Source organism: Apodemus sylvaticus, chromosome 5 (assembly GCF_947179515.1).
Source record: "Apodemus sylvaticus chromosome 5, mApoSyl1.1, whole genome shotgun sequence".
NCBI classification, from domain to species: domain Eukaryota; kingdom Metazoa; phylum Chordata; class Mammalia; order Rodentia; family Muridae; genus Apodemus; species Apodemus sylvaticus.
This window is the reverse complement of record NC_067476.1, coordinates 67,746,909-67,818,997: the sequence shown is the minus strand read 5'-3', so window position 1 is coordinate 67,818,997 and position 72,089 is coordinate 67,746,909. Positions and strand designations below refer to the sequence as shown.

The window sequence follows — 72,089 nt, the reverse complement described above, 5'->3', positions numbered from 1 at the left end:
ATATGTTTTTCTGGTAGTCTACCCTTAATGGCTGAGCCAATAGCTATCTTCTGAGAGACTGTGGCAGAGCCTGACCAATACAGAAGCGGATGCTTGCAGTCAACCAATGAGCTGAGCCTAGGTACCACAATGGAGGAGTTAGGGGAAGGATAGAAAGAGCTGAAGAGGTCTGCAACCCATAGAAAGAACACCAATAACAACAAATTCTACCCTGCAGCATTTCCAGGGACTAAATCACAAACCAAAGAGTATACATGGAGGGACTCACACGGCCAATTGCTTAGTAGTGTTAAAAGCAGCCTTATGTGTAACATCTAGAAACTAGAAACAACTTAGATGTCCCTCAACTGAATAATGGCTAAAGAAAATTTGGTACATTTACACAGTAGAATGCTACTCAGCTATTTTTAAAAAGGGTCATCATATATTTTGTACGCAAATGGATAGAACTAGAAAATATCATCCTGATTGAGATATCCCATACTTAAAAGGATATACATGTTGTACATTTACTTATAAATGGACATTTATTAGTCATAAAGCAGGAGAATCATACTACAATCCAGAAATCTGAAGACACTAACTAACATGGAGGGCTCAAAGGAGGCTGATTGAATCTGTCTTAGAAAGTAAAATAAAATAGATATTGGCAAGGCAATGGAGAGGGGAAAAGGGTTGGGGGGGGATCATTTGTAAGGGAGAATAGGAGAGAGGGAAAATATCTATACAATGTGTCAGATACCTGGGATATAGGTAGGTCCCATGGTGTCTGTGGGTGTAACTGTAGCTGAAACTTCTAGCAGTGAGGTATATTCAGCCTGAAGTGGCACGTTCCTTAGCCAGGCATTTGTCTCAGTGGAGGGATAAACACAGTAACCCACCCATAAAACTTCTGACCTAAAATAATCTCCTTCCTACAAGATGTTCAGGTAGAGAGGAGAGATAGAAAATATTTTAACCATTTTGATACTTACACAATTACATGGCATGAATCTCCCAGATATCCCTCAATGGAGGAATGGATACAGAAAATGTGGTATATATACACAATGGAGTACTATTCAGCAATTAAAAACAATGAATTCATGAATTATTTAGGCAAATGGATGGAACTAGAAAAATATCATCCTAAGCAAGGTAACACAATCACAAAAGAATACACATGGAATACAGTCATTGATAAGTGGATATTAATTCGCCGTGAAGCTCTGAACACTGAAGATACAATTAGCATATCAAATGATTCCCATGAAGAAGGAAGAAGAGGGCCCTAATCCTGGAAAGGCTTGATCCAGCATTGTAGGGAGTACTAGGACAGAGAAAAGGGAGGGGGAAAGATAGGAGAATGGATGGAGAGAAGAGGATTTTTGGGACATATGGGGGAGGGGACTGGGAAAGGGGAAAGTTTTTGGATTGTAAACAAAGAATATAGTATATATATACACACACAAAAGAAAAAAAGAAAGATGTAAGTTTTCTCAGGTGAAGATTCAGTTTAATTGGGAGAGTTAAATAACCTACTAAGCTAAAAGACTAACTAACTAAATAAAATATATGTCCACAGAGAAGCAGTAAGGTAATAACATTTTAAAATGAAGTGTAATGAGAAATTTTCCAGTTTTTATTCATGTATTTATTACTATGAAGCTTTCTTATGACATAATTTTGAATCTTTTTTGAGGCATTCTGTTATTCATTTTAAATGGAAATTTGTGTAGTCTGAGGCACACAATGTCATCTGGTTTTGTTTCCGATTGCAGTGCACAAATGATGTAAAAGACAATTTACTTTGCTATGACAAACACAATGACTATAGGCAACATGAGGCTAGAAGCAGTTATTTTATTGAAAGTGAAGTCAGGGCAAGAACTCAAAGGAGGAACTTACAGAATAAATCATTGACCCAGGAAGTTATTGGCTTGCTCACATGCCTGTGCTCCACTAACTTTCTTACACAACAATGTCATACCTGGCTAAAGATGAGGAAACTCCATGTGAGACGGACAATCTTACATTCATTAGTAAAAAACAAACTGTCCCACAATTATGACTACATGGCAATCAGACAGGGGCAGTACTTAAGTTGGTTCCCTTTTTCTATGTTTTACAATCTGAAATTCAAGTTTACTCATAACAAGACTACACCTTGTCAATTTGACATTAAAAAAAAAAACACTGTTAAGATATAATCTTTCTTTACCCCATGATTTCATGATACTAGTACAATATAAAACAAAGTTAAAGTTAAGTTACATAGTCTCACAGTCTTCAAACTTTAATTCTATACAAGTTCAACAGCTTTTAAGTCTGGGGAAAAAGGTGTTGAGGGGTTAGAGTGATTAGTAATGTTCAGAGTACTGCCTGCTCTTTCAGAGTTCTTATTTTCATTATTTTCTTTATTTTTTTTTATTTCTACATCCTTTGTTTACATTCCAAATGATTTTACCTTTAATAGTTCCCCCCTCCCTGTAAATCCCATAAGCCCTCTTCCTTCTGCCCATTCCCCAATCAACCCCCTTCCACTTCTCTGTCCTGGTAATTCCCTGTTGCTGCATCAAGCCTTTCCAGGACCAGAGACCTCTCCTTACTTCTTGGGAATCATTTGTTACATTAATTGTGTACTGAGTATTCAGAGCTTCTGGGCTAATATCCACTTATCAGCAACTGCATTTCGTGCATGTTCTTTTGTGATTGGGTTACCTCACTTAAGATAATATTTTCCAGTTCTAACCATTTGCCTAAGAATTTCATGAATTCATTGTTTTTAATTGCTGAGTAGTATGCCATTGTGTAAATATACCATGTTTTCTGTATCCATTCCTCCACTGAGGGACATCTGGGTTCTTTCCAGCTTCTGGCTATGATAAATAAGGCTGCTATGAACATAGTGGAGCATGTGTCCTTATTGCTAGGAGTGACATAACAGGGTCCTCCAGAAGTGTCATGCCCAGTTTTCTGAGGGATCACCAGACTGATTTCCAGAGTGGTAGTACTAGCTTGCAAACCAACGAGCAGTGGAGGAGTGTTCCTCTTTTTTCCACATCCTTGCCAATACCTGCTGTCTCCTGAGTTTTTTAATCTTAGCCATTCTGACTGGTGTGAGGTGAAATCTTAGTGTTGTTTGGATTTGCATTTCCTTAATGACTAATGATATTGAACATTTCTTAAGGTGCTTCTCAGCTATTTGAAATTCTTAGGTGAAAATTCTTTGTTAAGCTCTGAACCCCATTTTTGAATAGGGTTATTTGGCTCTCTGGAGTCTAACTTCTTGAGTTCTTTGTATATATTGGATATTAGCCCTCTGTTGGATGTAGGGTTGGTGAAGATCTTTTCCCAATTTATTGGTTGTCATTTTGTCCAATTGACAGTGTCCTTTGCCTTACAGAAACTTTGTAATTTTATGAGGTTCCTTTTGCCAATTGTTTATCTTAGAGCATAAGTATTGGTTTTCTGTTTCGGAACTTTCCCCTGTGCCCATGTCCTCAAGTGTCTTCTCCATTTTCTTTTCTTAGTTTCAGTGTGTCTGCTTTTATGTGGAGGTCCTTGATCCACTTGGAATTGAGCTTAGTACAAGGAGATAAGAATGGATCAATTTGCATTCTTCTGCATGCTGACATCCAGTTAATCCAGCACTGTTTGTTGAAAAGGCTATATTTTCCACTGGATGGTTTTAGCTCCTTTGTCGAAGATTAAGCGACCATAGGTGTGTGGGTTCATTTTTGGATCTTTAATTCTATTCCATTGATCTACCAACCTGTCACTGTACCAATAACAGGCAATTTTTTTTTAACATTATTGCTCTGGTATACTGATTCCCCCAGAAGTTCTTTTACTGTTGAGAATAGTTTTAGCTATCCTGGTTTTTTGTTTGTTTGTTTGTTTGTTTTGATATTTCAGATGAATTTGAGAATTGTTCTTTCTAACTCTATAGAGAACTGAGTTGGGATTTTGATGGTGACTGCATTGAATCTGTATATTGCTTTTGGCAAGATGGCCACTTTTACTATATTAATCCTGCCAATCCATGAACATGTAGAGAAACTTGAAGCAATCCGCTAAAATCGGGGACTATGCAAGGCTGCACCCGTCTCTCCATATCTTTTCAATATAGTACTTTAAGTTCTAGCTAGAGCAATTAGACAACATAAGGAGGTCAAATAGATACAAATTGGAAAGGAAGAAGTCAAACTATCACTATTCGCAGATGATATAATAGTATACTATTTTTACTCGATATATTTTTTATTTACATTTCAAATAACTTCCCCTTTTCTGGCTCCCTACTCCCGAAAGTCCCATAATCCCTCTTCTATCCCCCTATTCCCCCATCCAACCCTTCCCACTTCCCTGTTCTGGTATTCCCCTATACTGCTGCACTGAGTCTTTCCAGAACCAGGGACCACTCCTCCATTCCTCGTGGACATCAATTAATATGTGGATTATGTCTTGGGTATCCCACATTTCTAGGCTAATATCCACTTATCAGTGAGTGCATACCATGATTGATCTTTTGAGACTGGGTTGCCTCACTTAGTATGATGTTCTCCAGATCCATCCATTTGTCTAAGAATTTCATGAATTCATTGTTTCAGATGGCTGAATAGTACTCCGTTGTGTAAATATACCACATCTTTTGTATCCATTCCTCCGTTGAGGGACATAATTCTTTCCAGCTTCTGGCTATTATAATCAGGGCTGCTATGAACATAGTGGAGCATGTGTCTTTATTGCATGCTGGGGAATCCTCTGGGTATATGCCCAGGAGTGGTATAGCAGGGTCCTCTGGAAGGGTCATGCCCAGATTTCTGAGGAACCGCCAGACTGATTTTCAAAGTGGTTGTACCATCTTACAATCTCACCAGCCATAGAGGAGTGTTCCTCTTTCTCCACATCCTTGCCTACACCTGCTGTCTCCTGAGTTTTTAACCTTAGCCATTCTTACTGGTGTAAGGTGAAATCTCAGGGTTATTTTGATTTACATTTTCCTAATGACTAATGATGTTGAACATTTCTTAAGGTGCTTCTCAGACATTCAACATTCTTCATGGAAAAAATCTTTGTTTAGCTCTGTACTCCACTTTATTTATTTATTTATTTATTTATTTATTTATTTATTTATTATTCGATATAATTTTTATTTACATTTCAAATGATTTCCGCTTTTCTAGCCCCCCACTCCCCGAAAGTCCGGTATGCCCCCTTTTCTTCCCCCGTCCTCCCACCCACCCCTCCACTTTTTAATAGGGTTATTTGGTTCTCTGGTGTCTACCTTCTTGTATATATTAGATATTAGCCCTCTGTTGGATGTAGGGTTTGTAAAGATCTTTTCCCAATCTGTTGTTTGCTATTTTGTCCTATTGACAGTATCCTTTGCCTTACAGAAACTTTGTAATTTTATGAGGTCCCAATTGTCAATTCTTGATCTTAGAGTGTAAGCTATTGGTGTTCTATTCAGGAACTTTTCCCCTGTTCCCATGTCCTCAAGGGTCTTTCCCAGTTTCTTTTCTATTAGTTTCAGTGTGTCAGAATACTTAAGTGATCCAAAAAACTCCACCAGAGTACTCCTACAACTTCAGCAAAGTGGCTGGTAATAAAATCAACTCAATCAAATCAGTAGCCTTCCTATACTCAAAGAATAAGCAGGGTGAGAAAGAAATTAGGGAAATGACAGCCTTCACAATAGCCACAAACAATATAAAATATCTTGTTGTGACTCTAACCAAAAAAATGAAAGATCTGTAAGGCAAGAACTTCAAGTCTCTGAAGCAGGAAACTGAGGAAGATCTGTCAGAGTTCTTGAGTTCGATTTGCAGCAACCACATGGTGGCTTAAAACCATCTAAAATGAGATCTGGTGCCCTCTTCTGAACTCAGGCATACATTCAAGCAGAATGCTGTATATAGTATAAGTAAATCTAAAAAAAAATAGTTTTAAGTTGTTTATTTCTCATATCAAGAGCAAAGAGTATGTTGCAGGCAGATACATATCTTTTCTGCTGTACTTAATGTGGAATCCCCACATTCATAGTTTTGCAGCAGAAAATCTTCTATGGTCTGCCTTTTCTCTCTGACTCCATCACCAACAGATCATTAAGATACCTCCCCCAACAGTCTTTACCAACTCATTGTATTGTAATACCCTCAAACAGGAGCAGGTATTCGCTGGAAACTCACCAGTTGAACAGAACAGGGGAACATGTAAGCTAATGTTGAAAATGATCTCCATTACTTTTTATCTCCAAATATAGTCCCCATGTGTGCTTCTTACTTGTGAAGCAGAACTTTAATTGTTGCTTTCCTTTCTGCTTCCCTCCAACTGCCAATCTCCTGTGCATTCCACAAACAATTCACTCTTAATCTCTAGTTCCTTACTCCTTGCTTTATTCCAAGACCCAACTCAAGCAGAAACCCTTGTTTCCTGCTTCCCTCACCTTCTAGTTTTATAACAGGCCAGACCACCAGCAGGTACCCCATGTTAATTCAAGGTCCTCTCCTTCCAAGGCAACAAATAAGATAATGGTGAAACTATGCCTCTCCTATTACATCCATATAGTTTTATCTCTAGCTCTGCAGCAGAAAACCTTATGTGCTTTCCCTTTCCTTTCCTGTCTGACCCAATTCCCAGTGGATCACAAGACCTTTACCTTCAACATTCCTTCCTCCAATTCATCTCTGCCTCCCAGACTCTTTAACACCAGAAAACATTTGCTGTAAGTATGCCAGAAAACAGGCAACACTTAGACATCACATTTTAAGAAAATCTAGAGAAGTAATGAAGACTAAGGAACAAATCATCTAACCAACAAAGACAAATCTAGAAATCAACACCTAGATCTATAATCATCTCAAAGCCAAATGTCTCAAGGCCAGTAAAAATCACAATCAATAAAATTCAGTGCAATATATCTTCATTAGAGACAAACTATTCTATCCATAACAGTGGATAATGGCCCTGAACATTCCCACATAGCTGTACCACAAGAAATAGAATTTAAAACTAACTATATGAAGAATATAGAGATCATTAAAGATAAAATGAATAAGCTCCCAAAAGAAATCTGTGAAGAAACAAACATTTGAAGGCAAGGAATAAGGCAAAAAAAAAAATGCTAGGGGCCACATATCAGCTGGTGTACTCTGCCTGTTTGGTACTCCCATGTTTGAGAGATCCCAGGGATCCTGATTAATTGAGACTGCTCATCCTCCTACAAGGTAGCCAGCAGTTTCATTCAGCCTTCCCTAATTCAACAGCAGGAGTCAGCTGCTTCTGTCTATTGGTTGGGTTTCAATACCTGCATCTTACTCTTTCAGCTTCTTGTTGTGTCTTCCAGAATGATGTCATGTTAGGTCCCTTTTTGTGAGCACTCTATAGCCTCAGTAATAGTGTCAGGCCTTGGGACCTCCTGTTGAGCTGGATCCCACTTTGGTCCTATCACTGGAACTTATTTTCCTCCGGCTCCTCCCCATTTTCATCCCTGTAATTCTTTTAGACAGTAACTATTATGGGTCATTGTTATGACTATGGGATGGCCCCCTCTCCCTCATTTGAAGCACTGTATTCCTGCTGGAGGTAGGTTCCATAAGTTCCCTCTCCTGACTATCAGGTACTTCATCTAAGGTCCCTTCCATTTATTCTTGTGAATCTCTCACCTCAAAGGTCTCCAGTGCATTCTGGAGGATTCCCTAAACCTCCTATCTTCTGAGGTTGCCTGTTTCCATTTTTTCTGCTGGCTCTCAGGGCTTTAGTCCTTCTCCCTCCCCCAATGTCAGATCAGGTTCCCCTCTTTCCTGTCTTCCCTGCCAGTCTACTTTCCCTCCCTGGTCCCTCCCTCCCCACTTGGGAATGCTTTCTTTTCCTTTCCAAGTGGGACTGAGGTGTCTTCACTTGGGCACTTCAGCTTGTTGAACATTTTGAATACTATGGACTGTATCTTGGGTATTCTGCACTTTTTTGGAGGGGTGCAAATATCCACTTATTAGTGAGTATATACCATGGATGTCCTTTTGGGTCTGAGTTAGGATAATATTTTCTAGTTCCATTCATTTTGCCTGCAAATTCAGAATGTCCTTGTTCTCAAAAGCTGAGTAATATCCCATAGTGTAAATAAACAATATTTTCTGTATACATTCTTCTGTCGTGGGACATCTAGGTTGTTTCCAGTTTCTGGCTACCACTGAACAGGCATCATCCATGAGCTGAAATTAGGCCCCTTGCACACATAGAGGACTGCTGGGTCTTGATTCATTCAGAATGCACCTAACCCTCAAGAAACTGGAAGCCCCAGGGAATTTAGAGGCTAGGTAGGGTGGAGGGTTGTGACATCCATGTGGTGACAGGGGTGTGGAGGAGGTATGGGATTTATAACAGTCAGGGAGTGGACAGGGGTTGTTGGGGTGGGGAATAAAAATATGGAGTGAATAAAAATAATTAATAAACCCCAGAGAGCTGTGGAAGGAGAGAAGCCCCACGGCCATACTCGCTGCCTGCCAGGAGAGAAAAGGGTCACTAGGTACTGTATCACCCTGAGCTTTAGATCTCTGGTGGTGCAAGCCACCAGGGGTCTGCCTGTGCCAAGGAATTGATCACATAGGAGGTTTGTCTGCAAGCCGGCCTGGCATGGGGCCTGTGTCCTGCCCAGAGAGCTGTGGAAGGAGAGAAGCCCCATGGTCATATTTGCTCCCTGCCAGGACAGAAAAGAGTCACTAGGTACTGGATCACCCTGAGCTTTAGATATCTGGGGGTGCAAATCTCCAGGGGTCTGCCTGTACTCAGGAACTGAGCACATAGGCTGTTCATCTGCAAGCCAGTCCATCGAGGGACCTGTGTCCTATGTGAGAATCAACTGAGGGAGTGACTCCAACCACACCATCTTCGCTCCACAATAGAACAGACAGAGAGCCGGGCGGTGGTGGCGCACGCCTGTAATCCCAGCACTTGGGAGGCAGAGGCAGGCGGATTTCTGAGTTCGAGGCCAGCCTGGTCTACAGAGTGAGTTCCAGGACAGCCAGGGCTACACAGAGAAACCCTGTCTCGAAAAAAACAAATCCAAAAAAAAAAAAAAAAAAAAGAACAGACAGAGAATACTTGATTGACCTTGACAACCTAAGTATAACATTGCTTGAGGCAAGACTGAGAAGGGCTCCAAAGGCACAAGACGAAGGCAGCATATCAGTAATCTGTGCCAGAGGAAACCCAGTCATCCAGTGTTGCAGAAATAACCTTAAAGATCCACAGTAGGTGGAAGCACCAGCCAGTGACAATAAGACCGTCTAACACCTGGGAGAACTAGATGGCTAAAGGCAAACGTAGGAACATTAGTAACAGAAACCAAGGCATTATGGCAGCATCTGAACCCAATTCTCCAACAATAGCAAGTCCTGGATACCCTAACACACCAGAAAAACAAGATTTGGATTTAAAATCACTGGTCATGATGCTGGTACAGGAACACATGAAGGACATACTTAAAGAAATTCAGGAGAGAATGGATAAAAAATTAGAAGCCCTTACAAGGGAAACACAATAATCACTGAAAGATATTCAGGAGAATACAAAAGCCAATAAGGAGGAAATGCAAAAATCACTTAAAGAAATACAGGAGAACTTTGATCGACAGGCAGCAGTCATGAAAGAGGAAACACAAAAATCTCTTAAAGAATTAGAGGAAAACACAAACAAGCCAATGACGGAACTGAGCAAAAACTTCCAGGATCTAAAAACAGAAGTAGAAACAACTAAGAAAGCACAAAGGGAGACAACTTTGGAGATAGAAAACATTGGGAAGAAATCAGGGACCATAGATGCAAATATCAACAACACAATACAAGAGATAGAAGAAAGAATCTCAGATGCTGAAGATACCATAGAAACAATGAACTCAACAGTTAAAGAAAATGCAAAATGCAAAATGCTTGTAACCCAAAATATCCAGGAAATCCAGGACACAATGAGAAAGCCAAATCTAAGGATTATAGGCATTGATGAGAGTGAAGATTTACAACTTAAAGGGCCAGCAAATATCTTCAACAAAATTATGGAAGAAAACTACCCTAACCTAAAGAGAGAGATGCCCATGAATATACAAGAAGCCTACAGAACTCCAAACAGACTGGACAGGAACAGAAACACCTCCCATCACATAATAATCAAAATCTCAAATGTACTAAACAAAGAAAGAATACTTAGGGCAGTAAGAGAAAAAGGGCAAGTAACTTATAAAGGAAGACCTATGAGAATTACACCAGATTTCATACCAGAGACCATGAAAGCTAGAAGATCCTGGGTAGAGCTGATGCAGACTCTAAGAGAACACAAATGCCAGCCAAGACTACTATACCCAGGGAAACTCTCAATTACTATAGATGGAGAAACCAAGATATTCTCAGACAAAACCAAATTTACACAATATCTTTCCATAAACCCTGCCCTACAAAGGATAATAGGGGGAAAACACCATTACAACGAGGGAAACTATACCCTGGAAAAAGCAGGATATTAAGCTTCTTTCATCAAACCCAAAGAGGATAACCACACACGTATAAAATTAAAATAAAAAATGATAGGAAGCAATAACCACCACTCCTTAATATCTCTTAACATCAATGGACTCAATTCCCCAATAAAAAGACATAGACTAACAGAGTGGTTACTTAAACAGGACGCTACATTTTGCTGTATACAGGAAACACACCACAGTGTCAAAGACAAAAACTACCTTAGAGTAAAAGGCTGGAAGACAATTCTACGAGCAAATGGTCCCAGGAAACAAGCTGGAGTTGCCATTCTAATATCAGATAAAATTGACTTTCAACCTAATGTCGTCAAAAGAGACATGGAAGGTCACTTCTTGCTGGTCAAAGAAAAAATCCAACAAGAAGAACTCTCAATCCTGAACATCTATGCACCAAATACAGGGGCCCCCTCTTTCATAAAAGAAACATTACTAAAGCTCAAAGCACACAAAAGCACACATTGCACCTAACACAATAACTGTGGGTAACTTCAACACTCCACTCTCACCAATGGACTGATCAGGAAAACAGAAACTAAACAGGGACACAATGAAATTAATTGAAGCTTTGGACCTATTGGATTTAACATATATATATATATATATATATATATATATATATATATATATATATATATATATATAACATTTCATCCCAAAGCAAAAGAATATACCTTTTTCTCAGCACCTCATGGTACCTTCTCCAAAATAGATCATATAGTTGGTCACAAGAAAGACCTCAACAAATATAAGAAGATTGAAATAATCCCATGCCTCCCATCAGATCTCTATGGAGTTAAAGTGGTCTTTAATAACAATAAAAACAACAGAAAGCCCACATACACATGGAAACTGAACAATACTCTACTCAATGATACCTTTGTCAAGGAAGAAATAAAGAAAGAAATCAAAGATTTCTTAGCATTTAATGAAAATGAAGGCACAACATACACAAATCTATAGGACACAATAAAAGCAGTGCTAAGAGGAAAACTCCTAGCTTTGAGTGCCTCCAAAAAGAAATTTGAGAGAGCACACACTAGAAGATTAATGGAACAACTGAAAGCCCTGGAACAAAAAGAAACTAATTCACCCAGGAGGAGAAGAAGACAGGAAATCATCAAACTCAGGGCCGAAATCAATCAAGTAGAAACCAAGAGAACCATAAAAAGTATCAACAAAACCAAAAGCTGGTTCTTTGAAAAAATCAACAAGATAGATAAATCCTTAGCCAAACTAACCAAAGGACCCAGAGAAAGTATCCAAATTAACAAAATTAGAAATGAAAATGGAGATATTACAACAGAAACCGAGGAAATTCAAAAACTCATCAGATCCTACTACAAAAACCTGTACTCAACACAACAGGAGAATCTGGAGGAAATGGACATTTTCTTATACAGATACCAATTACCAAAACTAAACCAGGATCAAATAGACCATCTAAAAAGACCCATAACCCCTAAAGAAATAGAAGGGGTCATAGATAGGCTTCCGACCAAAAAAAGCACAGGACCAGATTGTTTAGGTGCAGAATTCTATCAGACCTTCAAAGAAGACTTAACACCAATACTCTTCAAACTTTTCCACTAAATAGAAACAGAAGGAACACTACCCAACTCCTTCTTCGAAGCCACTATTACACTGATACCAAAACCACACAAAAATCCAACTAAGAAAGAGAATTTCAGGCCAATTTCCCTTATGAATATCGATGCAAAAATACTAAATAAAATTCTTGCCCACCGAATCCAAGTACACATTAAAACGATCATCCACCATGATCAAGTAGGCTTCATCCCAGGAATGCAGGGATGGTTCAATATAAGGAAATCCATAAATGCTATCCACTACATAAACAAACTCAAAGAAAAAAAACCACATGATCATCTCATTAGATGCTGAAAAGGCATTTGATAAAATTCAGCATCCTTTCATGCTAAAAGTCTTGGAAAGGACAGGAATTCAAGGCCCATATCTAAACATAGTAAAAGCAATATACAGCAAACCGGTAGCCAACATCAAACTAAATGGAGAGAACTTTGAAGCAATCCCACTAAAATCAGGGACTAGACAAGGCTGTCCTCTCTCTTCATATCTTTTCAATATAAGTACTTGAAGTTCTAGCTAGAGCAATTAGACAACATAAGGAAGTCAAAGGGATACAAATTTGAAAGGAATAAATCAAACTATCACTATTTGCAGATGATATGATAGTATACTTAAGTGACCCTAAAACCTCTGCTAGAGAACTCCTACAGCTGATAAACAACTTCAGCAATGTGGCTGGCTACAAAATCAATGCAAGCAAATGCTTCTTTTACAATAGCCACAAACAGCATAAAGTACATTTGGGTGACTCTAGCCAAACAAGTGAAAGACCTATATGACAAGAACTTCAGATCTCTGAAGAAGGAAATTGAAGAAGATCTCAGATAATGGAAAAATCTTCCATGCTCATGGATTGGCAGGATTAATATAGTTAAAATGGCCATCTTGCCAAAGGCAATCTACAGATTCAATGCTATCCCCATAAAAATCCCAATCCAGTTCTTCATAGAGCTAGAAAGAGCAATTCTCAAATTCATCTGGAATAAGAAAAAACCCAGGATAGCTAAAACCATTCTCAACAGTAAAAGAACTTCTGGGGGATTCAATATTCCAGACCTCAAACTTTACTATAGAGCCATTGTGTATATACCACGTTTTTTGCATCCATTCTTCTGTTGAGGGATACATGGGTCCTTTCCAGTTTCAGCTATTATAAATAGGGCTGCTCTCAACATATTGGAGCATGTATCTTTATTACATGCTGGAGAATCTTCTGGGTATATGCCCAGGAGTGGTATAGCAGGATCCTTCTGAAGTGACATGCCCAGTTTCCTGAGGAACCGCCAGACTGATTTCCAGAGTGGTTGTACCAATTTGCAACTCCACCAGCAGTGGAGGAGTGTTCCTCTTTCTCCCCATCCTCGCCAACACCTGCTGTCTCCTGAGTTTTTAATCTTAGACATTCTGACTGGTGTAAGATGAAATCTCAGGGTTGTTTTGATTTGCATTTCCCTGATGACTAATGAAGTTGAGCATTTTTAAAGATGTTTCTCTGCCATCTGAAGTTCTTCAGGTGAGAATTATTTTTTTTAACTCTGTACCCTATTTTTAATAGGGTCATTTGGTTTTCTGGGGTCTAACTTCTTGAGTTCTTTGTATATATTGGATATTACCTCTTTATCTGATGTAGGGTTGGTGAAGATTTTTTCCCAATTTGTTGGTTGCCAATTTGTCCTTTTGATGGTGTCCTTTGCTTTACGGAAACTTTGTAATTTTATGAGGTCCCATTTGTCAATTCTTGATCTTAGAACATAACCTATTGGTATTCTGTTGAGGAAATTTCCCCCTGTACTGATGTCCTCAAGGGTCTTCCCCAGTTTCTTTTCTATTAGCTTCAGATTGTGTGGCTTTATGTGGAGGTCCTTGATCCATTTGGAGTTGAGCTTAGTACAAGGAGACAAGAATGGATCAATTTTCATTGTTCTGCATGCTGACCTCCAGTTGAACCAGCACCATTTGTTGAAAAGGCTATCTTTTTTCCTTTCCTTGTAAGAGAACCATACAAAGAATCAATGAATCCAGGAGCTGGTTCTTTGAGAAAATCAACAAGATAGATAAACCCTTAGCCAGAATGACCAAAGGGCACAGAGAAAGTATCCAAATTAACAAACTTAGAAATGAAAAGGGGGATATAACAACAGAAACTGATGTTTTCAGACCCTTTGTCCAGGATCTAGTGACCATAGGCATGTGGGTTCATTTCTGGATCTTCAATCCTGTTCCATTGATCTGCCTGCCTGTCACTGTACCAATACCATGCAGTTTTTAACGCTATTGTTCTGTAGTATTGCTTGAGGTCAGGGATACTGATTTCTCTCAGAATTTCTTTTGTTTTTGAGAATATTTTTAGCTATCTTGGGTTTTTTGTTATTCCAGATGAATTTGAGAATTGCTCTTTCTAACTCTATGAAGGATTGAGTTGGGATTTTGATGGGTATTGTGTTGAATCTGTATATTGCTTTTGGCAAAATGGCCATTTTAACCATATTAATCCTGCCGATCCCTGAGCATGGGAGGTTTTTCCATTTTTTGAGGTCTTCTTCTATTTCCTTCTTCAGAGTCTTGAAGTTCTTATCATACAGATCTTTCACATGTTTGGTAAGAGTCACCCTAAGGTACTTTATACAGTTTGTGGCTATTGTGAAGGGTGTCATTTCCCTAATTTCTTTCTCAGCCTGCTTATCCTTTGAGTATAGGAAGACTACTGATTTGCTTGAGTTGATTTTATAACCAGCCACTTTGCTGAAGTTGTTTATCAGCTGTAGGAGTTCTCTAGTGGAGTTTTTTGGGTCACTTAGACTATCATATCATCTGCAAATAATGATAGTTTGACTTCTTCCTTTCCAATTTGTATCCCTTTGACCTCCTTATGTTGTCTAATTGCCCGAGCTAGTACCTCAAGTACAATATTGAAAAGATAAGGAGAAAGGGGGCATCCCTGTCTAGTCCCTGATTTTAATGGGATTGCTTCAAGTTTCTCTCCATTTAGTTTGATGCTTGTTAGTAGTTTGCTGTATATTGCTTTTACTATGTTTAGGTATGGGCCTTGAATTCCTGTTCTTTACAAGACTTTAAGCATGAAAGGATGCTGAATTTTGTCAAATACTTTTTCAGCATCCAATGAAATGACTATGCTTTTTTTTCTTTCAGTCTGTTTATGTAGTGGATTGCATTGATGGATTTCCGTATATTGAACCAACCCCGCATCCCTGGAATAAAACCTACTTGATCATGGTGGATGATCATTTTTATGTGTTCTTTCATTCAGTTGGCAAGAATTTTATTGAGTATTTTTGCCTCAATGTTCATAAGGGAAATTGTTCTGAAGTTCTCTTTCTTTGTTGGATCTTTGTGTGGTTTTGGTATCAGCGTAATTGTGGCTTCGTAGAAGGAATTGGGTAGTGTTCCTTCTGTTTCTATTTTGTGGAATAGTTTGAAGAGTATTGGTGTTAGGTCTTCTTTGAAGGTCTGATAGAATTCTGTACTGAAGCCATCTGGTCCTGTGCCTTTTTTGGTTGGAAGGCTTTCTATGAACCCTTCCATTTCTTTAGGGGTTATGGGACTCTTTAGGTGATCTATTTGTTCCTGATTTAATTTTGGTATTTGGTATCTGTCTAGGAAATTGTCTATTTCCTCCTGATTCTCCAGTTGTGTTGACTATAGGCTTTTGTAATAGGATATGTTGATTTTTTGAATTTCTTCAGTTTTTGTTGTTATATCCCCCTTTTCATTTCTACGTTTGTTAATTTGGATACTTTCTCTGTGCCCTTTGGTCATTCTGGCTAAGGGTTTATCTATCTTGTTGATTTTCTCAAAGAACTAGCTCCTGGATTCATTGATTCTTTGTATGGTTCTCTTTGTTTCCACTTGACTGATTTCAGGCCTGAGTTTGATGATTTCCTGTCTTCTACTTCTCCTGGGTGAATTGGCTTCTATTTTGTTCCAGGGCTTTTAGGTGTGTCATTAAGCTGCTAGTGTATGCTCTCTCCGTTTTCTTTTTGGAGGCACTCAGGGCTATGAGTTTTCCTCTTAGCACTGCTTTCATTGTGTCCCAAGGATTTGGGTATGTTGTGCCTTCATTTTCATTAAATTCTAAAAAGTCTATGATTTCTTTCTTTATTTCTTCTTTGGCCAAGATGTCTTTTGAGTAGACTATTGCTCAGCCTCTATGTGTATGTGGGCTTTTTGTTGTTTTTGTTGCTGTTGATGACCACTCTTACTCTATAGTGTTTGCATAGGAGGCATGGAATTAGTTTGATCTTTTTATATTTGTTGAGGTCTGTCTTGTGACCAATTATATGGTTGATTTTGGAGAAGGTACCATGAGGTCCTGAGAAAAAGGTATATTCTTTTGTTTTAGGGTGAAATGTTCTATAAATATCAGTCAAGTCCAATTGGTCCAAAGCTTCAATTAGTTTTATTGTGTCCCTGTTTAGTTTCTGTTTTCCTGATCGGTCCATTGAGGAGAGTCATTTCTCTAGCTTTGATGGTCATTTTTGCTGAGACTTCCGGCAGTGTGATAGCCAAAGTATCTCTAGGCTGGAAAAGAGAGCTGGAGCCAGACAGATCCACCTGTTGCGATCGCGGGTCTGGCCTCTCCATACAAAGGTAATCCTTTTGGACTTCAGTGTCCTTTTATAAAAAGAGGATCTATCTTTTTTTCCATTGTGCCAAAGCTAGCAGCTCACTTGTAGTGCTTTAAAGTTAACAAAAAGAAAAGATGCATTATTACCACAGCTGTGAAGAAGTTCAGAGGGGAATACTTTCCCAAAATTCTGTTAGCTCAGACTAACCTATTTAGCTTGATTTAGAACAAGGAATTAGTGACCTTTTTCATTAGAGTATCCAGACTATAATTCTAGAGATGTTTCCAGCCTGTCCAATATTTGCCAATTGGAAACTCTGTGGGCTGCTGGCCCAACAGGAGGCCAGAACGCTTTGCCTAAGCCTCATGGTCCACAATGGAGTGAAGTTTTGCTATAGGAAGTGAAGTGAGGTAGCTCTTGTGCTCTGGTGTCATGTCTCAGTCCCTCCAGGCTGCTGTTGCCACTTTTCTGCTCTGGGAGAAATGTCCTTTATATGAAGCACACAGTTGTCCTGAGTGGAATTGTCCCTTTGCCCCAGGCTACTGTAGGCTTTTGGTTAATATCTGTTTCCAGAACTGCAAACCCATGAGTTCTAAGAGCTTCTGAGAATGTCAGGAAGTTAATATAGGAGATGACCTTCCCAGTGGCCCCTGATACTCCCTCGGTTGGAGTTAAACTTTGCTCTGAGCAGCATCTTTATTTAGACTATTCTCATGGCATGGGCTTCCTCCTCAATGGCTGTGGCATCTGAAGAGCTGTTTGGAAATATGTGCTGTGTTGTCTTGCAGAGGTAGTGTTAGGAAGGCCCAGAGAGGGTACAGGTTGGGTCATATTATGGTTCCTCCTATGGGGTTTCAAACACCCTCAGCTCCTTCAGTCCTTTCTCTAGCTACTCCATGGGAGACCCTGTGCTCAGTCCAATATTTGACTTCAATCATTCACCTCTGTATTTGTTAGAAACTTGCAGAATGTCTCATGAGACAGCCATATCAGGCTCCTGTCAACAAGCACTTGTTGATATCCACAATATTGTATGGGCTTGGTAACTGTCACAGGTGGGACACTCTCTAAATGGCTTTTCCGTCAGTCTCTGCTCCATACTTTGTCTCTGTATCTCCTCCCATGGGTATTTTGATTCCCCCCCTTTTTTTTATTATTGTGTCAATCTAATTTATTACAGATACAAACCACTATGATAATCAATTTATTATACAACATAATGGGTAAACAAATCTATAATAAACCAAAGATATAGTATCAATCACATTGTTGAGACATTCATATAATACTGACATGAATTTCACAAAAATAAAAGAAAACAAACAAGAGCAACAACCAAAAAAAAAATGGAAAAATGAAAAAAGGAGACTTAATAAATATTTCAGAGAACATTACCCTTCCACAACTCCTATTCTATTAGTTCCAAGGAAGTTAAAGACTTGAAAGACAATTTTTATTTGGAAATTTTGAGTATTAAAAAAGAATGATTAGCAAACTCAGAAAAGATGCTCCTTCAAAACCTTAGCAATTCTTCCAATCGGACAAGTAGGCTTTACTAGTAGCAGTTACAGTCAGATTTCTGCTGACTTGATCTTAATTAAACAAATAATATAGCTGACTAGAAACTGAAAACACAAACACTTTTCTCTGATTCACATTTTGCATTGACTGCAGCTTAGGAGCTCTTGCCAAACTGCAACTTGCAACTGCAAATGATTAAGTATTTCCAAAGCATTTCAATGACTTGGTGACTCTGATGTAGGGCAAAAGTGATTTTCAGCATGCAAAATAAGGCACTTAAAAGCAATTACAATGCCCTCTCTCACACAATCCCATTTCCTTTGTCTTTTACACATGAATAATTATGCTCACATTTTTCTAGGGATTATGAAAAAGAAAGAGGAAATCTCATGGAGAAATCACAAGAAGCAGTGTTCCAAATTCATTTCAGCAACATTCAAGGAACCCATTTCATTATGGGATGTCCATCTTGTTGCTGATGACATAAATTAAAATAACCATACTAGTAAGGCTGATGATAAAAGTCACTGGCCACTGCTATCTTCTTAACAGAATGACAAAACCATTTACTCTCAAATCCATGGATTGTACTGTGCAGGACTAATTCTAATTTTATTACCCTGTATGCATTGTACTTGAAAGCTCAAATCAATTATGACTTTAAGAAACACAATCTTTTACAGTGGCACCAGATTTTTTATAAAATGTAAACTTATTTTGTAGAACAAAGCTGATCATATTCCCTGTCCTAAAACTGTATATTTAGGGTCTCTGCTTAAAATCCTTTGTATAATTTACAACAAATCAGAACTCTTCCATTCTAGTACTGGAGCTTATGGGATCATTCTTTATTTTTTATTAGATATTTGCTTTATTTACATTTCAAATGTTATCCCCTTTCCTCTTACCCCTCCAAAAGCACTTGTCCCATTCCCCTTCCCACTTTCCTGACCTGCCATTCCCTTACATTGGGGCACTGAGCCTTCACCAATACCAGGACCAATAGTCTTTCCTCTCATTGTTGTCCAAAAAGGCCATCCTCTGCTAAATATATAGCTGGAGCCATGGGTACCTCCATGTGTACTCTGGTTGGTAGTTTAGTCCCTGGGAGCTACATACTGGTTGGTACATATTATTTTTCCTCCACTGGGTTTGTAACCTCATCAGCTCTTTGGGCCCTTTCTCTAGCTCCTCCATTAGGGGACCCTATGCTGAGTCCATTGGTTGTCTATAAGCCATGAGTATTTTGATACCCTTTCTAAGAAGGACCAAAGTATCCACACTTTTGTTTTTCTTCTTCTTGAGCTTCATGTGGTCTGTGAATAATATCTTGGATATTCCAAGCTTTTGGACTAATATCCACTTATAAGAGAATGCATACCATGTGTATTTTTTTGTGATTGGGTTATGTCAGTCTGGATGATATTTTCTAGTTCCATCCATTTGCTTAAGAATTTCATGAATTCATTGTTTTTAATAGCTGAGAAGTACTCCATTGTGTAAATGTACCATTTTCTGTATCCCTTCCTTTGTTGAGGGACATCTGGGTTCTTTCCAGCTTCTGGATATTATAAATAAGACTGCAATGAACATAGTGAAGCATGTGTCCTTATTACATGTTGAAGCATCTTCTAGGTATATGCCCAGGAGTGCTATATCTGCATCATCAGGTAGTACTATATTTAGTTTTCTGAGGAACCGCCAAATTGATTTCCAGAGTGGTTTTACCAGCTTGCAATCCCACCAGCACTGGAGGAGTGTTGCTCTTTTTCCACATCCTCTCCAGCATCTGCTGTCTCCTGAGTTTTTGAACTTAGCCATTCCGATTGCTGTGAGGTAGAATCTTAAGGTTGTTTTATTTGCATTTCCCTGATGATTAAGGATGTTGAACATTTAGGTGCTTCTCGGCCATTCGGTATTCCTCAGTTGAGAATTCTTTGTTTAACTCTGTACCCCATTTTAACAGGGTTTTTAGTTCTCTGGAGTCTAACTTCTTGAGTTCTTTGCATATATTGGATATTAGCCCTCTGTCAGATGTAGGGTTGGTAAAGATCTTTTCCCAATCTGCTGGTTGCCATTTTGTCCTACTGACAGTGTCCTTTACCTTACAGAAGCTTTGCAATTTTATGAGGTCCCATTTGTCAATTCTTGACTTTAGAGCACAAGCTATTGGTGTTCTGTTCAGGAAATTTTCTCCAGTGCCCATGTGCTCAAGGCTTTCCTCCACTTTCTTTTCTACTACTTTTAGTGTATCTGGTTTTATGTGGAAGTCCTAGATCAACTTGGACTTGAACTTTGTACAAGGAGATAAGAATGGATCGATTTGCATTTTTCTTCACGCTGAGAGTTGAACCAGCACTATTTGTTGAAAATGCTGTCTTTTCCACCGGATCATTTTTAGCTCCTTTGTCAAAGATCAAGTGACCATAACGATATGAACCGAGCAGTAGCTCCAGAGCTTTCTGGGACTAAACCACCAACCAAATAGTACACATGGATGGTTCCATGGCTCCTTCTGCATATGTAGCAGAAGGAGGCCTTGTCAGCCACTGATGGGAGGTGGGGCCCATGGTCTTGTGAAGTATAGATGCCCCAGTCTAGAGAAATGCCAGGATTGGAAAGCAGGAATGGGTGGGTTGGTGAACAGGTTGAGGGGGAAGGGATATGTGGTTTTCAGAGGGAAATCAGGAAAGAGGATAACATTTGAAATGTAAATAAAGAAAATATCTATTGTTTTAAAAAGAAGGCCCAGAGAGGAACTGGCTTTACTCCTAAGCCCTTCAGGCCACACAGCTCTATACCACATTTGTACCTAGGCCTTTTACTGTTTAAAGTTTTAAAACTCCTTTGAGAAAAAAAGATCTCTGCTACAGGAGGCAGAATGCAAACTGAACTTCAAATAAATCTTCATCAGTAAGAAATTATAATAGGAAAAAATTTCCATGCCATTGTAAATGTGGGCTGTGCTGCTTTTCTTTTAAAGACATCTTAAATAATGTTTATTGAAATACTGGTGACTAAGTCCAGATGGGATTTTTTAATCACTGATAAATTTCTCAGAAATGTTGAAATTGTACACCTCGCATTGGCTAGGAGACTCTTGACTTTTGTAATTATGCTTAATGTGCCTGGCCTGGTGCTAGGCTGCAGTAAATATGTGGTGACTAGTTAGTCAATAAAGAACATCCTTGGGAAATAGAAGACATGGTCAGGTAAAAAAAGAAATCTGGAAATGTTAGGATATTTTACATGATATGTGATGGTTTCAAACATTTTAAAAACTAAAATATTTCTATTTTTAGACATTCTTTCAAGAAGTGAAGACTAATATACGGTATTGAATATTGTGTTACTTATTTTTCATTTACTGAAATTCTCCAATATGTATAATTCTAATTTTTAGAATGAATTAAAATTTATGAGCCATTCCAAATTCATCTTGCAATTTAAACCATTACCATGTTTTAAAGTGTTATTTATTAATTATACAGGTGAAGGAGAACCACAGTGGAAAATATATATTATATGGTGTTGATGGAAATAAAATCTAAAATATGTTTATTATCTTCCACATTGTTAGCTTATGAAAATTAAACAACAATATATTTGCCAACTACTGAAATTTTTATGCTTTTATATAGTGTAATGTGTTCCAAAAGAGTAACCTTTGAAGATTTTAGAGTATGCTGATGAAATACCTTACTTGGTGTCAAATAAGAATGAACATTATATAGGAAGAAGAAATCTGGATATGGTAGGATATTTTACATAATATGTGATGGTTTTAAACATTTTAAAAACTAAAATATTTCTACATAAAATAGCTACAGCAATTTTGGAAAAAATTTAATCAATTTAAGTTGTTTTATTATCAGAGCATTTTAATAATCTTCTAACTGACTTATATAGGAGTTCAACATCTTTGTTCTCAAATTCTTCTGCTTCATTCCATGTCTTTATTGAACATTAAAGCAAGATGCTTGAATTTATAGGAAATTCCAGATGCTTTTAAGATGTTTGTGAAGGATAACATTTTACATTTTCATTTTTGCAGGAAGAGTTATCCATTGAACAGACCAGGAAGTTTAGCAGTTCTCTGATTAATTTTATACACAAGAGACTAGAGGAATGCTAATGACAATCCTGTGGACAGCTGAGACTTACACACACAAGGGATTGCAAAGTCTTTTCCCAGTAGAGTAGAAACTACCATCAGTTACCTTCTTCTAAATAAAGTCTTTTGAAGATTTTTGTAGGCAAGGTCTCTACAGCAGATGTGTTTATGCTTTGGTAAGATATAAGTAAGGAAGTGCTGAGTTCCTACTTAAAGATTTGACATTTTTTGTTATTTCCTGAACACTAATGGAAACTAATTACCAACAGTCCAAATACAGCAACATAGTCGAGAATATAGAACATTATGTTCTAACTTCTAAGTTTTATATATGTATTTCAAACCTTCATTATCTCATAGATAAGAACACTATTTATATTTTATTTATTAACCTTAATATATTATATATCAACATATTTATATTAATATTTATATATTAACTTTTATTGAATATGATAATTACATATTGAATAGATATTAATTTTAATGTCACACATTTTGTTGAATATGGTAAGCATAACAACATATTTGCTATTTATTATTCTATTTGTACATTTCTTTAAAGATATTTGAATATTGCCAATTTAAGAACTTGACTATATAAGAATTGTAATTTATATATAATTCATATAATATAATTCATAAAATAATAGTACTTGTAAACAATTTAAAATTACATTTTGTTAAGGATTTCAATGAAATCTTTTAAGAATAATTTTCTATATTTCTTCCACTTGTTTTTATCTCCTAGTGAATGTTCATAGTTCTGATTTTAAGAACATTCAGACTCTTTGTTACAGCTGCTCAGTTCTTGCCCATGATGTGCGTATTTAATTCACAGCTTTGTCTCATTTACTTTGTGTTACTGATACCAACCGTGGTGTTAAATGTTTAGTCTCAATGTTAAATTTTATAATGCCATAAATTTTGTGTAATATTTTTCTTCATTTGTCTTTTTAACATGTTTTATTGAATATTTTATTTATTTGAATTCAAATATTATCCCCATTCCCATTTTGCCTCTGCAAATCCCCTATCCTATCCTCACACCTCCTGCTTCTATGCAGATGCTCTCCCAGTGTGTTTTGTTTTTAACTATATCTATAAACATAAATTAAGATAATTTTTAATGTTTATGAGCCATTTCATGTACAACATAATATCTTATTTATTCATGTCCAGGACATGAATAATACATTAATAACACACACACATATATTAATATGTAATACTGTATAAAAGTGTTTTGATAAATGCTTCTCCACTTGATCATGTATATTGAGGTTATATGTCTAATTGCATGAACAGCTCTGTCCTTGTTTATAATGTTTACAACATGTTGATAATCATTAGCTCATTTAATGAATTTGCTGGGTTTCTCATTGAAGTGTAGAAAAAAACATTGAAAGGTTCTAACTACTCTTACTGTATTTCTCTTTGTCAAAGAACACACATTCTGATTATTGTCCTGGTATCATAAAATGATTGTAAACAAATTTTATATTTTGATACAGGTTTATTTGTGATGACATGTCTGCCTGGTTACAAAGATTATAATAAGGTTAAAAATACAGAGGTTATAAATCAAAATTGTATGTGTTTTTAGAAGTAAATATTTTTGAGGCTAGTTTTTGAATATTTTTGAATATTCACAGTTACTAGTGTTGTAAATCAGCCTTTTATTTTTGTCAAGAAGGCAAGGTTAAATACAGAAAAGACACAAATTTAATCTTGAGGAGTCCTTAAGTTATGACACTGACATTACAGATATTTTCCATATATTGAGAGATGGTGATATATCTTTGTATTTTTCATTTTCTAATTCAAGATTACGGGGTAATGCCATACAAGAAACTGAAGTTTACTGCCATTACACATGCTTTCCTCTCTTTGTATCAATGAGATCACTAATCAAGTCTTCTTTTTATGTACAATTTGAAAACTCGGACACAACCAAACTGTCCACTACATGAGTATGTATAGGTGTGTGTGTATGTGTGTATGTGTGTGTGCGTGTGTGTGTGTGTATGTCTGTATGTACAGGTCCTTCATATTAACTACAAATATTATACACATTCTAATTTCTTTGGGTTTTATTTGGGGGATATAACATTAAGCAAGAGACAGATGTTCAAAAGAGGGACTGTAAAGTTATATAGACTGACAAAGTTGGATTTCTATATTTAGGAATATATACATATGTGTCTACGTATGTAACAACAATAAGTGGAAAAGAGGCCATGAATGAAAGAGCAAGATGGGTGTGTAGGAGGTTTTAGAGGGAGGAAAGGGAAAGGAGAAATGAGTTTAGTACAATATAATCTCAGACAAATAAATACTTTTAAAAAATAATTGATATTTGATATGCATCTTTTCTTGTCCATAGGATAGAGAGAAATTGGTTTCACTATTCTTTCTATGGCCTCTGATGTAGAACAGAAGTTGAGATTAAGGTACATTCCTACATTTAAGTGTGTGGGCTTGTGGTGATCATTTCAATGTTACTGCATCAACATATATCAATATAGATGTGTATGGGAAACTTACTTATATCCTGATTAGTAAAGTGAGGTACCAAATTATTTTACCAAAGTATCAAGTTCCTTGCATGAGGCCATAAATAAAGGGTATGTTAAAGAAATTGTGAAATACTGTGTTTAATAATATAAACACACTTCCCATGTAAAACATGAATTTACATTACCATAAAATTCAATACAGGAGTTGATTTGAGTAAAATCATACATTGTATGAAAATAATTTTTTATAAGTAGTAAAAATACAAAATGTTAAAATAGAGGGTTGAGAAAAAATATTTTGATAAGTTTGAAATATGGAATTTCTGATCTGTGATATCTTATGAAATGTTTTCCCAATATCACTATGCTCATATTTCAAGGACCGAAAAATAATACCTTTATTTCTCAACACTTATGCCTGCTTTTCTGTGTATTTTTGAATAGTTCGAACCCCTTCTATCACAGAAAACTCTACTGTAGGTTTTGAACATGCTGTGTTATTTTCTTGTATCACATTTTTTAAAACACGCACACATGTATCTCATTAAATTACTTGATCATAAAGTTTTTGATCAGTCCTTTTTTGGATATCTTACATAATATAGACTGAATGATAATTCCTAGCATTGGTTAAATCTCAATCTCTAGGATCCATAAATACTGGAGGAAAAACAGATCTATGACATGTGAATCAGAGAAAGACTATAATAGGTAAAGATTACCTTGGATTATGAAAGGAGGATTTATGCATAATTCTGTTGCCCTTTCAGACTGAGAAAAGAAGAAAGCAAAGTGGTCAAAGACAAGAGCATTGTATTGATGTTTTAGAAGAAAGGGTCATGTTTCTTCTGAGGCTCAAAACAGGATAACGGATGACAAAAATGCTTCTTTTCTTATGGTGTCTAGTAGAGGTATAGCCTTGTAACTATGTTGATTCCACATAGAAAATCAAAATTACACCCTAGAAAAAGCAAGAAAGTAATCTTCCTACAACAAACTCAAAGGAAAGTAACCACACAAACATAAAAATAGCATAAAAAATAACAGGAAGCAACAATCATTATCCCTTAACATAAATGGATTCAATTCTCCAATAAAAAGACATAAACGAACAGAAATATTTTTCATGTAAATCTTCAATTTTATCAGAAACTGTTTGTAATTCCTTTTTTAATTAGTTTAATAATGTTTTTTATGTATACTATTTTATCTGTATTATTTTCCATGATAATCTACAATTTTAATGGGCTTTTCTATATATTTTTTCAATTTTATCAGAGATATTTTCCATGTAAATATTCAATTTTATTCAGGAAATGCTTATAATTTTACTTCAATCAACTTAGAAATATTTTTTATGTATGCAATTTTAACTGTATAATTTTTCTTGATAATCTTCAATTCTTACATATTTTTCTATATATTTCTACAATTTTATCAGAAATTTTTCCTTGTAAATCTTCAATTTTATCAGAAAATATTTATAATTTTATTTCAATCTACTTAGAAATATTTTTGCATACCATTTTATCTGTATAATTTACCATGAAATAGTCAATTTTAATGTGTTTTTCTATATATTTCTTGAATTTTATCAGCAGTATTTTCCTTGTAGATCTTCAATTTTATCAAAAAATGTTTATAATTCCTCTTTCAATCAATTTAGAAACTTTTTTTATGTCTGCCATTTCATCTGTGTAATTTTCCATGCTAATCCTCAATTTTAACATATTCTATATTTTCTACAATTTTATCAGAAATATATTCCATGTGAATCTTCAATTCTATCATAAAATATTTCTATTTTGTTTTTCAATTAATTTAGCAATGTTTTTATGTCTACCGTTTTACTCTTTAATTTTCCGTGAAAATTATTTTTCTTTTAATTTTTTTTATTTATTTAAAAGGGAAGTAAAGGGAAGTAAAAACACTTTAAGATAAAATTAAAGATTTTTCAGACAAACATGTTAAAATTGTCAATTTTCATGGAAAATTAAGGCGTGAAGTGGTAGACATGTAAAACATTGCTAAATTAATTGAAATATGGGATAGAAACATTTTATGATAGAATTGAAGATTTATGTGGAAAATATTTCTGATAAAATTGTTGAAAATGTAGAAAAACATGTTAGAATTGGAGATTATCATGGAGAATTTTATATAGATATAATAATGGTAGGCATAAAAGTATTCCTAAGTTGATTAAAAGTGGAATTATAAACATTTTCTGATAAACTTGAAGATTTACATGGAAAATATTTCTGATAAAATTATAGAAATATATAGAAAAACATGTAAAGATTATCATGGAAATTATATAGATCAAATGATAGACATAAAGATAATTCTAAGTTGACTGAAGGTGGAATTACATAACATTTTCACATAACATTGTAGATTACATGGAAAATATTTCTGGTAAAACTCAAGAAATAAATAGACCAACACATTAAAATTGACTATTTCATGGAAAATTTTACATAAAGAATGGCTGATGTAAAAACTCTTTCTAAATTAATTGAAGTTGGAATTAGAAACATTTGTGATAAAATCAAAGATTTACATTCAAAACATTTCTGGTAAAATAGAGGAAGTAGAAAGAAAGACATATTAAAATTGAAGATTATCATGAAAAAATAATGCAGATAAAATGGTAGACATAAAAGAAATTACTAAATTAATTAAAAGGGGAATTGCAAACATTTTCTGATAAAATTGAAGATTTACATGAGAAATATTTCATTAGTCTATGTCTTTTTATTGGGGAGTTGAGTACTTTGTTGTTACGAGATATTAGGGAATAGTGATTGTTGCTTCCTGTTATTTTGGATGTTATTTTTATGTTTGTGTGGTTATCTTATTTTGGGTTTGTTGGAAGATTACTTTCTTGCTTTTTCTAAGGGTGTAGTTTCCATCCTTGTGTTGGCATTTCCATCAGTTATCCTTTGTAGTACTAGAATTGTTGACAGATATTGTGTAAATTTGGTTTTATCATGGAATATCTTGGTTTCTCCATCTATGATGATTGAGAGTTTTGCTGGGTATAGTAGCCTGGGGTGGCATTTGTCTTCTCTTAGGGTCTGTATGAAATCTGCCCAGGATCTTCAAGCTTTCATCAGCTCTGTTGAGAAGTCTGGTGTGATTCTGATAGGTCTGCCTTTATAAGTTACTTTCCCTTTTTTCCTTACTGCTTTTAATATTCTTTCTTTGTTTAGTAAACTTGGTGTTTTGATTATTATGTGCCAGGAGGATTGTATCTTCTGGTCCATTCTGTTTGGAGTTTCGAAGGCTTCTTGTATATTCATGGGCATCTCTTTCTCTAGGTTAGGGAAGTTTTCTTCTACAATTTTGTTGAAGATATTTACTGGGCCTTTAAGATGTAAATCCTTGCTCTCATCTATACCTATAATCCTTAGGTTTGGTCTTCTCACTGTGTCCTGGAGTTCCTGGATGTTTAGAGTTTCCAACTTTATGCATTTTGCATTTTCTTTGACTGTTGAGTCAATTTTTTCTATGGTATCTTCAGCCCCTGAGGTTCTTTCTTCTATGTCTTGTATTCTGTTGCTGATACTTGCATCTATGACTCCTGAATTCTTTCCAAGGTTTTTTATCTCCAGAGATGTCTCACTTTGTGATTTCTTTCTTGTTTCTACTTCCACCTTTAGATCCTGGATGGTTTTGTTCAGTTCCTTCACTTGATTGTGTTTTCCTGTAATTCTTTAAGGGATTTTTGTGTTTCTTCTTTAAGAGCTTCTGCCTGTTGACCCGTGATCTCCTGTATTCCTTTAAGTGATTTTTGTGTTTTCTCTTTAAGGGCTTTTACCTGTTGAACAATGTTCTCCCGTATTTCTTTAAGGGAGTTATTTAAGTCTTTCTTGAATCCCTCTGTCAACATCATGATATACGATTTTAAATCCAACTCTTGCTTTTCCGGTGTGTTGGGGTATCTGGGACTTGCTGTGGTGGGAAAACTGGGTTCTGATGTTGCCATGTGGTATGTTTCTGTTGATAATCTTCTTGTGCTTGCTATTTCACATCTGGTGCTAGTTGGTATTGTTGTCTCTGGCTGAAGTTTGTTCCTCCTGTGGGCCTGTGCCCTTACTCCTCTGAGCTCAAAAGTGAAAGTACTGCTGGGAAATCTCTCCTGGCAGGCTATGCACAGAAGACTGTGGAGTTTCCTGGCTCCCTGGTGCAAATGGAGGTGGGCAGGAAGATTTCTGTCCCAGCTGTTCCATTGATCTTAGGCCCTGTGGGCTCCTAGCTGGGTCCCCTCCAGAGAGCTTAAAATGTTTTTCTATAAATTTCTTCAATTTTTGTCAGAAATGTTTCCCATGTAAATCTTCAATTTTATCATAAAATATTTTTACTTCCTTTTCCAATAAAAAAGAATGATAAAAAAGAAAAGAAAATCAAATAGTGCCATGCTTCTGACTTCCACACAGTAAGTGAAGGAACATTTGTTACTTTATGCCACTGATTTTTTCAGTAAATTGTTGTAAGAAACTAAAATAAAAACAGGACTTTAATGTAATGTTATTTAGACATAATACTTAACTTTTATTTCTATTCTCTGACATACTTTTTATATGCTTGTTATATAAAAACATGTATTTTTCTAGAAGGATATCATCTCTTTGAAGACAATATATTGATAATTTAAGTCCTCTATGCTGTTGACATATTGCTACAGTTGTGGTCAACTGTGTGCTTAAGGTGGCAATTAAGCATCTGAGTTTTCCAGTGGTTCTAGGTCTAGATAGCAGTCTATTTGTCTTTGGTTGATAGGTGATTTGCTCCTTAATTTTTTTTTTTAATTTGGTCTTATGGTTTGGGTAGTCTGTGGTTGAGCAGAAGTTCTCTACCTGAGTTGTGTGCAGGAACTGATTCTGGTTGTCAGTGTGGCCTCTCATAAGCATGAGTGTCCTCTAATTTCTCTAAGTTGGAGGTTAGAGTTTAGGTGGCCAGTGTGACCTTTGGCCCAGTAATGAATGTCTACTCTTCATGAATGCTGGGATAGGGAGATGAGAAAGGAAATGGGACTTGTGATAACATATGGAGCCTACTTTTTCTTTTGTCAGGTATAGGTGGGCAGGAATTGTCTGCCCAAGGAAACCAAGATAGTCAGAGAGTTCCACATGTTAGTGCCTTACCTAGGCTTCTGACAGGCAAAGCCTATTTTGAGCAAGGGATGTCTGGTGTTCTATCAGCCATGGCCTGAGGTTGTTTCTTTTGAGGAGGTGCTAGTATTTTGCCTGAAGGAACCCAGAATGTGGTAAGGTTCCTGGACTGCTAGAAAATTATCTACTAGCTCTGCTGGGGCTCCCTGCTGCACCAGAGGCATGGGTTTCAACTGTGCCTTCTTTTTTTTTTTTTTTTTTTAAGCTTGGGGTTTTTGTGGGAGTATCAGCATGACTCTGACTCTTTTGCTTGCTCATGGGATGTTTCTCTTCCTACTGATTTATCATGTTTCAGCCTTAATGTGAGTATTTATGCCCAATGTCAGTGCCTCTTGTTGTGTCCTGTTCAGTTGATATCATTGGGAGGTCTGCTCTTATCTGAAGGAAAATGGAGGAGCTGAGTATCTCAACTAGAGAGGAGGTTTGGTGGGTACATGGTAGGATGTGAGGTCAAGAAGTCTGTGGTGGAATGTATTTGTGACTGAATAATAAATGAAATGCATCAAATCTAATAATTATTATCCTTAGGAAACTAATCAAAGGATGGATAGAAGGAAGGATGGAAAGAAGAAAGGAAGGAAAGAAAGGAAGGAGGAAGGAAGGAAGGAAGGAAGGAAGGAAGGAAGGAAGGAAGGAAGGAAGGAAAATACTTGCTCATGGTTTTAAGGAATGCATACTTATCAGCATTTTGATGAAGGAGGGGATAATTAATTTCAATAATAGTTATAGTATTGTTGAATTGAAAATGAGTCACTTAAAATTTTATGTGAAGTTCTAAAAGACATTGTCTTTTTTAAAAATAAAATATATAGACAATTGAAGGTTTTTAATGATTCATACAATTTATTTCCTCCTTACAATGCATGTTCTGGATTGTTTTAGTATTTTTAATACTGATAAAAAACAATAGTTAGAAAATGGAAAAAGAAAATTGAACAAAAATGTGAATGCAAAAATTGTCATATGTGACACTTATGATAACTAATCATTTTTAAAACAAGAACACATAAAAACATCCATCTTTATTTTTTTCAGGCCCTCTACAGGTCCTCTCAATATGATAGAATTAATCACAGGAGTCAAGAGATATGGGCAAAAGCTGAGGATATATTTCAGGTGAGGTATTTGGAATGGGAGATGAGACATGATATTGTAGCCAGTGTGTTTAGATTGATCAAATGAGAAATATTTTTGGAATATTTATCCATAGAACACTGGAAATTCCTTGTCACAAGACTGTAGCAAGTTTATATTTCACTTAGGCAAAGGCTGACATACAGGAAAATGAGCCTGTTGAGTATGACACTAAATTTAATCTCAATTCTAACATTTGAGTGTTTTGTGACAAAACAAAGATTATCTTATTATTTTCTATTCTGAGGTAATTGATGACAGGAAATAAAGTTTGTAAGTTACAATCTTTAGAGTCTCCATGTATAGATTTAGTAGCATACAGATGGGCTACTTATTGTTGAGATTTCTTTCTTTGTTTCATCTCCCACAGGGAAACCACGATAATGTCAGATTCTGGAGGAAATCCTTTTATTTCACTATTGTTTCTTTAAGTCTCATGATCTTATTTTGTAACAAGGAACTGTAGACTACTGAAAGCATGGGAATTTGGAATCATACAGGTGTGAACGAATTTATACTGATTGGCTTAACAGAAAATCCTAATTGGCAGGTTCCACTCTTTTTGCTTTTTTGCATGGTTTACTTCATTATTCTTGTGGGTAATTGGGGGATGATCATCTTGATCTGGTTAAATGTTCAACTTCATACTCCAATGTACTTCTTCCTTAGTAACCTCTCTTTCTGTGACATCTGCTATTCCACAATCATTGCTCCTAAAATGCTTATCAATTTCCTATCAGAACACAGGTCTACTACGCTGTTTGCCTGTATTCTGCAGAGTTTCTTTTTCGCAGTTTATGTAACCACAGAAGTTATCCTCCTGTCTATGATGGCCTATGATCGCTATGTGGCAATTGTTAACCCTTTAATGTATACAGTTATCATGACCAACAGCATCTGCACTCAGATGGTACTTGCATGTTATTTGGGTGGTCTCATAAATTCCATGGTTCACACAATGGGTTTACTCAGACTAGACTTCTGTGGTCCAAACATTGTGAATCACTTCTTCTGTGATGTCCCTCCTCTTTTAAAGCTTGCATGTTCAGATGTACACATCAATGAGATGCTACTTTTGGTCTTCTCTGGAGTGATTGCTATTTCCACTTTCATCATTGTCATGGTGTCTTATATTCACATTATTGTTGCCATCTTGAGAATCCGCTCAGCTGAGGGGAGGCGCAAAGCCTTCTCCACCTGTGCCTCACACCTGACAGCCGTTGCATTATTTTATGGTTCTGTGACATTTAGTTATATCCAGCCAAGTTCTCAGTACTCTATGGAACAGGAAAAAGTCTCCTCTGTATTTTACACCTTGGTCATCCCCATGCTGAACCCTCTGATTTACAGCTTGAGGAACAAAGATGTGAAGGAAGCAATCAAGAAGTTGGTTTGTGTGCAGAGAAATGCTTCTTGAATATGTCATTTCTCTAACTTTGAAAAATTGATGTGAGTCCTCAAACTGGTATTGTTAAAATGTATTAGTCTCTTATAAGAGTAAAATGGAATTTAAACCAAGTATATTATACTAAATTTTATTTACCTAATATTATATTATCTCAGAAATTTTAAAATTTTCTAAAGGCTTGACTTTCCTGTATCCTTTATTTTTCCTCTATATAAAGTCTCTGCAAAAGTTGACATGATTATATTCCAGTTTGTACACAAGTTTAATAATATGGTAACAAGCAACATAAAAATTAAGCTTATTACTTAAAGTTTTAAATAAACTAAATTTTAGGAAATATTTTCTCTGTGTAGAATGTTCTTACATATAATTTGACTATCAGGTGGAACTAAAATTGTTAGATAAAGAAAGAAGGAAGAGAAGTTTTCAGTTTAACAAAATATAGTAGTTTGGCAGTTGTTTGTTATTACTATTAAGTAATGATATCGTCCATTTCTGACAATGGCTTGCCAAACAGGATCTTGAGACATAGCTCAGGTATCAAGAGTAAAATCAAATACAGCAGTTCTGCTAAAATAAGGTAACAATAAAAAGCATTCCTCACGACACACTGTTTAGTCTTAAGTAAGTGTCTTGATCAACCATCTCAAAGAAGCTTCCCACGAAATCAGTTAGGAAAAACTACAGAGAACCAAAGCCAGGTAATATTAAGATAATGGGAGATCCTGGAACAGTTAGCACTATGTGGGGTATTCTTGATCAAATTTGACTTCTCAGGGCTTGGAGAACATGGTAAAAGAAAAGGCAGAAAGATTACAAGAACCAGAGATAATAGAAGACATTAAAAATTACAAGGCTCTCTAAACAAACATGATCAAAGATCACAGGAACACACAGAGATTGAAAAAGCATGCACAGGAGCTGCACCTTTCTGTCCCAATCTAAAGATTAAACATATATACATACATACTTACATACATACATACATACATACATACATGCATACATACACATACATACATACATACATACATACATACATACAATTCATAGTATGAAGTTTAGTGGTTTTGGTATTTTCTAAGTATGTGAATGAGTGGGTCTCTAGTTGTTCTGTATTCTGTTGGATTCATTTCCTTCTTTTTGCTTGTTTTTGTTCAATTACAGCATGTTAGAGTTTTTTTATATTGTATTATATTATTTTGTTATATTGTATTAATCACTATTTTTTAGAACTTGGTTAATTTCTTAATGAGAGACAAAAATGGAGTGGATCTGAATGTGAGTAGAGATTTAAACATACAAATCCAAGAAGACAATGCAGTTCATTACATGGTGGTCAACTATTCCTGAACATGAGGCCAGACGACTGATATTTCCACTCTCAGCAGGCATTCCCTCTCTCAGACAGTTCACTTCTTAAATTTTACCATATCATCTAAGTTTTCATACATTCATTCCTCTATTCATTCACATTTTAAAACTACAGTAAATAAAATATAATATAAAACCAAAAGTATCACATTGGGCCTGGACAAAATAAACCAACAGAAAGAAATGAAGCCAAGAGGAGGTACAAGAATAATAGATTAACTCATTTGATCACTCAGGAATCCCATAAAAACACTAATCTGAAAGCCATAATATATAGAAGAGGTTCTGTTTCAGACCCATGAAGACCCTACACATTCTCTTTCAGTCTTTATCAGTTCTTATGATTTTTGCTCATGTGGACTTAAAGGAGCAGTTTTCTTGGTTTTTTCACTCTCCTCTGGCTCTCACAATTTTTTCTCTCTCTTTTTATATTTTTTTATTGAATACAATATTCATTAACGTCTTAAATGCTAAAATCTTTCCAGGTTTTCCCCCTCCCCTAAAACCCCCAACCCTTCCTCCTACCCCCTGCCTCCAAGTATATGCTTCTCCACCCAACCCACTCCCACCTCCCCCACCTCGATTTCCCAGACCAAGGACCACTCCTCCCACTGCTGCCCAACAAGGCATTCCTCTGCCACATTTTTGGCTGGAACCTTGTGTACCACTTGGTTGATGGTTTAGTCCCTGGGAGTCCTGGGGCATCTGGGTGGCCGATATCGCTGTTCTTCCCATGAGGTTGTAAACCCTTTCATATCCTCCAGACAGCCCTCCAAATCCTCTATTGGGGACCCCATGCCCAGTCTAGTGGTTGGCTGTTAGCATCTGCCTCTGTATGTTTAAGGCTCTGACAGCGCCCCTCCAGAGACAACCATGACATGCTCCTTTTCATATGCACTTCCTGTCAACCATAATACTGTCTGGGCTTGGTGACTGTTTATAGGATGGATCCCCAGGTAGGACAGTATCTCCATGGCCTTTCCTTCAGTGTCTGCTCCTCACTTTGTCTACTTTATTGCTCCTGTGAGTATTTTGTTCCCTTTCTCAGAGGAACCAAACCACCCCCACATCAGTTCTCCTTTAGATCTTATATAAAGTCATTTATTGCAAAGATTAGATGTGACGGATTGAATGAAAACTCCTAATGTTGTTTAAATCTTTTTAATACATACCTCTTTTTATTAGATATATTATTTATTTAATTTAAAATGTTGTACCCTTTCCTGGATTCCCACATCCTCAAAAAAATCCCCTAACCCACGCTCTCTTCTCCTGCTCACCAATCCACCCACTCGTGCTTTCATGCTAACCATCTCAGGACCAACGGCCTCTCCTCCCTTTGATGGCCAACAAGGCCATCCTCTGATGCATATGCATCTGGAGCCATGGGTCCCTTTATGTGTATTATTTGGTTCACGAGATTCATACACACTAATTCACATTAAAATACTGTGTTGACATGTGAGTCAGAGGAAGAACATGCAAGGCAAAATATTCACAATCAAGTGTTCTTTCAAGATGAGAAGAAAAAAGAAAGAGTGCTGAAAGTCAAATAAATTATATTGTTCTTTTAGGAGAATAGGCTTATTCTTAAAGTCAATACAGTTTGGAGGCTCAAAGGGGATATTTGGCTACAAAATCTTTCACACTTAGGGCTGCTATTAGGAGTATGGCCTCCTCATGGCCATGTGGATTCCACCTAGGTAATCAGATAGTGTCATGCTACTGACTTACAAACTAAAAGTAAATGAATCTGCATTACTTAAAGTCACAATTTTTCAGTAAACTTTGGTAGTCATTGCGATAAAAACAGGAAATTAATCCCATTTGTATTATAGCACTCATCTTTTCCTTCTATTATCTGTCCTACTTTAATGTATATATGATACTCTGTTGCTTATCAATACATGATTAGGTTGCTAACAGTACATCAGTTGCTTCAAGTCATGACACTGCTGATTTAAGTGATCCATCCTTTCAAAGGAATCAGTTCATAAAAGTAAGTCCTAGACATTTATTGGATGTTTTAGAATGCATACACACTCTCTCTCTCTCTCTCTCTCTCTCTCTCTCTCTCTCTCTCTCTCTCTCTCTCTCTCTCTCTCCCTCTCTCTCTCTCATATTTACCTTCCAAACAGTGAATTGAAAATGGATCATTTCAGAAGGACTTAGGGGAAGTTCTACCTTACCTTTTTGAAAAGTCAATATACACACAGTTGCAGGTTTTGCTGTTTCACACAATGTATTATCTTTTCACAATGTACGTTCAAGAGTGCTTTATTATTTTTAGTTCTGACAACATTGCTAGAATGCAAAAAGAAAATTGAACAAAAAATGTGAAGGCAAGAAGTGTGACACAAGATGACACTCATGATAACCATTCTTCGAAGAACAGATGAAAATATTGACCTACACATTTGACTTGGCTCAGGTTCCCTGTATTAGATGTGTCAAATGTGTCAGACATCTAGGCAAATGGTAAGAAAATATTTGAGGTGATGTGTTTGGATAGGGAAGTCAGTCTCAGCATATAGATTTTGTAGCCTATATATGGAATATTGCTGACATTTTTTTTTCTTCAACTACCACAGGGTAATCTCTTTGTGTGTCACACAATGATGGCTCTCAGATCCTGGAAGAAATATGTTTAGGTACTTAATTTTTATATAAGTCTCATGGAAATATTTTGTAACAAAGAACTGTTCAACCAAAAGTATGGCTGCTAGGAATAATACAGATGTGAAGGAATTCATATTCCTTGGCTTAACAGAAAATTCCAATTGGCAGATTCCTCTCTTTTTGCTTTTCAGCATAATTTATTTAATCATGGGTAACTGGGGAATGATCTTCTTGATCTGGTTGAATGCCCACCTTTGTACCCCAATGTACTTCTTTCTTGGTAATCTCTCTTTCTGTGACATCTGCTACTCCACTGTTATTGCTCCTAAGATGCTCATCAATATCCTTTCAGAACACAAGTCTTGTAGACTCCATTCCTGTGTTCTTCAGAGTTTCTTTTTTATGGTGTATGTAACCACAGAAGTCACTCTCCTGTCTGTGATGGCTTATGATTGCTGTGTGGCAATTGTAAACCCTTTAATGTACACAGTTATTACGGCGTTCAGCATCTGCACTCAGATGGTTCTTGCATGTTACCTGGGTGGCCTCATAAATTCCATGGTTCACACAATAGGTTTACTCAGACTAGACTTCTGTGGCCCCAACATTGTGAATCACTTCTTCTGTGACATTCCTCCTCTTTTGAAGCTTGCATGTTCTGATGCACATATCAATGAGACACTGATTTTTGTCTTCTCTGGAGTGATTTCTATTTTCACTTTCAGCATTGTCATGGTGTCCTATATCCACATTATCATTTCCATCCTGATAATCTGCTCAATTGAGGGGAGGTGTAGGGCCTTCTCCACCTGTGCCTCACACCTGGCAGCTGTGACATTATTTTATGGTTCTGGGACATTAAGTTATATCCAGCCAAGCTCTCAGTACTCTATGGAACAGGAAAAAGTATCTGCTGTATTTTACATCTTGGTCATCCCTATGTTGAATCCTCTGATTTACAGCCTGAGGAACAAGGATGTAAATAAAAGAGGTTGAATTTTAGGGGGAGTAACACCTCTTGAATCTGTCATTTCCTCTAGCTTTGAAAACTTGATGCTTATTGAATCATCTCTGCATCCCTGGGATGAAGCCTACTTGATTGTCGTAAATGATCTTTTGGATGTATTCTTTGATTTCGTAGATGAGAATCATATTGAGTATATTTGCATCTATATTCATAAGTGAAACTGTTCTGAAATTCTTTCTTTGTTGGCTCTTTGTGTGGTTTAGGTATCAGAGTAACCATGGCTTCATAGAATGCATTAGGTACTGTTCCTTCTGTTTTGAAGATTTGACTTGTGCTTACATGGGAATTTGCAAACAGAATCCAAGAATATATCAAAAAGATCATTTACCACAATCAAGTAGGTTTCTTTCCATTGATGCAGAGATGGTTCAATATACAGAATTCCATAAATATAATCTACTATGTAAACAAACTCAAAGAAAATAACCACATGATTATTTTCTTATATGCTGGCAAAATAGAATTTGACAAAATAGCCTTTGACAAAAAAGAATTCCCCTTCATGTTAGAAGTCTTGGAGATATGAGTAATTCAAGACACATATGTAAACTTAAAAAAAGCACCAGCAGACTAACAACCCCACAACATTTTAAGTTGAGAGAAACTTGAAACCATCCCACTTCAATCAGGGACAAGACAAGGCTCCCTACTCTTTCCCTATTTATTCAATATAGTATTCAGTTTTAGCTAGAGCAATTAGAATAATCAAACTTACATTGTTAAGATTTATCAGTCACTTATAAGAATTAGATCGATTTTAAAGTAAATATATTTAAGTAAATTTATTTATTAAATACTATCTTCTGATTCTCTTTTTTCTTTTTAGTGTTTGAGAAAGGAGTTCTCTGTATAGCCCTGGCTGTAGTGGAACTCACTGTGTAGACCAACGTGGCCTCGAACTCAGAACTCTGCCTCCCACATGCTGGGATTAAAGGCATGGGCCACCACTGTCTGGCTATTAAATACTATATTATCTCAGAAAAAAATCTTAAAATTTTCTAGAGGGATGACTTTTATGGATCCTTTTATTTGTGTCTACATAAAGTTGCTATAAAAGTTGTTATTGTCTCTCAGTTTGTTTATAATTTTAATAGTGTGCTGACTGTCTATATAAATATAAAGTTCATTCCTTACAGTTTAATATAAATAACTTTTTTGAAATCATTATATTGTTTCAAATGCTTGGACATACAAATTTTACCAGCATGTGGAAATAAAATTCCTTTCTAGCAGAAGCAAGGAAAAGAACATTTTGAGTTTAACAAAATATAGCAGTTTGGTATTATATGTTGCTTTAAAATAAAGATGTCTTCAATATCTGATTATGACTAGCTAAACAAGATCCTGAGATATAGACCAAGTATAAGGGTAAAACCAAATACTGTTATTCTACTTAAATGATGTAGCAATAAAAAAATACTCCTGAAAACATCCATTATACTCATTGCCTTGTTCAGCCATCCTCAGAGATGCATATCCCTGAATCAGATGGGAGTTCTTGGCCACCCCATCTCCACTTCCCTTTGTTTTAGGGAGGGTGCTTCTCCACTCACTCATGCACCCCACTAGCATCTCCCTTTCCTGTGGCATCAAGTTATTCCAGGATTAAGTGCATCCTTTCCCTCTGAGGTCAGATAAGGCTGTCCTCTGCGACATCTATATTGGGGTCCAGGGACCATGCATCTCTTTGGTTGGTTTAGACTCTGAGAGCTCAGAGGGGTCCGGGTTAGTTGATACTGTGGTTCTTCCTATGTGGTTTTAATCCATTTCAGCTCCTTCAGTCCTTCCCCTAACTTTTCCATAAGAGTCCCTGACCTCAGTCTAATGGTTGGTTGCAAATATCTATATGGTCTCTGTCAGCTGCTGGTTGCCTAGGCTCTAGTCTCCTATCTGCACAAACAACATGGCATACGTAATAATGTAGGGGTTTGTTGCCTGCACATGGGATGGCTACCAAGTTGGGCCAGTCACTGGATAGCATTTCTTCCAGTGTCTGCTCCATTTTTTCCCTGCATTTCCTTTAGACAGGAACAATTCTGGGTCAAGAATTTTGAAGATGGATTGTTGACCTCATGTCTCAAATCATGGCCATGTCTAACTATTGGATATGGTCTACAGAGTGAGGTAACACAGACTCAAATTTACATACATGGTTTGTCCTCACTGATAGATAGATAGTAGCCAAGCGGTTCAAAATACCCATGATACAAGTCGCAGATTATATAAAGCTTAACAATAAGGAAGACCCAGGTGCAGATAATTCAGTTCCTCTTTTTTTTTAATTATATATTTTTATTTTCTATATTCTTTGTTTACATTCCAAATGATATCCCCTTTCCCAGTTCCCTCCTCCCCATATGTCCCATAAACCTTCTCTCTACTCATTCTCCAATCACCTCTCTCCTTTTTCTCTGTCTTGATACTCCCCTCCAATGCTAGATCAAGCCTTTCCAGGATCAGGGTCCTCTCCTTACTTCTTCTTCTTTTTTTTTTTTTTTGATTTCTTTTTTTTTTATTCGATATATTTTTTATTTACATTTCAAATGATTTCCCCTTTTCTAGACCCCCACTCCCCGAAAGTCCTGTAAGCCCCCTTCTCTCCCCCTGTCCTCCCACCCACCCCTTCCCACTTCCCCGTTCTGGATTTGCCGAATACTGCTTCACTGAGTCTTTCCAGAACAAGGGGCCACTCCTCTTTTCTTCTTGTACCTCATTTGATGTGTGGATTATGTTTTGGGTATTCCAGTTTTCTAGGTTAATATCCACTTATTAGTGAGTGCATACCATGATTCACCTTTTGAGTCTGGGTTACCTCACTTAGTATGATGTTCTCCAGCTCCATCCATTTGCCTAAGAATTTCATGAATTCATTGTTTCTAATGGCTGAATAGTATTCCATTGTGTATATATACCACATTTTTTGCATCCACTCTTCTGATGAGGGACACCTGGGTTCTTTCCAGCATCTGGCAATTATAAATAGGGCTGCTATGAACATAGTAGAGCATGTATCCTTATTACATGGTGGGGAATCCTCTGGGTATATGCCCATGAGTGGTATAGCAGGATCTTCTGGAAGTGAGGTGCCCAAAGGACACCATCAAGAGGACAAATCGGCAACCAACAAATTGGGAAAAGATCTTCACCAATCCTACATCAGATAGAGAGCTAATATCCAATATATATAAAGAACTCACGAAGTTAGACTCCAGAAAACCAAACAACCCTATTAAAAAATGGGGAACAGAGTTAATCAAAGAATTCTCACCTGAACGGATGGCAGAGAAGCATCTTAAAAAAATGCTCAACTTCATTAGTCATTAGGGAAATGCAAATCAAAACAACGCTGAGATTTCACCTTACACCAGTCAGAATGGCTAAGATTAAAAATTCAGGAGACAGCAGGTGTTGGCGAGGGTGTGGAGAAAGAGGAACACTCCTCCACTGCTGGAGGGGTTGCAAATTGGTACAACCACTCTGGAAATCAGTCTGGCGTTTCCTCCGAAACCTGGGCACCTCTCCTTACTTCTTAAGGGGAAGAAAATAATCGCAAGAGGCAGAGGGAGGGACCTAGGTGGGAGAGGAAAGGAGGATGGCAAAAGGAGGGTGCAGGAGCAGGTCTGTGGAGGTGACAGGAGAGAAGCCCAGAGGGCCAGGAGAATGAATGAAAATTGGTGGCAGTTTGAGATGAAGGCAGGGGAGAACCTCAGAAAGTCTCAGACATCAGAGATGGAAGAGGCTCGCCAGACAAATTGGGATGACCTTAGCTGAAATGCCCAACAGTAGGGAGATGGAGCTCAAAGAATTTGACCTTTCTTTCTGGGACAGGTTCAATCCCATTGTATACTCTTGGGTCCTATGCATTAAGGGTAAAGTTGATTTCCTAACAAAAGTTCTTGCTTTCTGTACAGAGGCAACTCAGCAGTGCCATCCATTATATCATCAAAACACTGTTGCTCTCCACTTTCAAACCTGCTGGAGTGATTGTGGGGAACTGCTTGGTATATACCATCCCATGAATGTGCTCCCGTGACAGTTAAACTGTGGGGCTTACATATTGCCTTGAAATTTGTGGCATTTATTTTTCTGTTGTTTGTGCTTCTTACTACCCTAGGGAGGCTTTCCTTTTTTTATTCTTTATTTACATTTCAAATGATATACCCATTCCTGGATCCCCCTCCCTGAAAGGCCCATAAACCCTCTTCCTTCCCCCTGTTCCCCAATTACCCCCTTCCTGCTTCCCTATCCTGGTATCACCCTACACTGCTCCACTGAGCCTTTCCAGGATCAGAGGCCTCTCCTTCCTTCTTCTTGGGCATCATTAGATATATGAATTGTTTCTTGAGTACTCTGAGCTTCTGGGCTAATATCTGCTTATCAGTGAGTGCATACCATGTGTGTTCTTTTGGATTGGGTTGCTTCACTCAGGATAACATTCTCCAGTTCCACCCACTTGCCTAAGAATTTCATGAATTCATTGTTTTTAATATCTGAGTAGTAATCCATAGTGTAAATATACCACATTTTCTGTATCCATTCCTCCATTGAGGGATATCTGGGTTCTTTCTAGCTTCTGGCTATTATAAATAGGGCTGCTCTAAACATAGTAGAGCATGTGTTTTTATTACATGATGGGGAGACTTTCTGAGATGTTGAATTATATTTACAATTTTGGGATTGTGAAAACCTTTACAAATGACAAAGCTCCTGTTTACACATGTAAGGATTTGAAAAATAATATTTGAATAATTGTATTTATTTTACCATGTTTTCCTCATTGTACATTTGCCACCTTATATTTTGTTACCTCTTAATTTTCCCTGCTCTGTATGACTTGGAATGGGTTGCTTATACTTTCTCATTGCTTAGGAAATTCATTGCTACACTTATTTTAGGTATTGCCATATATGTCAGTTTTAGTTATTGCTCTGGTACAAATGCTCATCATATAAATTTCTTATCTCAGAATTTTTCATTGACATTGATTACTCAGGAAAAAAGAGATAGAGGATTGGCATGTACAGTCCGTGTTCTAGAGGAAGCTATTCCTTTTATATGGGCACCCAAATTTAGAATATTCAGACTTGCCTAACCACTTCCTGCCATTTTAATTTTAAATAGATTTGTGTTACACTTCTGCCTTGATTCAGAGATGTATTGAAAACAGGATCAGAATCAGAAGTATGGAATAGCTTTCAACTTTCAGTTGGTATGAACACACTTCATTCCCAGGTTAGTTCCATTAGTCATGTTAGACTACAATTTTTCACCCGAGGAGGTAGACAGTTTTCTCATCACTTCAGTTAAAATTGTAAAGGATAATTGTTTGGGGAACTTTTACACTAATTTATGAAATGCAATTGGAAAAATTGTTTTAATTCTATTTCTGCTTCTAGTCATCTTCAAACATCTGGTAGCTGCCATCCTCTGATCCAAGAGAGATATTCATACACTACATTTAACAAATTTAAAATGGAAATATGTTGGGTGCCATGCAACAGGAACAGCAAAAGAGCTTTAAAACTTATAAAATTCTATACTCTAGTTAGCACAATCACAATGGCTGTTCCTCAGAAAGACTATGCATTTTGAGGACTTTATGCACTTGTGTTGTTTTGCTCTGCATGTTTCCCTTGCATCCCTTGTAATCTATATATTGAATGAAAACTATAAGTGGATTTTCAGTCCTTCACTGGGCAATGTTATTGGAACATACAATATTAGTTATCAGACTTTTTCAAGCATTGCTGCTGGAGCAGATTAATGATTCAACTGCCACCCTTAGAAAGAATTGGAGATATAGATTGTTTGAAAAGTTAGGTTAAAAGATTTTTACTAGTGGTTTTGATGTAGAAAACCAAATTCAACAATTTTGATTTCAACAACAACAACAAAAAAAAAACCACTTTAATTATTGAGTGAGGGATATTTTTTAATGTCAGGGAAAAAGAACAATGGCAACCAGTCTAGCATTGTCTGATCGTCTTCTTAAAGGATGACTAGTGATCAAGGTTATGATTATTCTCTTGCACTGATTACTGCAATCAGCCTCCTAATTTGATCTAATAAAAAGCTGTTAATGTGCAGATGTACATCCAAAGATTTAAAGTAGAAAGATAAATTTAAAGATAAATTGTAAAATAATTGATCCTTTCCTTGTAACCACATATTACAGCCTGTCAATAAGAAAAAATAGATGAGAAAAATATCTTGATTGTTTCCACTTTGTTAATCTATAACTAGTTGTTTAATTAAAAGTGAATGTGGGTTCTTAGAAACAATTTGTTTTTTCCATAATTCATAAAACATTTGATAATGTAGCTGTATTTCATAAGATATTTTTTCTCATGGATGAATTGTAATCATTCACTAGAAGAAAACTATAATGCAATCATGTAGCATTTTATAATCCTTAGAACATATTTCTGGGATATATACACTCTGAGGGAAAAATAAAATAATGGACACTTGATTTTTTTCAACTGTATGTTATGTGTGTATGACCCTTTCATCCTGTTTTCTTTTTTTTTTTTAATTTTTTTATTCGATATAATTTATTTACATTTCAAATGATTTCCCCTTTCCTAGCCCCCCCCCACTCCCCGAAAGTTCCATAAGCCCCCTTCTCTTCCCCTGTCCTCCCTCTCACCCCTTCCCACTTCCCTGTTCTGGTTTTGCCGAATACTGTTTCACTGAGTCTTTCCAGAACCAGGGGCCACTCCTCCTTTCTTCTTGTGTCTCATTTGATGTGTGGATTATGTTTTGGGTATTCCAGTTTTCCAGGTTAATAACCACTTATTAGTGAGTGCATACCATGATTCACCTTTTGAGTCTGGGTTACCTCACTTAGTATGATGTTCTCTAGCTCCATCCATTTGCCTAAGAATTTCATGAATTCATTGTTTCTAATGGCTGAATAGTACTCCATTGTGTAGATATACCACATTTTTTGCATCCACTCTTCTGTTGAGGGATACCTGGGTTCTTTCCAGCATCTGGCAATTATAAATAGGGCTGCTATGAACATAGTAGAGCATGTATCCTTATTACATGGTGGGGAATCCTCTGGATATATGCCCAGGAGTGGTATAGCAGGATCTTCTGGAAGTGAGGTGCCCAGTTTTCGGAGGAACCGCCAGACTGATTTTCAGAGTGGTTGTACCAATTTGCAACCCCACCAGGAGTGGATGAGTGTTCCTCTTTCTCCACACCCTCTCCAACACCTGCTGTCTCCTGAATTTTTAATCTTAGCCATTCTGACTGGTGTAAGATGAAATCTTAGGGTTGTTTTGATTTGCATTTCCCTAATGACTAATGAAGTTGAGCATTTTTTAAGATGCTTCTCTGCCATCTGAAGTTCTTCAGGTGAGAATTTTTGTTTAACTCTGTACCCCATTTTTTAATAGGGTTGTTCAGTTTTCTGGAGTCTAACTTCTTGAGTTCTTTATATATATTGGATATTAGCCCTCTATCTGATGTAGGATTGGTGAAGCTCTTTTCCCAATTTGTTGGTTGCCGATCTGTCCTCTTGATGGTGTCCTTTGCCTTACAGAAACTCTGTAACCTTATGAGGTCCCATTTGTCAATTCTTGCTCTTAGAGCATACGCTATTGGTGTTCTGTTCAAAAACTTTCTCCCTGTACCGGTGTCCTCAAGGGTCTTCCCCAGTTTCTTTTCTATTAGCTTCAGAGTGTCTGGCTTTATGTGGAGATCCTTGATCCATTTGGATTTGAGCTTAGTACAAGGAGACAAGGATGAATCAATTCACATTCTTCTGCATGCTGACCTCCAGTTGAACCAGCACCATTTGTTGAAAAGGCTATCTTTTTTCCACTGGATGTTTTCAGCCTCTTTGTCGAGGATCAAGTGGCCATAGGTGTGTGGGCTCATTTCTGGATCTTCAATCCTGTTCCATTGATCCTCCTGCCTGTCACTGTACCAATACCATGCAGTTTTTAACACTATTGCTCTGTAGTATTGCTTGAGGTCAGGGTACTGATTCCCCCAGATTTTCTTTTGTTGCTGAGAATAGTTTTAGCTATCCTGGTTTTTTGTTGTTCCAGATGAATTTGATAATTGCTCTTTCTAACTCTGTGAAGAATTGAGTTGGGATTTTGATGGGTATTCCATTGAATCTGTATATTGCTTTTGGCAAAATGGCCATTTTAACTATATTGATTCCACCGATCCATGAGCATGGGAGGTTGTCCCATTTTTTGAGTCTTCTTCCATTTCCTTCTTCAGAGTCTTGAAGTTCTTGTCATACAGATCTTTCACATGTTTGGTAAGAGTCACCCCAAGATACTTTATACTGTTTGTGGCTATTGTGAAGGGGGTCATTTCCCTAATTTCTTTCTCAGCCTGCTTATCCTTTGAGTATAGGAAGGCCACTGATTTGCTTGAGTTGATTTTATAACCTGCCACTTTTCTGAAGTTGTTTATCAGCTGTAGGAGCTCTCTAGTGGAGTTCTTTGGGTCACTTAGGTAGACGATCATGTCGTCTGCAAATAATGATAGTTTGACTTCTTCCTTTCCAATTTGTATCCCTTTGACCTCCTTATGTTGTCGAATTGCCCGAGCTAGCACCTCAAGTACAATACTGAAAAGATAAGGAGAAAGGGGGCAGCCTTGTCTGGTCCCTGATTTCAGTGGGATTGCTTCAAGTTTCTCTCCATTTAGTTTGATGCTGGCTACCGGGTTGCTGTATATTGCTTTTACTATGTTTAGGTATGGGCCTTGAATTCCTGTTCTCTCCAAGACTTTAAGCATGAAAGGATGCTGAATTTTGTCAAATGCTTTTTCAGCATCCAATGAAATGACCATGTGGTTTTGTTCTTTGAGTTTGTTTATGTAGTGGATTGTATTGATGGATTTCCGTATAATGAACCAACCCTGCATTCCCGGGATAAAGCCTACTTGATCATGGTGGATGATCGTTTTGATGTGTTCTTGGATTCGGTTGGCAAGAATTTTATTGAGTATTTTTGCATCGATGTTCATAAGGGAAATTGGTCTGAAGTTCTCTTTCTTTGTTGGATCTCTGTGTGGCTTTGGCATCAGCGTAATTGTGGCTTCATAGAAGGAATTGGGTAGTGTTCCTTCTGTTTCTATTTTGTGGAATAGTTTGAAGAGTATTGGTGTCAACTCTTCTTTGAAGGTCTGGTAGAATTCTGCACTGAAACCATCTGGTCCTGTGCTTTTTTTGGTTGGAAGACTTTCTATGACTCCTTCTATTTCTTTAGGCTTTATGGGACTGTTTAGATGGTCTAGTTGGTCCTGATTTAATTTTGGTATTTGGTATCTGTCAAGGAAATTGTCCATTTCTTCCAGATTCTCCAGTTGTGTTGAGTACAGGCTCTTGTAGTAGGATCTGATGATTTTTTGGATTTCCTCAGTTTCCGTTGTTATTTCTCCCTTTTCATTTCTAATTTTGTTAATTTGGATACTTTCTCTGTGCCCTTTGGTCAGTCTGGCTAAGGGTTTATCTATCTTGTTGATATTCTCAAAGAACCAGTTCCTGGTTTTGTTGATTTTTTGTATGGTTCTCTTTGTTTCTACTTGAATGATTTCGGCCCTGAGTTTGATGATTTCCTGCCTTCTACTCCTCCTGGGTGAAATAGCTTCTTTTTGTTCTAGGGCTTTCAGGTGTGTCATTAAGCTGGTAATGTATGCTCTCTCCATTTTCTTTTTGGAGGCACTCAGGGCTATGAGTTTTCCTCTTAGCACTGCTTTCATTGTGTCCCATAGATTTGGGTATGTTGTGTTTTCATTTTCATTGTGTTCTAAAAAGTCTTTAATTTCTTTCTTTATTTCTTCCTTGACCAAGGTATCATTGAGTAGAGTATTGTTCAATTTCCACGTGTATGTGTGTTTTCTATTTTTTCTGTTGCTATTGAAGACCACTTTTACTCCATAGTGATCAGATAGGAGGCATGGGATTAGTTCGATCTTCTTATATTTGTTGAGGTATGTCTTGTGACCAATTATATGGTCGATTTTGGAGAAGGTACCATGAGGTGCTGAAAAAAAGGTATATTCTTTTGTTTTAGGATAGAATGTTCTATATATATCTGTTAAATCTAATTGGTCCAAAGCTTCAATTAGTTTCATTGTTTCCTTGTTTAGTTTCTGTTTTCCTGATCGGTCCATTGAGGAAAGTGCAGTGTTGAAGTCACCCACAATTATTGTGTTAGGTGCAATGTGTGCTTTGAGTTTTAATAAAGTTTTTTTTATGAAAGAGGGTGCCCTTGCATTTGGAGCATAGATGTTCAGGATTGAGAGTTCTTCTTGTTGTATTTTTCCTTTGACCAGCAAGAAGTGTCCCTCAGAGTCTCTTATGATGACTTTGGGTTGAAAGTCAATTTTATCTGATATTAAAATGGCTACTCCAGCTTGTTTCCTGAGACCATTTGCTTGTAAAATTGTCTTCCAGCCTTTTACTCTAAGGTAGTGTTTGTCTTTGACCCTGAGGTGTGTTTCCTGTAAGCAGCAAAATGTAGGGTCCTGTTTACGTATCCATTCAGTTAGTCTGTGTCTTTTTATTGGGGCATTAAGTCCATTGATGTTAAGAGATATTAAGGAATAGTGATTGTTACTTCCTATCATTTTTGACGTTATTTTTTAAATTTGATTGCTTAACTTCTTTTGGGTTTGATGAAAGTTTACTATCTTGCTTTTTCCAGGGTGAAGTTTCCCTCCTTGTATTGGTGTTTTCCTCCTATTATCCTTTTTAGGGCTGGGTTTGTGGATAGATATTGGGTAAACTTGGTTTTGTCGTGAAATATCTTAGTTTCTCCATCTATGGTGATTGAGAGTTTTGCTGGATATTGTAGTTTTGGTTGGCATTTGTGTTCTCTTAGAGTCTGCATGAGATCTGCCCAGGACCTTCTAGCCTTCATAGTCTCAGGTGAAAAGTCTGCTGTGATTCTGATAGGTCTTCCTTTATATGTTACTTGGCCTTTTTCTCTTACTGCCTCTAATATTCTTTCTTTGTTTAGAACATTTGGTGTTTTGATTATTATGTGACAGGAAGTATTTCTGTTCTGATCCAGTCTGTTTGGAGTTCTGTAGGCTTCTTGTATATTCATGGGCATCTCTCTCTTTAGGTTAGGGAAGTTTTCTCCCATAATTTTATTGAAGATATTTGCTGGCCCTTTAAGTTGTAAATCTTCACTCTCATCTATGCCTATAATCCTTAGGTTTGGTCATCTCATTGTGTCCTGGATTTCCTGGATGTTTTGGGTTACAAGCTTTTTGCATTTTGCATTTTCTTTAACTGTTGAGTCCATGGTTTCTATGGAATCTTCACCATCTGAGATTCTTTCTTCTATTTCTTGTATTCTGTTGTTGATATTTGCATCTCTGTCCCCTGATTTCTTCCCAAGGCTTTCTATCTCCAAAGTTGTCTCCCTTTGAGTTTTCTTAGTTGTTTCTACTTCTGATTTTAGATCCTGGATGGTTTTGCTTAGCTCCTTCACTTGCTTGTTTGTGCTTTCCTGTAATTCTTTAAGAGATTTTTGTGTTTCCTCTTTCATGACCTCAGCCTGTTGACCAAAGTTCTCCTGTATTTCTTTAAGTGATTTTTGCGTTTCCTCCTTGTTGGCTTTTATATTCTCTTGGATTTCTTTCAATGATTTTTGTGTTTCCCTAGCAAGGGCTTCTAACTTTTGATCCATTTTGTCCTGAATTTCTTTAAGTATGTCCTTCATGTGTTCCTGTACCAGCATCATGACCAGTGATTTTAAATCCAAATCTTGTTTTACTGGTGTGATGGGGTATCCAGGACATGCTGGTAGAGGAGAATTGGGTTCAGATGTTGCCATATTGCCTTGATTTCTGTTAGTGACGTTCCTGCGTTTGCCTTTTGCCATCTAGTTCTCACTGGTGTTACTTGGTCTTGTCAGTGCTGGACTCACCAGTGCAAGCTGCCCCTTCCCCGTTGGCCTCCGGTGCACAGCTTACACCCTGTACTGCCTGTAGACAGGGTGCTGCTGTCCAGGCTGTTCAGATCCCGAAGCAAGCACCTGAAGGCTCCTGCTGGGGCCCTGCAGGATTTACCAGAGCACACCGACTTCTCCCAGCTGGCCACCTGGAAGCCCTCACTAGCCTCTTGAGGGACCTGGAGATGTGGTGGGGCCGCCCAGGCTGATCTGAAGCGGAGAGAGTTGAGCTGAGGGCTTCCGCCTGAGGCCTTGCCCCAGATTGTGTCTGTGGACCAGATGGAGCCTGTGTGCACCCCCAGGGAGCGCCGATGGTGTATGCTGCTGTGGCCTCCCCTGTGTTCTGCTCACTCATCTGGGCAGCCGATTCCCCAACCGGGCTGCTGGTGCACACAAGGTTAGCCTGGTCGCCCAGGCCCTGAGTCCAGGCAAAAGCCGGGAGGCCAAGGTCTGAGCAAAGTTCCCCTAGGGCTATGACTGTTAATTGGGTCCGCCAGGTGACCCGGATGGCCGGCATGCGCGTCTGCGCTCCCCGAAAGCACCGGGAGAGTCTGCTGTGCTAACAACCTCCTGGGCGGGATGACACACAGATGGCCCACCAAGCCGCCCAATTCTTGGGGTCAGTCCTGTGCCTTTTGGGGCCTAGAACCCCGCTCTGTTAGCCTCAGGCTATGCTTGTCAGCCGTCTCTGCCCTCCCGAGCACTCTGGGTCCTATAGGCAAAATGGCGGAGCGTCTGCCGGCCAGGGCAAAAAAACCTCCTGGCTGGTTTGGCACCCCGATGGCTACCCGAACAGCCCAGGGCCTGGGTGCAGGCCAACGCCCGTCGGGCTCAGACCCCTGCGGTGTTGGCCTCGGATTATGTTTGTGTACCTCAGTCTGTCCGATCTCTGGAGTCCGAAATCAAGATGGAGGTGAGTCTCTCCTGACTGGCGGGAGGCCGCGTTCTGAAGTGGCTCGAAAGGCGCTGCACAATCGCAGCTGCTTGCTGCCCGGCTGGTCAGCGAAGGTCAGTGGTCGTGGGCGCAGGGCCTAACTGGACCCTGTGTCGCCTTGGTTCCACTGCTGATGGCCCTTCAGCTGGACCAGCCACTGCTGCACCACCGCCACCGCCGCCGCCGCCCTCTCCTCATCCTGTTTTCTTGACAGCCATGGAGTTACATTACTCATGGTGATATTCTCAAGCTTCACCTGTTTGCCTGTAGAAGTCATGATATCTTTGCTTTTAATTGATTAATAGTACTCCATTGTATCTAAGTATGTACATATGTATGTATGATAAAACTATATATATGCATATAGTTTTTGTTTCCAGTTTCTGACTATTGCAAATAAAAATTCTATGAATATAGTTGATCAAGTGTCTCTGTGGTATATTAAATATTATAGAACTGATAGTGGGGGAAATTGAACTCATTGATTCTGGAGATAACTTCCTGAACAGAACACCAATAACTCATGCTCTAAGATCAACAATATGTGGGACCTCATGAAACTGAGAAGCTTTGATAAGGCAAAGGACATAGTCAATAAGATAAATGTTAGCCTACAGATTAGGAAAGTGTCTTCATCAACCCTATATCTGACAGAGGGATAATATAGAAAATTTACAAAGAACTCAGTGTCTTAGACACCAACAATTCAAATAACCCAATTTTTTAAATTGGGTACAGTGCTTTTGATTATCAAGAACAGTAGTGGGTTTTCGTAATGATTCTATTAACGTTGAAGCCTTTTATATTCCAATGGGTTGTGCTGTTCCCCAAGTAGATACTGTTTTGCTCTACATTTTGTGTCTTGTATGTGTAAGAAATTTAACGAAAATGATTTGTCTCCTTTAAAAAAATAGGGTAGAGTGCTAAGAAGAGAATTCTCAAGAAAGGAATTCCAAATGATTGAGAAACATAAATAAATGTTCAATGTTCAAATACAAATCAAAATGAACCAAGATTCCATTTCACACATGTCTGAGTGGCTAAGACCATGAATTCAAGTGATAGCACCGGTTGGGCCAGATGTATAGCAGAGAGAGCATTCCTCCATTGCTGGTGGGATTGCAAACTTGTACAACCACTTCAGAAATAAATTTGGAAGATTATCAAAAAAAATGGGAATTATTCTACTTCAATCCCTTGCTATACCACTCCTGGGTCTTATCTCATTCATTTGCTTTTTAAAACTTTAACAAAATTAAATATGATATTGAACCAAACTATCACTATTGAGGTGGAGAAAACCAACCAACAGAATAAATATAGGCCAATAAGAGGTATAAGATTCAAAATTAAGTTATTTGCTCACTCAGGAACACCATAAAAACACTAAACTGGAAGCTGTAATGTGTAGACACAGGATTTGGTCAGAACAGTGAAGGCTCTGCATATGCTGCTTCAATCTCAGTTACTTCTTATGAGCTTTGCTCATGTTGGTTAGAATGACAGTTTTCTTAGTGTTCTCTTTTCCCTCTGGCGTTAACAATCTTTCCTTCGAATGCCTCTCTCTCACCTCCTCACCTCATTTCTCTGTCTTCCCTTTTTCCTCAGAAAATGGCAGGCCTCTGATAAATATCAACCCACTTTTTCAAGTAAAGTTGTAGTAGGATTAGGTACGTGTATTATGGCTAGACAAAGTAGCTGAGTTAGGGAAAAGCAATCTGAAGGTAGGCAACACAGTCAGATACAGCCATTGTTACTGCTGTTAGGAGTCCCACATGAAGACCAAACTGCAGAATTGTTGCATATGTGTAAATGGCCTTGGTCCATCCCATACCTATTCTCTGTCAGATCAAACTCTGTGGAACCCTATGGGCTGATAGTATTTGGTTTTGTATGTTTAATTAGGGTTTCTTCTCTGTCTCCTTCAATTTTCCTTTTGCTAATCCTTAGGATTTCCCAAGCTCTGCCAACTATTTGGCTATTTGTTTCTGCATCTGTTCCAATCAGTTACTCAGCCTTTTGGATGAGAGATAAGCTATGTGTCTATCTTTGAGTATATTGGATTATCACTGATAGTGTGATAGGTGGGCTTTCTCTGATGGCATAGGTCTCAAGCTCTGCCAGCCATTTATTGGCCATTCATATTCCTCAGTTGAGAATTCTTTGTTTACCTCGGAACCCCATTTGTTAATAGGGTTATTTGTTTCTCTAGAGTCTAACTTCTAGAGTTCTTTGTATATATCGGATATTAACCCTCTTTCAGATGTAAGGTTGGTAAAGTTTTTTTTCTCAATCTGATGGTTGCAGTTTTGTCCTATTGACAGTGTCCTTTGCACTGCAGAAACTTTGTAATTTTACAAGGTCTCATTTGTCAATTCTTAATCTTAGAGCATAAGCTATTGGTGTTCTGTTCAGGAAATTTTGCCCTGTGCCCATGTGCTCAAGGCTCTTCCATAATTCCTTTTCTGTTAGTTTCATTGTATCAGGTTTTATATGGAGGTCCTTGATCCGCTTGGACTTGAGAATCATACAAGGAAATAAGAATGGATCTATTTGGATTCTTCTCCATGCTAACTGCCAGTTGAGTCAGCACCACTTGTTGAAAATGCTCTCTTTTTGCCATGATTTTAGCTTCTTTGTCAAAGATCAAGTGACCATAGATGTGTGAGTTCATTTCTGAGTCATTAATTCTATTTCATTGATTCCATTGATATACCTGCTTGACATTGTACCAATTCCATGCAGGATTTTTTTTTTTTAAATCACAATTGCTCTGTAGTAAGGCTTGAGGTCCAGGATGGTGATTCTGTTATTTTATTGTAGAGAATAGTTTTCATTATACTGGGTTTTTAGTTATTACAGATAAATTTGGAAAATGCTCTTTCTAACTCTATGAAGAAATGAGTTAGAATTTTGTTGGAGATTTTATTGATTTCTTTTGGCATGATGGTCATTTTTACTATATTAATCCTGTGAGCATGGGAGATATTTCCTTCTTCTGAGGTCTTCTTATTTTTCTTCTTAAATTTTTTTTTATTTATTGAAAAGGGATGTAAATGGAAGTAAAAGTACTTTATTATAAAATGAAAGTTTTACATGGAAAATATATTAGATAAACATGCTGAAATTGACAATTTTCATGAAAAATTAAGGAGTAAAGTGGTAGGCATGTAAAACATTACTAAATCAATTGAAATATGGGATAGAAACATTTTATGATAGAACTGAAGATTTATGTGGAAAATGTTTGTGATAAAATTGTAGAAAATGTAGAAAAATACATTGAAATTGAAGATTATCATGGAAAATTTTATATAGATATAATAATGGTAGGCATAAAAGTATTCCTAAGTTGATTAAAAGTGGAATTATGAACATTTTCTGATAAACTTGATGATTTACATGGAAAATATTTCTGATAAAATTGTAGAAATATAGAGAAAAACATGTTAAAGATTATCATGGAAATTATATAGATAAAATGATAGGCATAAAGATAATTCTAAGTTGATTGAAGGTGGAATTGTAAACACATTCAGATAATATTGAAGATTTACATCGAAAATATTTCTGGTAAAATTCAAGAAATAAAAAGGCAACCATGTTAAAATTGACTATTTCATGGAAAATTTACATAAAGAATGCTTGATGTAAAACTCTTTCTAAATTAATTGAAGGTGGAATTAGAAACATTTGTGATAAAATCAAAGATTTACATTGAAAGAATTTCTGGTGAAATAGAGGATGAAGATAGAAAGACAATAAAATGGAAGGTTATCATGAAAAAATAATGCAGATAAAATGGTAGACATGAAAGAAATTAGTAAATTAATTAAAATGGGAATTGAAGACATTTTCTAATAAAATTGAAGATTTACATGAGAAATATTTCATTAGTCTATGTCTTTTTATTGGGGAGTTGAGTCCTTTGTTGTTAAGAGATATTAGGGGATAGTGATTGTTGCTTCCTGTTATTTTTGATGTTATTTTTATGTTTGTGTGGGTATCTTCTTTTCGGTTTGTTGGAAGATTACTTTCTTGCTTTTTCTAGGATGTAGTTTCCCTCCTTGTATTGGCATTTTCCATCAATTATCCTTTGTAGGTCTGGATTTGTAGACATATTGTGTAAATTTGGTTTTATCATGGAATATTTTGGTTTCTTCATCCATGATGATTAAGAGTTTTGCTGGGTATAGTAGCCTGGGCTGACATTTGTGTTTTCTTACGGTCTGTATGAGGTCTGCCCAGAATCTTCTATCTTTTAGTGTCTTTGGTGAGAAGTCTCGTGTGATTCTTATATGTCTGCCTTTATAAGTTACTTGTTGTTTTTCCCTTATTGCTTTTAATATTCTTTCTTTGTTTAGTGAATTTGGTGTTTTGATTATTATGTGCCGGGAGGATTTTCTGTTCTGGTCCAGGCTGTTTGGAGTTCTGAGGGCTTCTTGTATGTTCATGGGCATTTCTTTCTCTAGGTTAGGGAAGTTTTCTTCTACAATTTTGTTGAAGATATTTACTGGGCCTTTAAGATATAACTGCTCGCTCTCGTCTATAGCTATAATCCTTAAATTTGGTCTTCTCATTGTGCCCTGGATGTTCCTGAATGTTTTGAGTTACCAGCTTTATGCATTTTGTATTTTCTTTGACTGTTGAGTCAATGTTTTCTATGGTATCTTGAGCACCTGAGGTTCTTTCTTCGATCTCTTGTATTCTGTTGCTGATACTTGCATCTGACTCCTGAATTCTTTCCAAGGTTTTCTATCTCCAGAGATGTCGTACTTTGTGATTTCTTTCTTGTTTCTACTTCCACCTTTAGATCCTGGATGGTTTTGTTCAGTTCCTTCACTTGATTGTTTTTGTTTTCCTGTAATTCTTTTAAGGGTTTTTTGTATTTCTTCTTTAATGGTTTCTGCCTCTTGGCTTCTGCCATGATCTCCTGCATTTCTTCTTTTTTTTTTTTTTAATGATATTGTTATATACAGAGGATAAAAAAATGACTTGAATCTGTCCAATTGAATATTTTTGGAATGTATATAATAATTTTGAACATCACACTGAACACTCTGAGTATGCAAAGTTATCAATTACATGAATTGAATAAGAGTCTCTCTCAGTTTTACCTCTGTTGACTTCCTTTAGGTCAAGTGCCATCATTCGTTTTTATCTTTTTTTATTTTTTTATTTTTTTTAGGAGATAAAACAGTAGTAATTTATTTAAAAAACAGCTACATAACTAAGACATTTCAATTAGTTAACACTCATAGAATTTATGGTGGTACAAATGAAGTAATGTGTAAGAAAACATATTAACACACAATTATCTTTAGAAAAATAAAATCTGAATATATAACAAGCTTTGTCTTCAACTTATATACTATATAAGAAAATGCAACACTGAATACAAAGGCCACTTAAAAGTTAACGTGGAAGTAATTTAAAAGTCTACAAGGAAGGTAGAATAAGTTTTAAAAAATTTGTAAAAGAATAAGATGAAAATATAATATATGAAATACAAAATAGTGCTAAATTGCTTAATTTCCCAAAGAAAATATTTCAATTTTAATATGCACATTTTTTCTTTTATTTTTTTTATTTACATTGCAAATGATTTCCCCTTTTCTGGGACCCCACTCCCCGCAAGTCCCATAAGCCCTCTTTCGTCCCCCTATTCTTTCATCCACCCTTTCCCATTTCCCTGTTCTGGAATTCCCCTATACTCTTGCACTAAGTCTTTCCAGAACCAGGGGCCATTCCTCCATTTTTTTGGACATCATTTAATTTGTGGATTATGTCCTGGGTATTCAAAGTTTCTAGGCTAATATCCACTTATCAGTGAGTGCATACCACGACTGATCTTTTGAGACTGGGTTACCTCACTTAGTATGATCTCCAGGTCCATCCATTTGTCTAATAATTTCATGAATTCATTGTTTCTAATGGCTGAATAGTACTCCATTGTGTAAATATACCACATTTTTTGTATCCATTCCTCCGTTGAAGGACATCTAGGTTCTTTCCAGCTTCTTACTACTACAAATAGGGCTGCTAAGAACATAGTGGAGCATGTGTCCTTATTGCATGCTGACGAATTCTCTGGATATATGCCCAGTAGTGGTATAACAGGGTCCTCAGGAAGTGACATGCCCAGTTTTCTGAGGAACCTCCATTCTGATTTCCAAAGTGGTTGCACCATCTTGCAATCCCACCAGCAGTGGAGGAGTGTTCCTCTTCCTCCACATCCTTGCCAACACCTGCTGTCTCCAGAGTTTTTTACCTTAGCCATTCTGACTGGTGTGAGGTGAAATCTCAGGGTTGTTTTGATTTGCATTTCCCTAATGATTAATGATGTTGAACATTTCTTAAGGTGTTTCTCAGCTCTCCAAAGTTCTTCATGTGAAAATTCTTTGTTTAGCTCCATACCCCACTTTTTAATGGGGTTATTTGATTCTCTGGGTTCTACTTTCTTGAGTTCTTTGTATATGTTAGATATTAGCCCTCTGTCAGATTTAGGGTTGGTGAAGATCCTTTCACAGTCTGTTGGTTGACGTTTTGTCCTTTTTACGGTGTCCTTTGCCTTACAGAAACTTTGTAGTTTTATGAGGTCCCATTTGTCAATTCTTGATCTTAGAGCATAAGCTATTGGTGTTCTATTCAGGAACTTTTCCCCTGTGCCCATGTCCTCCAGGGTCTTCCCCAGTTTCTTTTCAATTAGTTTCAGTGTGTCAGGTTTTATGTGGAGGTCCTTGATCCATTTGGAGTTGAGCTTGGTACAAGGAGATAAGAATGGATCGATGCGCATTTTTCTGCATGCTGACCTCCAATTGAACCAGCACCATTTGTTGAAAAGACTATCTTTTTTCCACTGGATGCTTTCAGCTCCTTTGTCGAAGACCAAGTGACCATAGGTGTGTTGGTTCATTTCTGGGTCTTCAATCCTATTCCATTGTTCTGCTTGCCTGATATTGTACCAATACTATGCAGTTTTTATCACTATTGCTCTGTAGTAGAGTTTAAAGTCTGGGATATTGAATCCCCCTGAAGTTCTTTTACTGTTGAGAATAGTTTGCAGATGATATGATAGTATACTTAAGTGACCCTAAAAACTCTACTAGAGAACTCCTACAGCTGATAAACAACTTCAGCAAAGTGGCTGGCTACAAAATCAACACAAGCAAATCAGTAGCCTTTATATATTCAAAGGATAAGCAGACTGACCCCTTTCACAATAGCTACAAACAGCATAAAGTATCTTGGGGTGACTCTAACCAAACAGGTAAAAGACCTATATGACAAGAACTTCAGATCTCTGAAGAAGGAAATCGAAGAAGATCTCAGAAAATGGAAAAACCTTCCATGCTCGTGGATTGGCAGGATTAATATAGTTAAAATGGTCATCTTGCCAAAGGCAATTTACAGATTCAATGCTATTCCCATAAAAATCCCAACCCAGTTCTTCATAGAGCTAGAAAGAGCAATTCTCAAATTCATCTGGATTTCCTGTATTTCTTTAAGGGATTTTTGTGTTTCCTCTTTAAGGGCTTTTACCTGATGACCAATGTTCTCCTATATTTCTTTAAGGGAGTTAGTTAAGTCTTTCTTGAAGCCCTCTATCAGCATTAAAAGATAGGATTTTAAATCCAACTCTTGCTTTTCCGGTGTGTTGGTGTATCCAGGACTTGATGTGGTCGGAGAACTGGGTTCTGATGTTGCAATATGGCCTTAGTTTCTGTTGGTAGCGTTCTTGTGCTTGCCTTTCACCATCTGGTTCTAGTTGGTATTGTTGTCTCTGGCTGAAGTTTTTTCTCCAGTGCGCCTAAGCCTGTGTCCTTACTCCTCTGAGCTCAAAAGTGAAAGCACAGCCTGGAGATCTCTCCCTCCTGGTGGGCTATGCACTGAAGACTAGAGTTTCTTGCCTCCCAGGTACAAATGGTGGCAAGTGGGAAGTCTTCAATTCCAGCTGCTCCACTGATTTTAGGCCCTCTGTGCTCCTAGCTGGGTCTCCTCCATAGAGAAGGTGGAGATCTGGCCTTTGTGGTCAAAAGTGAAAGCCTGCTGGGAAAGCATTACCTCCTGGCAGGCTATGCAGGGAAGTTTGTGGAGTCTCCTGGCTCCCTTGTGCAAATGGTGACAGGAAGACTTCTGTCCCAGCTGCTCCACTGCTCACAGAAGGCTATGGAGTCTCTTGGCTCCCTGTTGCAAATGGTGGTGAAAAGACTTCCAGTCCCAGCTGCTCCACTGATCTTAGGTCCTGGGTGCTCCTAGCTTGGTCCCTTCCAGAGAGAAGGTGGAGATCTCACCTCTGTGGTCAAAAGTGAAAGCCTGCTGGGAGATCACTCCCTCTTGGTGGGCTATCCACAGAAGGCTGTGAAGTCTCCTAGCTCCCTGGTGCACATGGTGGTGGGCTGGAAGACTTCCATCCCAGCTGCTCCACTGATCACAGAACCATTTTTTTTTCTTTCTTCAGAGACTTGAAGTTCTTGCCATACAGATCATTCACTTACTTAGAGTCACACCAAGATATTTTATATTATTTGTGACTTGTGATGGTGTAATTTCCCTTATTAATTTCTCGCCCTGTCTATCCTTTGAGAAGAGGAAGGCCACTGATTTGTTATACCCAGACACTTTGCTGAAGTTGTTTATCAGCTGTAGGAGATCTCTGGTGGAATCTTTGGGGTCACTTATGTTTACTTTCATATCATTTGCAAATAGTGATAATTTGACTTCTTTTCCAATGTGTATCCCTTTGTGCTTTGAGCTTTAGTAAAGTTTCTTCTATAAATGTGGGTGCCCTTGTATTTGTAGCATAGATATTCAGAATTGAGAGTTCTTCATGGAAGATTTTTCCTTTGATTGGTATGAAGTGTCCTTTCTTATCTTTTTTGATGACTTTTGGTGGAAAGTTGATATTATCCGATATAAGAATGGCTACTTCAGCTTGTTTCTTGGGATCATTTGACTGGAAAATTGTTTCTAGTCTCTTACTCTGAGGTAGTGTTTGTCTTTGACAGTGAGGTGTATTTCCTGTATGCAGCACAATGCTAGGTCTTGTTTATGTATCCATTCTGTTAGTCTATGTTTTTGTATTGGGGGAATTAAGTCCATTGATGTTAAAAGATATTAGGGAATAGTGATTGTTGCTTTCTGTTGTTTTTTATGTTATTTATATGTTTGTGTGATTATCTTCTTTTGGGTTTGTTAAAAAAAAGATTGCTTTCTTGCTTTTTCTAGGGTATAATTTTCCTCCTAGTGTTGTTATTTTTCTTCTATTATCCTTTGTAGGGCTGGATTTATGGAAAGATATTGTGTAAATTTAGTTTTGCCATGGAATATCTTGGTTTCTACATCTATGGTAATTGAGAATTTTGCTGGGTACAGTATTCTGGGCTGGTATTTGTGTTCTCTGAGGTTCTGTATGGCACCTGCCCAGGATCTTCTAGCTTTCATAATATGTGGTGGTAAGTCTGGAGTAATTTTGATAGGTCTGCATTTATATGTTATTTGGCCTTTTTTCCTTACTGCTTTTAATGTTCTTTCTATATTTTGTTTATTTAGTGTTTTGACTATTATATGATGGGAAGAAGTTCTTTTCTGGTCCAATCTATTTGAAGTTCTGTAGGAGTCTTGTATATTTATATGCATCTCTTTCTTTAGGTTAGGGAAATTTTGTTCTATAATTTTGTTGAAGAGATTTACTGGCCCTTTATATTGGGAATCTTTGCTCTCTTCTATATCTGTTATTCTTAAGTTTGGTTTTCTCATTGTATCTTGAATTTCCTAAATGTTTTGGGTTAGGAGTTTTTTGCACTTTGAATTTTCTTTGACTATTGCTTCAATGTCTTCTATGTTATCTTCTGCAACTAAAATTCTCTCTTCTATCTCTTGTATTCTTTTCATGGAGCTTGCATCTATGACTCCTGATCTCTTTCCTAGGTTTGCTATCTCCAGGGTTTTCTCCTTTTTTGACTTCTTTACTGTGAAGGAATTGAAAAAATAATCTATTATATAAAATTAGAAATAGGTTTACTTATTATTTCTATTTCTGTTTAGATCCTGGATGGTTTTACTCAATTCCTTTACCTGTTTGGTTGTGTTTTCCTGTAATTCTTTAAGGGAGTTTTGTGTTTCCTCTTTGAGGGCTTTTACCTGTTTGCCTGTGTTCTCCTGTATTTCTTTAAGGGAGTTATTTATGTCTTTCATAACGTCCTCTATCAGCATCATAAAATGTGATTTTAAATCAGAGTCTTGCTTTTTTGTTGTGTTGGGGTATCCAGGACTCACTGTGGTGGGAGAACTGGGTTCTGATGATGCCAACTAGCCTTGGTCTCTGTTGCTTATATTCTTGCCCTTGCCTTTGCCATCTGGTTCTCTCTGGTGTTAGTGTAAACAGCTAGTGGCCTTGGTGAGGCCCAGTGACTGGACAAAGGACACAGATGCGCTCCCTATCTTCCTGACAATAGGTGCTCAAATCAGCCTATGGTCTGGACTCTTCCTCTTGGCCACTCTCTCTGCTTCCATGTCTATTTTGGGGTCAAATTCACTGCCTCAGTTTCTCCTTCTGCCTCAGATTCTCCTTCTTGGTTGTCTTCCTTTCCCTCACTCTACTGGTCATCTTCCATCTCTTCCTCGCTGTCTTCTTCACTCTCATCCTCACTGTCTTCCTCTGTCTTGTTCTCTTCTTCCAGACTCATGGTCTAACTCAGACTTGCTCTCTTCTCCCCTCCCCACCCCCACTTGGCCTCTCCTTTGGTGTCCCTTCCCCCACAGCATTGAGCTGGACTTCCCAGCCTATTCGTGACATCCCTGGCTGGCAGCGCCTAGCCTTCTGCTGGTGTTATCTCTGGCCTTTGTTCCTCTGGGAACAATACAGCTGCTTTCACCTTGACAACCAAGGCTGCCTCAGGGCAGTCTCACCTGGAGACCAGCAGAGGTGGAGCCAAGGAGTTCTCTGCCTACTCCTTGATGTGTGGGGGGGGCAGGGTTGTTTTCTAAAGATTATATATTTTGGCTAAAATATAGTAAAGTCAGTCTTGATCGGCAAACTGTCGTCTTGACTCAAATTTCTTTTGTCGCCTTCCCGTTTATCCCCAGAATTATCTTCCAGGTCTCCAGTTCACATGTGGCCACGGGCGGCTACACTTTGGCCTTGGCTTCTTCAGGTAGAACATTGTCCCTGCTGGCTGGAGGAGTCTAGGCCTGTGCGCCAAGTATATATGCGGCCAGGTGGTGGATGAGGAACTTCTGTTGATGTGTCAGCATGGCTGCTGCAGCACTAGCAGAGCAGCAGTCGCAGCACACTTCCACATCTGGTTCTCACTCAACATACTTGCCATTCCATCTGAAGGCAGCTCCTCACAGGCTGAACCTGCTGTGGAGGCCATGTGGCTGCAGGGATGAGGTTGAGGGCTAGCAGCTTGTTTGCGCTCCACCTTGACCACAGTGCTCTCTCTTTCAGGCCTGCTCCCCTGGGACTGGCAGGATCCTGACACTTGAGGGTCTGGCCAGTAGTCAGCACTGGGCCTGGTGCCCACTTGGTCTCTCTGCTGTGTACCACTCTGTGCTATGCCCTGTCCAAAGAATACATGTTTAAAAATGGCAAGCATAGTTTTCCACTTGAAAAGATGTCAGGTATTGTTTGTTATACCCAGATTTATTGTTTGAAGGTAATCAATTTTTACCTCAACATAATTATTTTATTTAATCTTGTTAGATACCTGTAAATAGATCTGTACATTTAAAAGCTTATTAATCTAAATGGATGAAGACTTTCATAAATAAATTTTATATTATCACACTCTACTTCATTAAGTATTTTTGGTAGTCACTAAAACTCCTTGTACAAAGAGAAAATTTCATTGGTATATTTGAGCTTTAATTACTTTATTGAGTATTTTTCATATGTTAAGTGAATAAAATTTAAAGAAAATTAGAGATGTAATTTTTCAGATCTAAATTAAATTTGATAAAGTGTATGTGATACCTACAAAACCTAAAGTTCTTTGTACGTGTGTATGTGTGCCTGTGTGAATGTATGTGTGTGTGTGTGTTGGTGTATGTGTACATGTGCAAATACAGGCAAAGAATAGATATTGGATGTTTCTTTCAATTGGACTCCACCTTATTTTTTCAATCTCTGTGTGTGATGATTGAAAATAAAGTCAGTGGTGGTGCACACCTTTAATTCCAGGAGGGCATTGGGAGGAGAGACAGGTGGATTTCTGAGTTTGGTCCAGCCTGGTCTACAAAGTGTGTTCCAGGGCAGCCAGGGCTACACAGAGAAACACTGTCTTGAAAAAAAAACAAAACAAAACACAAAAAACAAACAAAAAACAAAACAAAGGGAAGTCAGGGAGAGAACTCAAAGAAGAAACACAAAAGATAAATCACTGTGTCATGCTGCTTATTGGCTTATTCTCAGACTTGTGCTCTGTTAATTTTCTTACACTGAAAATTCATACCTGGCTAGAGATGAGGAAATTCCATGTGGGATGGAGAATCTTACATCCATTAGTAACAACTGAAATGTCCTATAATCATGAATACAGGGCAATCAGATAGGGGCAGTATTTCAATTGATTCCCTTGCCCTACATATTTAAAGCTGACATTGAAGATTACTCATAATATGGCTACCCCTTTTCAACTTGACATAAAAGGAGCCACTGTTAAGCTTTAACCTTTCCTCATTCCATGATTTCATGATAGTATTACAATACAAACACAGATAACCTAAATTTAAACATTTTAGAAGTCCAGCATGTTTTAAATGTGGACTCCTATGAAAGAAAAAGGTAAGTTATATAGTTCTCATTTCAAGGGCAAAGAGTATGCTGCAGGCAAACACCCAACATTTGTAGTGATCTTGCTATGTAATTCCACCATTCTTAATCTAGTTCTGTAGCAAGCAACCTGCTATAGTCACCAGTTTCTCCCTGACTCCATCCCCAAAAGATCCCAATAACTTCTTTAAGATTTACCTTACTAATTAATACCATTATCCTAGTCTCCCACACCAGGATATGTTCACAGAGAACACACCAGCTGAACAGGACAGACAATGAGGTAAGCTAACTGAAGTCCTTCACTATTCATCTTTCCCTCCAAATCTAACCACTCAATCTGCGTGCTATCTCTGAAGCAGCACACCAACTTCAGTCCTCCAGCCACATCTTCCGTGCATCCCACAGATCATTCCTTCCTTTCTAATCCCCATTCCCTCATTATTTGGTCTATACCAAGTCCTAACTCCAGCAGAGACCCTTCACCACCATAGACCATGCTTGCCAGAAAGGCAAGTAGGTTGCCTGTAAGATCTATTCTTCCTGTTTTCCTCTAGATCCAATCTTCCATTCTTATTCCTACCTCTGCAGCAGAACACACCTATGATTGCTTTCCTGTCCTTCTGATCCCATCTCATGTGTATACCACAAATTTTCTCCTTCTATTCTTCTTCCCTTAACGTCTGGCTTTGACACAGATCTCAACAGCAGCAGGCACTGCCTGCTAGCCCAAGGGCTGTTCCTCCCAAGACAGCAAGGAAGGTTACACCATGCCTCTCCTACTGTTCCTGAATCTGTAGCAGGAAACCTGATGTATCCTTTTCCTTTCTGACCCCATCCCAAATTGTTGCAAGATATTTCCTGTCCATTCACTTTAAGGCAGTGAGAGAACAGTGATTGGAGGGGAGAGAGAAGGAGGTGCTAAGAGAAGTGAAGGGAGGAAAGAGGGGCGGGGCTCAGTAGACCAGACAAGCAGAGCAGAGGAAGAGATGCTGATATCCAGATGGCTTCAGACATATATCTGGTGTTTTAGAGAGGTTACAAATATTGGGATCAGACTTTATCATTATAAATTGGCATTATGTAATTGGAGTTTTGTATACATAAAGATAATTGGTTAACTATTTAAGTTTAAAAGTCATGCTTTACCTGGTATTTAGATGCAGGGCAAGAGCACGGGACTCCAGCCTTTTACAGAATCTATGGTGGAGAGGAAACACAGGTAGGGTGCTGTGAGAGCTACTTAAGAGATTGGCTTAGCAGAGACAGTGAGAGACAGCCTGAGAGGGACCCGCCAGAACTTGGTGCAGAGGCCTGGCAGGGCAGGGCAGTACCTTTATTATTTACCCACTACACCAAATGTATCACAAGACCTTCAACTTCAACATTCCTTCTCCCAATGCACCTGAGTACCCAAGTCTCTAACACCATCAGGCATTCCCTGAGCATGCTAGCTGAATATGCTAGAAAAACTGGCAACACATAGGAATGACACTTTGTGAAAATACAGAGTAGAAACAGAAATCTTAAAATAAAACATCTAAAAAACAAATCAAAACCAGAAACCAGCACCTAGACCTATAATAATTTCCCATACAAGAGGCCAGGGCAAATATTCAATCAGTAATATCATGGATATATCTCTCCACTAGGACCCAGCTATCGTATCACAGCAGGCCCTGAATATTTCAACACAGCTATGGTCAATGACTCTCCTAATTTACTAATCTCTGCATCCCAAGGGTTGGTATTTTAGTATATTTCATATTTCCTGGCAACTTTATTTTTTAAATATATTTCTGTGATTTGAGAACTCAATTCTTCATACTAGCAAGAACATTTTCCTTACTGACCAAACCACTGAAACTGTCCTTCGACATTTATTTATTTATTTATTTATTTATTTATTTATTTAATAGTGCATATGAGGGCTGCATGAATTCCTGAAGCCCAGAAAACATCAGATTCCATTATTCACAGTTGTGAGAGGCTATGTGGGAATTGAACACAGGACCTCTAAAAAAGCACCTTGTACTCTTAATTGCAGTGCCAATTTATCAGTTTCTGTTCCTTGGACATTTTCTTTCTTTTGTCTTTTGTTATTTTATTTATTTCCATTCCAGTCCTTGCCCCCCTTCTTGTTACCCCCTCCCACAGTTCCACACCCACTCTTCCCTCTTTCCTCCGAGAGGGTGCTTCCCCCACATGAGGCTTCTCTCTTCTCTGGGGCCTCAAATCTCTTCAGGATTAAGCACATTTCTCACTGAGGCCTGACCAGGCAAACCTCTACTCTATTTGTATCAGGTGCCCCAATCCAGCTCTTGTATGCTCTTGGTTGGTAGCTCTGTCTTTGGGAGCTCCCTGGGGTTTGGGTAAGTTGAGGAATGCTGGGCTTCCTATAGGGTTGCTCTCCCCTTCAGCTTCTTAAATCGTTCTAATTAAACCAAAGGAGTCCCTGAATTCAGTTCAATGGTGGGCTGTGAATATCTGCTCTGTCTCAGTCAGCTGCTGGTAGGGCCTCTCAGAGGACAACCATGCCAGGCTTCCATCTGTAAGGACATCATAACATCAGTAACAGTGTCAGGCTTTGGTGCCCTCCCATGAGATAGATCCAAATTTGGGCTGGTCATTGGACTGTCTTTCCTTCAATTGCTTCTCTATTTTGTCCCTGCAATTCTGTTAGACAGAAACAGTTCTGTGTCAGAAATTTTAATTGTGGGTTAGTAACCATGTCCCTCTAATTGAAATCCTCTGTCTATCTACTGGAGGTGAACTCTTCGAGAGCAATCTCTCCAATGATGGTTATTTTGGCTAAGGTAACCCCCATTGAGTCCTTAGAGTCTCTTACCTCCTGGGTCTGGAACTTTCTAGAGACTCTCTAGAAAAATACCATCACCCCACATGTTGCTTATTCCTATTCATTCTCTTGGCCCTCTGGGCTTTCCTCTGTCCCACTAACCCCCAGCTCATACCTGATTCTTTCCCCCTTTCCATTCCCCCTCCTTTCTCTCACCCAGACCCCTTCCTCCTTCTGCCTCCCATGATTATTTCCTTCCCCCTTCTAAGTGGAATTGAATCATCCTCACTTTGGTATTTCTGTTTGTTATACTTCTTGTGGTATGTAGGTTTTATCCTATGCATTCTGTAATTTTTCCTAATATCAACTTAGTGTGTACATACCATGTATATCCTTTTGGGTCTGGGACACTTCACTGAGGATATTTTCTAGTTCCATCCATTGTCTGCAAAATTCATGATGTCATTCTTTTTAATAGCTAATAGTATGCCATTGGGTAAATGAACGGCATCTTTTGTATCTATTCTTTAGTTGGAGGATATCTGGATCGTTTCCAGCTTGTGGCTATTACAAATAATATAAACATAATAAATATAAATATTACAATGATATAAACATGGTGAAGCATGTGTTCTCGTGGTACGGGGGGTGGGGGGGCACATCTTTTGGGTATTTTGCTTCTTTCACAAAGATCAATTGTCCGTAAGTCTGTGGGTTTACTTCTGGGTCTTTAGTTATGTTTTATTGTCCTACTTGTCTGTTTCTGTACCAATACCATGTTTGCTTGTTTTTTTATCACTATTGCTTTATATATATCTTGACATTAGGAATTGGAAAGGAAGAACTCAAAATATCACTATTTGCAGATGATGTAATAGTACTTATAAGCAACCCTCAAATTTCCACCAGAAAACTCTTATAGCTGATTAATAACTTTAGCAAAGTGGCCAGATATAAAATTAACTCAAACAAATCAGTAACTTTCCTTTATACAAATGATAAACAGGATGAGAAAGAAATAAGTAAAACAATACCCTTCACAATAATCATAAATATTATAAAATACATTGGTATAATGACTCTTACCAAGCAAATGAAAGGTCTGTATGACAAGAACATCAAATTCCTTAAAAAAGAAATTGAAGTCCTCAGAAGAGGTCTCCCTTGCTAATATATCCCATGCTAATGGACTGGTAGGAATAACAAAGTCAAAATGATCATCTCACCAAAAGAAATCAACAGATTCAATGCAATCCCCATCAAAATTCCAATACAATTCTTCACAGACATGGAAAGTGCAATTCTCAACTTCATATGGAAAAAAAAAAATTCAGGACAGCTGAAACAATTCTCAATAATTAAAGTATCTTAAGACATTTTCAAAGCAAAAAATTATTACAGTTTGACCAAAGAGACAAAAATTGAAATGTATCTTTGAATTGTATATAAATTATTTTTAATTTTTCTGAAAACTTCCCATGTGTTTCTAATTTTAATATGATTTAAATGTATGAGCCAATTTGATTTTTTTCTTGCAATTTAAACCATTACCATGCTTTAACATATTATTTACTAACTATAAAAATAGTTGTAAAATATGTTGGAAAATAAAAGTTATACGGTAACCAGTGACAGAAATTCTAAAGTATGCTTCTGATTCTCCATAATGTTAGCTTATGATAATTAAATTACAAAGAAATTGTAAGTCCCTGAAACTCCTATGATTTCATAGAAACAATGTGGTACAAATGAGTTAGCATTATATATATTAGATAATATTGACAAAAATCATTATCTGATGTCAAAATAAGAATATAAAATATGTATAGGTACAGAAAATTTGAAGAAATAGTAATGAACTTATTGTGTTTAATTAGAACATTTTAACAGTATTTCAAGTGACTTACGTAAGACTGCAGAATTCTATGACTTTTTTTCTCAACTACTGTCATTACATTCTTTGTGTTTATTGAGCATTATATCTAGATGCTTAATGAAAAATCATAGATCCCTTTAAAACACTATTTGTGAAGTAATCACATTTCACTCTTGCATTCATGAAAGAAGATTCATGAATGGAAAATTCAACAGAAGGTCCAGCAGCTCTCTGATTATTTTCACACTTGTGAAACAAGAAAGGTGCTAATGACTCAACTATGGACAACTGAGACCTAAACACACAGAAGGTGCTACTGATTCTTTCCCCAGTAGACTATCAACTACCTTCAGGCAACTTATTTATTATAAATAATAAGTCCTTAAAGATTTGTGAAAGCCAGATTTTCTAGCTCAGATGCATTCTTAGTTCGAGCTTTGTTAAGTTGTAAGTAAGAAACGTTTGTTTCCACTTAAAGATTTTGATATTTTCTGTTATTTTCTGACCATTACAGAAGTTCATTCCTGTTGTCTAATTTAAACATCACACTCAACAATTTAAAATATTATTTTCTAATTTGTAGGATACTTATGTTTCAACTCCCCACATCTCATATACTAAGAATATAATTTACATAATGTATACGAATTTACGTTATGATTATATTAACTTATTTGCATATGGTAAGACTAAATATGTTTCTGTTATTTAATTCTCTATCCATCCGTACCTTAACAATATCACACTAATTTCAAAAATAAGATTTTAAAATTTGAAAAATGCATATGATTTCCAATTAATTTAATAAAATACTAACATTTTAAATGTTTTGAAACTATATTTCAATAAGCATTCCAATGAAATATTTTAAGAATTATTTTCTGTTTTTCTCCATTTTTTCCATCCTAGGACATGTTCATAATTTGGATTTTAAGAAACCTTAGATGACTTGCCACAGCAGTTCTGTTGTTCACCGTGGTGTGCTGATATTAAGGTAGTATATCTAACTTGTAGTTTTGTCTCATTCACTTTGTTAATGTTGCTACTTATAACAATTAAATGCAGATTTTTAATCAATGAAAATTTTTATATTTGATAAATATTACATATTTTTCTTCATGTCTCTATTAATTTTCATGTACAATACAATATCTTGTTTTTTCATGTATAAAACATGAATGATACACTAAACATAAATATATACATATGTATGTATATATGTTCAATACTTTATAAAATTTTTTTAAATAATTATCCTAATAATATCATTTGAGGTGATATGTTTGTTTATGAAAATAACTCTGTCCTTGTGTATGAACATAGTAAAATTTTGGCAATCATTAGCTTCTCTGATAAGGATTTGTAGGGTTCTTATTTATTTATTTATTTATTTATTTTGTTTTTTGGATTTGTTTTTTTCGAGACAGGGTTTCTCTTTATAGCCCTGGCTGTCATGGAACTCACTCTGTAGATCAGGCTGGCCTCGAACTCAGAAATCCACCTGGCTTTGCCAGAGTTCCTTTTTTAATTCAATTGAAAAAACATTTAAATTTGTAGGACTATTCTTACTGTAATCTTGTTCCTGGATGTATTTGGAATGTTGCCTTGCAATAGTATAATGAGTCTGAAAGAATTTCATATTCATTTAAATAGGTTGATTTGTGATGATATATAAGACTTGCTATATAAAGAATGCAAAAAAAAAAAATTGGAAATGTCCTTAGGAGTAAAAATGTTTAAGGAAAGAATACTCAGTCATTAGCATTGTAAATGAGCCTTTAATTTGTATCAGGAGGTCATGGAACTGAAAGACAGCATGGATGAAGGTATAAGAAGGTTTAGGAGAAAAGGGAATGGGAAAATGATCAAATTACATTTTAATCTCAAAAATAGTTAATTTCTAAAAAACTTATTTCAGATTTATCATTTCAGCCCCTTTTGCTTTTTTCTAGTCTAGAGTAATATCTGATTTGCTGTTCTTCCAATGTCCACTGATTTGGATCATAGATAGGGACTAAGATGGCTAGGTTTTAGTGGGTGAGCTTGAGCCTATAGCATGATAATTTTAATGGTGACACATCAGTATTCATCAATATGGAAGAGGATGTCAGGTTAATTATATATTGTCTGGAAAATGTGAGGTCCCAGTATGTTCTTGAAGTCTCAGGTGCCTCACAGGCTTTTTTAAATTTACAAAATATACTTTGAATATTAAAATTGATTGTTAATTGTGCTTAATTTGGTACATACATATTTCATAAAAAAACACACAAATTTACATTCCAGAAAGTTCAACACAGGTGTTAATTAGAGGAGTAATAAAAAGAGCACTATTTATTTTATGCAAAATACATTTGTGGAAGCAGTTTAAATGTAAAATGCTAAAATACAACTATTGAAAACAGTAGGGTTTTTTTTGGTAAGCATTGTGTTGAGCAAATATATTCCCCATCTCACTGAGAGCTTTCAAACCCATTTCAGTGGCCACAAACAAATAGTAAATCAGCTGCATTTTCTTTTATTATTTTTTTCACTTAGGAACATTTATAAACCCTTACACAGTGCTTTTCTTTGGGTTTTGAACTTACTGTGTTTTCATCTCATAATACTTTTTTTTCACACCCATATATCTCATGCTAGATCTTATATAGAGTCATTCATTAGACATTCTACATTTGACAAACTGATTGATAATCCTTAGTGATGTTTAAATCTTAATCTCTAGTATATTTATATACTACTTCATGTGCAGAACAAGTGTGAGTCAGAGGAAGACCAGGAGAGGCAAAAATACCTTGGATTATGAGTGCTGGAACTGTCCATAATCAAGTGTTCTTTCAAGATGAGAAAGAAAGAAGAAATAATGATGAAAGGCAAATCCAATTTATTGTTGTCTTAGAAGAAAAGGCCTATTACTACAGGCAGTTGGTTTAGAGGCTAAAAAGGTAAGCATCTGACTACAAAATGTTTCCATTTTGTAGAACTCTTCCTAGCTATGTGACTTCATAGCTATATAGATTCCACCTATGAAACCAGATAGTGTCATGCTTCTGACATCTAGAAGTGAATGAATCTTTGCTACTTTCTGTCACCACTTTTTCAGCAAATGATGTGGTAACCAGAAATAAATTAACCAGAAATAAATGCCATTAATATTATAGCACTCACCAATTTCTATTGTCCTCTGTCCAACTTTAATTTTTATGCTAGTTATTCTGTTGCTTATCAGCATTTTTATATTTGTAACAGTACAGTAGCTGCTTAAACTCATGATGCTGCTGATATGTCTTCTGAAATTTCAAAAGAATCATACAGCACATAGTAATAAGTGCTAGACATTTTTATCGATTTTGTTGGCAAGCTTATGTATACTGATATTTACCTTAACTAATGAAAATGAAACTAATGAAAACTAAATGAAAAACTGAATCATTTCAGAAGAAATTAGGTGAATTTCTACCTTACCTTTTTGAAAGAAAAATATATAAACATTTGTTAGATTTGGTGTTTCACAAAATTTCTCTTCCTTTTATAATCTATGCTATAGATTATTTTATTAGATTAAATACTGAAAACTACATCACAACAATATAAAAAGTAGAATGAAAGACAAGAAGTATCATATAAAATGACATTCATGATACTTTATCATTCTTAAAACAAGGAACATAATGATCTATATTTTTAAACTACATCACAGCAATGCAAAAAGCAGAATGAAAGACAAGAAGTTTCATGTAAAATGACATTCATAATACTTGATTATTCTTAAAACAAGGAACATAGCAAAATAATGATCTATATTTTTTTGTCTTGGTTAAGGGTCTAACTACAAGATGATATTGCGAAAATGTGTTACAGAACCAGAAAGAAGGTGGGAAAATGTTTGAGGTAATGTATTATGAAAGGTGGTTATTGGGCATGGTATTGAAGTGAGTATTTTTAGGTTAACTGGAATTGAAATATTTTGAAATGTTTGAAGATCCTTTGTCAAGATATTGTGGCAAGCATATATTCTACTTATGTAGGCTGAGACACCATAGAGAATAAGAGTTTTAGTTCAAACACTCTGTACTCAAATCTCATTTCAACCAACAGAGAACTTTATGTCATAAGAGTTTTTCCCATCCTTTCCTATTCTGTGTTAGCTTACAATAGGAAATAAACA

The 72,089-nt window shown here is 37.0% G+C and overlaps 2 protein-coding genes across 2 annotated transcripts; both read left to right on the top strand.

Moving 5' to 3' along the window:
• Positions 1–31,650: 31,650 nt before the first annotated feature.
• Positions 31,651–32,589, top strand: LOC127684302 (olfactory receptor 1052-like). Its single transcript, XM_052181253.1, has one exon. It carries the CDS (start codon positions 31,651–31,653, stop codon positions 32,587–32,589), a length of 939 nt encoding a protein of 312 aa, XP_052037213.1.
• A 4,080-nt stretch (positions 32,590–36,669) lies between these two features.
• LOC127684805 (olfactory receptor 1052-like) lies at positions 36,670–37,569 on the top strand. The gene has a single exon (XM_052181634.1). It carries the CDS (start codon positions 36,670–36,672, stop codon positions 37,567–37,569), a length of 900 nt encoding a protein of 299 aa, XP_052037594.1.
• Positions 37,570–72,089: the final 34,520 nt, after the last annotated feature.

Coding starts and splice junctions, on each gene's coding strand:
- LOC127684302 (XM_052181253.1), top strand. CDS start 31,651: ATGGGAATTTGGAATCATACAGGTGTGAACGAATTTATACTGATTGGC.
- LOC127684805 (XM_052181634.1), top strand. CDS start 36,670: ATGGCTGCTAGGAATAATACAGATGTGAAGGAATTCATATTCCTTGGC.